The sequence below is a fragment of the Amblyraja radiata genome, chromosome 36 (genome assembly GCF_010909765.2).
Source record: "Amblyraja radiata isolate CabotCenter1 chromosome 36, sAmbRad1.1.pri, whole genome shotgun sequence".
Taxonomy (NCBI): domain Eukaryota; kingdom Metazoa; phylum Chordata; class Chondrichthyes; order Rajiformes; family Rajidae; genus Amblyraja; species Amblyraja radiata.
The window spans coordinates 11,882,643-11,954,731 of record NC_045991.1 but is presented as its reverse complement, the minus strand read 5'-3'; the positions used below and the strand labels follow the sequence as shown (position 1 = coordinate 11,954,731).

At 44.7% G+C, this 72,089-nt stretch overlaps 1 long non-coding RNA gene across 1 annotated transcript; it reads left to right on the top strand.

Moving 5' to 3' along the window:
- Positions 1–39,681: 39,681 nt before the first annotated feature.
- Positions 39,682–53,664, top strand: LOC116966280. Its single transcript, XR_004409966.1, has 4 exons — positions 39,682–39,835; positions 40,029–40,051; positions 40,151–40,269; positions 53,634–53,664. It is a non-coding gene; the product is annotated as an uncharacterized LOC116966280 (long non-coding RNA).
- Positions 53,665–72,089: the final 18,425 nt, after the last annotated feature.

Here is a 72,089-nt window from a genome sequence, read left to right as displayed (position 1 = left end):
GCCTGGAGGGGAGGGAGGGCCTGTGCACAGACAGGCTGCGGAAGGGGCTAAAAGGCCTTGACGGGGGAGTGGGCCGCTGGAGGCCCCGCAGCAGACTGGGGCCAGGCTGGACCGGGCACTGCTCCAGGAGGTCGAGCACGTGGACTGGACGCAGCCTACATAAGTGGAGGACAGCACGGCTATGTTCCTTTCTTTTTTTTTAAAATCTTTTTATTAATTTTTTTCAAAAACAAAAACAAAACAACACAAAAAAACCCAATAATGATAAACATCACAGTGATATTGATACATAGGGATCAGGATTACATTAATAACAGGTATAATAATAATAATAATATCTTTTATTGTCATTGCACGTCAGTGCAACGAGATTTAGTATGCAGCTTCCAACCGATGTGAAGAAAAGTAAAATAAATAAATGTCTGAAATAAATACAAGCAAGTTTGCAGGATAAACATTTTAATAGCATTGATTCGGCCGATTAGATATAAGGACATTTGTGACCATTTAGTAAACTGTTGCCTGATATGGTCAATTAGGAGCATAACATTGGCTTTAAATAGATCCTTGTGTGTCTTGGTAATCTTAATGCCTAAATAAGTAGAACAGTCGGTAGTCAATCTAAATGGAAACTGTCCATAATTCAAAATGTGATTGTTTAATGGAAAAAGCTCACTCTTACTTAGATTTAGTTTATAGATTTTTTACACATCTAACTCCCTCTTAAATATAGCCAATGAACTGGCCTCAACTACCTTCTGTGGCAGAGAATTCCACAGATTCACCACTCTCTGTGTAAAAAATGGTTTTCTCATCTCTTATCCTTAAACTGTGACCCCTAGTTCTGGACTTCCCCAACATCGGGAACAATCTTCCTGCATCTAGCCTGTCCAACCCTTAAGAATTTTGTAAGTTTCTATAAGATCCCCCCTCAATCTTCTAAATTCTAGCTTGTACAAGCCGAGTCTATCCAGTCTTTCTTCATATGAAAGTCAATCACATAGCTAATATTTTTGAAAGAATTTTGGAATCTACATTTAACGGTGATATAGGTCTATATGATGTCACTTCAGTAGGGTCTTTATCTTTTTTAAGAATTAAAGAAATAGATGCTTCATAAAAGAATTGTGGTAATATATTCATTAAAAAGGCTTCTTTAAAAAACTTGCATAGCCAGTGGGACAGTAAACTCGAAAAATACTTTATATATTCCACTGTAACCCCATCCAGACCGGGAGCTTTACCAGAATTCATCGAAAGGATTGCTTTCTGTATTTCTTCCTCCGTGATGGGTTCATCAACAGAGACTCATTATATGGTAAATTTGGCAAGTTCAGTTTCTTTATATGAACGGTGGCCGATTAGGAAAAGGGGAGATGCAACGAGACCTGGGTGTCATGGTACACCAGTCATTGAAAATGGGCATGCAGGTGCAGCAGGCAGTGAAGAAAGCGAATGGTATGTTAGCATTCATAGCAAAGGGATTTGAGTATAGGAGCAGGGTGGTTCTACTGCAGTGGTACAGGGTCTTGCTGAGACCACACCTGGAGTATTGCGTACAGTTTTGGTCTCCATATCTGAGAAAAGACATTCTTGCCATAGACGGAGTACAGAGAAGGTTCACCAGACTGATTCCTGGGATGTCAGGACTTTCATATGAAGAAAGACTGGATACTCGCTAGAATTTAGAAGATTGAGGGGGGATCTTATAGAAACTTACAAAATTCTTAAGGGGTTGGACAGGCTAGATGCAGGAAGATTGTTCCCGATGTTGGGGAAGTCCAGAACAAGTGGTCACAGTTTAAGGATAAGGGGGAAATCGTTTAGGACCGAGATGAGAAAAACATTTTTCACACAGAAAGTGGTAAATCTCTGGAAATCTCTGCTACAGAAGGTAGTTGAGGCCAGTTCATTGGCTATATTTAAGAGGGAGTTAGATGTGGCCCTTGTGGTTAAAGGGATCAGGGGGTATGGAGAGAAGGCAGGTACAGGATACTGAGTTGGATGATCAGCCATGATCATATTGATGGCGATGCAGGCTTGAAGGGCTGAATGGCCTACTCCTGCACCTAATTTCTATGTTTCTATGTTAAAAAACTCATGCATTATATTGGAATCAGTAGGAAATTCTGATTGGTATAGGGAGGTATAAAATTCCTGGAAGGATTTATTAATTTCATCATGGTCTACAGTCAATGTACCATCCCGTTTACTCACTTTAATAATCTGACGTTTGGCTGACACAGCTTTCGACTGATTGGCGAGTAATTTCCCAGATTTATCGCCATGTATATAAAATTGACTTTTGGTTTTAAGTAACTGATTCTCAATCGGTGATACTAATACCAAATCATGTCTCAGTTGAAGTTCAACTCTATTCTTATAGAGCTCTAGACTAGGAGCTATTGAATAGCTTTTAATCAATTTCTTTAATCTCATCAGCCAATGTACATATTTCATTTTTAGTTGTTTTTTAAATCCCGCGGAGTATGAAATAATTTGTTCACGAATATATGCCTTGAAAGCTATGTTCCAAAGGGGAAGAGAGATTCGAAGGGGAGCAATGGACTGATAAGGGAAGTCAAGGACAGTATAAAAATAAAGAGAAGAAGGAGAAGAAGTATAAGAAGGGGTATATGAAGGCATGAGATGGTTTTAGCTCCAATGTTATGACTATGGATGCTATTGCACCACTAAAGACCAAAGATTTATCTGGAAGGAAAAAGTCACCATGGAGAAATGCCACAGCAGTGAGATCCCAAAGAACAAAGTGTAGACTGGCCGAACGTAGGTGGCGAAAAACCAAACTACAGGTCCACTACGACATCTACAAAGACAACCTCCGTATCTAGAATCAGGAATTGAAAGGGGCAAGGCAGTCCTTTCTATCAGAGGTTATCAACAAAAATAATAATTCCCGCACCCTGTTTGCTGTTGTCGATAGACTGACAAACTCCTCATCATCAGTCCCTCCTGAGCTCCTGTCCAGCAAGTCGTGCAATGACTTTGCAGATTTCTTCACCGATAAAATTCTGAAGATAAGACAAACAATGTCTAGCTCAACCTCAGGGAACATGGCTTTGTCACCTATGCCTCCAGATTCACTAATGCATCTACAACATTTTAAACTTTTAGATTGTGCATCTCTGACTGAAACTGTTCAACAGCTAAAGTCCACTGCCTGCTGTCTTGATCTGCTGCCCACAAGCTTCTTTAAAAATATTTTTAACAGTGTTGCACCAGAAGTACTGAACATAGTAAACACTTCCCTTCAATCGGGGCATTTTCCCGAAGCCTTAAAAACAGCAGTGATCAAGCCCCTATTGAAGAAGCCTAATTTGGATGCCCCAGCTATGAGCAACTACAGGCCCATATCTAATTTAGCATTTTTGGCAAAGATTATTGAAAGGGTAGTTTACCAACAAATTTACTGCTTTATGACCCAAAACAATATTTTTAATGTTTTCCAGTCGGGATTTCGGCCACATCACAGCACCGAGACTGCACTCACTAAGGTCCTAAACGACATACATCTAAACAGTGATGCATCAAAAGCTTCAGTTTTGGTACTGCTAGATCTCAGTGCTGCTTTTGATATGGTGGACCACAACATACTGCTTGACAGACTGGAGAAGTGGGTGGGACTCTCTGGTTCTGTGCTGGACTGGTTCAAATCTTACTTGAAAGATCGGGATTATTTTGTTTCCCTTGGTAATTATGAATCAGAACGTACAAAACTCACATGCGGAGTTCCTCAGGGCTCCATTCTTGGACCCATTTTGTTCAACATTTATATGCTCCCCCTAGCTCAGATCATAGAGCATTTTAACATATCCTACCACACTTATGCCGATGACACACAACTATATATCGCAGGGTCACCACATGACCATAGTCCCCTACACTCACTGAGCCAGTGTGTCAAACATATCAATGAGTGGATGAACCAGAACTTCCTCCAGCTCAATGCAAATAAGACAGAAATTATTGTCTTTGGTCCCAAAAAAACAAGGCTAAAGGTGAGTGCTCAACTCGACTCAATTGCACTGAAAACCACAGACAAAGCCAGAAACCTTGGTGTAGTTATGGACATGGATTTGAATTTTAACAGCCACATAAAGACCATTACCAGATCTGCCTATTACCATCTAAAAAATATTGCAAGAATCAAGGGATTTCTGTCCAAAGAAGACACTGAAAAACTTGTTCATGCATATATTTTTACTAGGTTAGATTATTGTAATGGCATCTTTATAGGTCTCAGTAAAAAATCAATTAAACAACTGCAGCTTATCCAAAATGCCGCTGACAGAGTCTTGACCAACACCAAGAAAATGGACCACATTACACCTGTCCTTAAATCTTTGCACTGGCTCCCTGTGTGTAAGAGGATAGATTTTAAAATTCTGCTACTGACCTACAAGGCACTGAATGGTCTAGGTCCAAAATACATCTCTGACCTACTTGTTGTATATGAGGCGCCTAGACTCCTCAGGTCTTCAGGGACAGGTTTACTCTGTGTTCCCAGGGTCAGAACTAAAAAGGCTGAAGCAGCATTGGGTTGTTGTGCTCCACACCTGTGGAACAAGCTCCCTGAACACCTGAGGTGTGCACAGACTGTAAGCGCATTTAAATCAGGCCTAAAAACACTGTTGTTTACTATAGCTTTTCCATAACCCGACATGCAGGTAATCTTAACCGTCTAATTTTAACCCTTTTATGTGCTTTTTAAAATCGTTTTATTGTTTCATTGACGTTGTTTTATTATTCATACATTTGTCGTATTGCTTATTTTGCAATTTCTAATTATTGACTATTTTATTTTTTCTTTCCTGTAAAGCACCTTGAATTGCTGTTTGCACGAATGGTGCTATACAAATAAACTGGCCTTGCCTTGCCATGAGAGGGGAGCTGGCCAAGGTAGACTGGAAAGGGATCCTAGCAGGAATGACGGTCGAACAGCAATGGCAGGAATTTCTGGGCATAATCCGGAAGACGCAGGATCATTTCATTCCAAAAAGGAAGAAAGATTCTAAGGGGAGTAGGAGGCAACTGTGGCTGACAAGAGAAGTTAGGGATAGAATGAAACTAAAAGAAAAGATGTATAACACATCAAAGAGTAGCCGGAAGCCAGAGGATTGGGAAACTTTCATAGGACAACAGAAGGAAACAAAACGGGCAATACGGGCTGAAAAGATGAAGTTCGAGGGGAAGCTGGCCAGGAATATAAAGAAGGACAGTAAAAACGTCTTTAGATATGTTAAGGGAAAAAGAGTAGCAAAGTCAAATGTGGGTCCCTTGAAGGCAGACACGGGTGAAATTATTATGGGCAACAAAGAAATGGCAGAAGAGTTGAATAGGTACTTCGGATCTATCTTCACTAAGGAAGACACAAACAATCTCCCAGATGTACTGGAGGACAGAGGATCTAAGGGGGTAGAGGTTATGAAAGACATATTCACTAGGCGAGAAATAGTATTGGGTAAGCTAAATGGACTGAAGGATGATAAATCCCCTGGGCCTGATGGTCTGCATCCCAGGGTCCTCAGGGAGGTGGCTCTAGAAATAGTGGACGCATTGGTGATCATTTTCCAATGTTCAATAGATTCAATTAACAAATCCTTCCCAGCCCAACCTCTTCCTTTCGCTCTGGCCCTCAAATCCTGGCACCATCTTCGTGAATCTACTCTGCAGTTTTTTCCCAGCTTTTTATCCTGCCTTATATTGTCCCAAGCGCTACTCTCCGCTTTCATCTATATTCCGGACAGTTTAATGTGTAACTGACCCCTCCCTGTGGTAGAGAGCGGGAGAACCCTCCATAGTTTCCGCGCGTGGATTTGTCTCCTTCCTTTAAAATGGGTCGTAACGATGGTGACCCACGGGTCCTGTGGCCGGCGCTCCTCTTCCCAGAAGATGGCAGACATTGATGGTGCAATTCAGCAGCGCCTTCAGTGCACCTGCACAACCTTTGGCCGTCTGAGGAGAAGAGTGTTTGAAGATCAGGACATTGTTTGCCTCTACTTTTTGCCTTGCTTTTTTTTAACAAGTTTGTGTTCAATAGATGAATTTTGGTTGTCGGGCGTCTGCAGCCCAATTGTTTGCCTGTACTTTTTGACAAGTTTGTGTTCACAAAATGAATTTTGGTTGTCGGGTGGCTGTAGCCCAATTCTTTGCCTTGGCTTGGCTTTTAAAATTTGGATGCCTGCCCAAGCATCCATACGGCCCACAATGTCTATACTAGCCCTATGGAAACCAGTACCTTCTGCCCTCAAAACCCATACTAGCGCAACAGAGAGCGCCCCCCCCCCCTCCCACTGGCGAGCAATATTGGAATTGGTGGAGAGGTGGAATATTGTGTTGGTGACCAGCCCTCCCATGTGATGCTGGGACCCAACGGGTCCCACTTAGTCTAGTATTCTTATAGAAACTTACAAAATTCTTAAGGGTTTGAACAGGCTAGATGCAGGAAGAGTATTCCCGATGTTGGGGAAGTCCAGAACTAGGGGATCACAGTTTAAGGATAAGAGGGAAGCCTTTTAGGACCGAGATGAGAAAATCATTTTTTACACAGAGAGTGGTGAATCTGTAGAATCCTCTGCCACAAAAGGTAGTTGAGGCCAGTTCATTGGCTATATTTAAGAGGGAGTTAGATATGGCCCATGTGGCTAAAAGGATCAGGGGTATGGAGAGAAGGCAGGGATGGGATACTGAGTTGGATGATCAGCCATGATCATATCGAATGGCGGTGCAGGCTCGAAGGGCCGAATGGCCTAATCCTGCACCTATTTTCTATGTTTCTATGTCTAAGTTTCTATAACTTTTTTTTAATACTGAAGATATGAAAGTGAATTAGGTGACAAATTAAACTTCTTTTTATGCTTTATCTGATGGGATAAATTGCAGACTTGATTTTTAAAATCTCAAACATTTGTAACATTGCTAGATGGGGGCACGCACATTGAATTCTCCCAAATTTGTTAGCCCTTGCTGTCTCCTCCCCTTCCTACCTCTCCTTCAGCTTTCTGGCTGTCTCCTCCTGCTTTTTCCTTTCTCCTCCCCGGCCCCCACCAGTCTGAAGAAGGGTTTCGGCCTGAAACCTTGCCCATTTCCTTCGCTGCCTAGATGCTGCTGCACCCGCTGCGTTTCTCCAGCATTTTTATCTACCTTCGATTTTCCAGCATCTGCAGTTCCTTCTTAAACAAATAACATTCACCAAAGATGTTTGTTGCCGCATGGAGTCAGTCGCATGCAGGTGGGACAGGCCTCGTAAACACTGCCTCGTTAACCTGCCGTCACTCATGAGCGCGCTACAGTTAAAGCTCCATTCACAAAATCCTTTGTTCTCTCTGACCTCACCGGCCCGCCCACTGACGCGTGATTGGTCGTTTCAGATTACTATGACCCGCCCAATGACGCGTGGTTGGTCAGTCCAGATCATCATGCCCGCCCCCTTCAGTGTGATTGGTGGGTGCAGATCACTATGGGCCGCCCACTAACGTGTGATTGGCTGGCCGAGATCACCATGCCGCCCCCTGATCCGTGATTGGTCGCGCAGGTCACGATGTCCTGCCCCCTGATGCGTGATTGGTCGGGCCAGACCGATAGCCCGCCCCCTGATGCGTGATTGGTCGGCCCAGATCACGATGTCCTGCCCCCTGATGTGTGATTGGTCCGGCCAGACCACATTAGCCCGCCCCCTGATGCGTGATTGGGATAAGCGTGAGAGACATTTAGCCAACTTCACAATTCCAAAAGTGAGGAGAAATGACGGTAGATAGAAGCGGGAGCTGAAGGGACAACAACATCCCGAGTGCTTGGCGAACATTGGCCGTTTGCTCACTGCATTTCATCAACTAAGGCATTGTTTGTGTTTTTTTCTTGATTCCTTTGGCATCTAAAAAGTTTCAGAAGTGATAAATCTGGCTGTAATTTTTTTTAAATCGCCCATGGTTCTCGTGGGTTTTTACATACAAAATGAAAACGCATCTGAAGAAAAATTTACAGCCAGATTTATCACTTCTGAGAATTTTTAGATACCAAAGGAATCAAGAAAAAACACAAATAATGCCTTACATGATGAAATGCAGTGAGTAAACGCGATAATTCCCAATATTTTCCATGTTTACCATGTTCCACATTTACCCCGACTCCCACAATTTTTTCAGCGCAAAAACTCAACATTTTGGCGGTTTTTAACAGGTAGGAAAGTAGCGTTTCTAGCATTAATAACATATACCGGAAGTGACGGATGTCTTCCAGTTGGATCTAGCGGCTCCGTGCGTCGAGCCCTATGACCCAGTGACCTTTCGTGCAACCTCCCTATAGACCCAGAGACAGACAAAACAAACAAACAACCGTGCAAGCTATTCACACATGGTCAGTATCTGTACATATAATAGTGTTATTTATTCATGCGGTGACTTCGACTTCTGTACATTCATCACCTATCGTTCCAGAGAGTACTCGTGGGAAAACGTTAAAACGCGTGCAAAGGTTGTAATTTGTCTGTACACAAAAAAGCTGGAGAAACTCAGCGGATGCAGCAGCATCTCTAATGAGCGAAGGAAATAGCCAACGTTTCGGGCCGAAACCCTTCTTTACTCTGGTGGTGGGTGGGGTGCGGGGAGAAGAAAGGAAAAGGGAGGAGGAGGAGCCCGAGGGCTGAGGGAGAAATAGGAAGGGGAGGAGACAGCAAGGGCTAACAGAATTGGGAGCATTCAATGTTCATGCCCCCAGGATGCAGACTCCCCAAGCGGAATATGAGGCGCTGCTCCTCCGATTTCCGCTGGTGCTCGCTCTGGCCATGGAGGAGACCCAGGACAGAGAGGTCGGATACGGAATGGGAGGTGGAGTTGAAGTGCTGAGCCACCGGGAGGTCAGTTTGGTTAAAGCGGACCGAGCGGAAGTGGTCGGGAAACGATCGCCAAGCCTACGCTTGGTCTCAGACTCTGCACAATAACATCACTTCAATACCAGACACTGCAATGAAGAAGGGGCCTCGTCCCGAAACGTCACCCATTCCATCTCTCCAGAGATGATGCTTGTCCCGCTGAGTTACTCCAGCTTTTTGTGTCTATCTGCAGTTCCTTCTTATACGCTCGATTTTAATTTAATAATCTCATATGTAAACTTGAATTCAATGATTCAATTATACTCTATTGTCACGTGTACATCGTGACAGTGGAATGATTTGCTTTTGCATGTAATCCGGTAAAATACAGACCTCGCCTCCTCCATGGCCAGAGTGAGTCCCACCGCAAATTGGAGGAGCAGCACCTCATATTTCACTTGCGTAGTTTGCACCCCAGCGGTATGAACATTGACTTCTCCAATTTCAGGTAGTCCTTGCTGGCCTCTCCCCTTCCAAGCTCTCTCACATACCACTGTCTCCGCCTCTTCCTTTCTTCTTCCCTCCCCCACCCCCACCCCCATACCAGTCTGAAGAATGGTGATAACATCACTTCAATACCAGACACAATAACATCACTTCAATACCAGGCACTGTAATGAAGAAGGGGTCTCGACCCTAAACGTCAACCATTCCTTCTCTCCAGAGATGCTGCTTCACCCGCTGAGTTTCTCCAGCATTTTTGTCTACCTTCGATTTTTCCAGCGTCTGCAGTTCTTTCTCAAACAATCATACTCTATTGTTCAATGTACCTCGGATCAGTGAAATGCCTTGTTTTTGCCAGCAATCCGGTAAAATACAGATCTGACCTGGGCGGTAAAGTGGGCGCCGACTAGGTTGCGAGAAGTTCATGGAACAGTCTATATTTCCCCGCAGCGGTGAACCAGGCCCCGCCGCACCAGGAAGCAGGCGCCACCCGCGCCTGGTCCCCCTTCGTTCTCGGCTGCCCCTCGCCGGGTTGCTCTCGGCTTGGAATGATTCAGGGCTATTTTCCCAGCGTGGAAAAGTCAATGACGGGAGATTTTACGTAGATTTTAGTACAGTAGGGGGATCTTTCAAGGGGCATGTTTTATCACACAGGGTGGTGGGTGCCTGGAACGCGCTGCTGGAGTGGTGGTCGAGGCACATACGGTGGAGGCATTGCAGTCTGATGTGGGCTGAAGGAACTGTTCTGGTTCTATGTGGCCCTCAACAAAACCGACAGGTTCATTAGAGCGTTCAAGAAGGAACTGCAGATGCTGGAAGATCGAAGGTACACAAAAATGCTGGAGAAACTCAGCGGGTACAGCAGCAGCTATGGAGCGAGGGAAACAGGCGACGTTTCGGGCCGAAACCCTTCTTCAGACTGATTAATAGTACTCCCATTCTCAGCTCCTTACCCACAACCATTAGATTCTTGAACCGACCTGCACTGCCTGCGTTTGTACCCCATACCTCTAACCTGTCCTATCAATGTACCTGTCTAAATGCTTCTGAAACGTTACGATAGTGCTCGCCTCATCTACCTTCACCAGCAGCTCATTCCATACACCCACCACCCATTGTGTGAACAAAGTTACCCCTCAGGTTCCTAATTAAACCTTTCCATCCTCACCTTAAACCTATGTATCTGCAGTTCCTCCCGAACAGATCCACGGACGATGCGGTCTCCCAGGTCTTGCACACCGTTCTCTCCCATCTGGACAGCCAGAAGGGGGGCTACGTGAGGATGTTGTTCATAGACTACAGTTCAGCCTTCAACACGATAGTCCCCACCAGACTGGCCGGGAAGCTAATGGAATTGGGGCTCAACACCTCCCTGTGTGCCTGGGCCCTGGACGTTCTCACCGCCAGGCCCCAGGTAGTCAAGATGGGAGGGAATACATCGAAGTCCCTCACCCTGAGCACAGGATCGCCCCAGGGTTGCGTCCTCAGCCCCCTATTGTACTCCCTGTACACACATGACTGTGTGGCTAGGTTCAGCTCCAACTCAATAATTAAGTTTGCTGATGACACTGTGGTGGTGGGCCTGATCTCAGACAATGATGAGAAGGCCTACCGGGAGGAGGTGGCTGGTCTAGCACTCTGGTGCCAGGATAACAGCCTCCTCTTGAACATAAACAAACGAAGGAGCTGATCATGGACTTTAGGAGGGCACATCATCCGAGGACGTACACTCCATTGAGGATAAATGGGGATCCTGCGGATAGGGTGAACTGTTTTAAATATCTGGGAGTCCACATCTCCGAGGATACGACATGGGCTTCACGCGCCTCAGCGCTCGTGAGTAATAATAATAATAATGGATGGGATTTATATAGCGCCTTTCTAATACTCAAGGCGCTTTATATCGCATTATTCATTCACTCCTCAGTCACACTCGGTGGTGGTAAGCTACTTCTGTAGCCACAGCTGCCCTGGGGCAGACTGACGGAAGCGTGGCTGCCATTCTGCGCCTACGGCCCCTCCGACCACCACCAATCACTCACACACATTCACACACATTCACACAGAGGCAAAGGTGGGTGGAGTGTCTTGCCCGAGGACACAACGACAGTATGCACTCCAAGCGGGATTCGAACCGGCTACCTTCCGGTCACCAGCCGAACACTTAGCCCATTGTGCCATCTGTCGTCCCAAGGCAAGGCAAGGCAGTCGTCCCGAGGCAAGGCAAGGCAGTCGTCCCAAGGCAAGGCAGCGCCTTTACCACCTCAGGCAATTGAGGAAATTCAGAGTGTCTCCGAGGATCCTCCAGTGCTTCTACGCAGCGGCGGTGGAAAGCATCTTGTCCGGGAACATTACCATCTGGTTTGGGAATTGCTCTGCCAAGGACAAGAAGGCTCTGCAGAGAGTAGTGCGTTCGGCCGAACGCACTATGGCAACTTCACTTGCCCCCCTGCAGGAACTATACATCAGGAGGTGCAACTCCAGAGCCAACAATATCATGAGAGACCCCTTCCACCCCTGCAACGGACTGTTCCAGCTGCTACGGTCAGGCAAACGCCTCCGTTGCCATGCGGTGAGAACAGAGAGGTTGAGAAGGAGTTTCTTCCCAGAAGCCATTCGGACTGTAAACGCCTATCTCACCAGGGACTAACTCTACTGAACGTTTTTCCTTCCATTATTTATTATGTAAAGGTATATGTGTGTTATGATTGTGTTTATAGGTTGTTTGTCTTTTTGCACAAAGTCCGCGAGCATTGCCACTTTCATTTCACTGCACATCTTGTATGTGTATGTGACAAATAAACTTGACTTGACTTGATGTCCTCTGATACTTGATGCCCCTCCTCTGGGCAAGGGGCTCTCTGCGTCTATCCGATCTGTTCCTCTCGTGATTTTTTACATCTCTTATAAGATCATCCCTCATCATGGAAAAGCAGCCAACGTAACCAAATACTTGTTCTACCCCGGTCATTCCTTCATCTCACTGTTCTTCTCGGGCAGAAGGTACAGAATCTTGAAAGCGCGTACTACCAGTCTCAGGAACAGCCTCCTTCCCTCTGTTATCAGGCTTCTGAATGATCCTTCCATAAGCTAGACATTGTGTGTTGAAGGGCCTGTTCCTGTGCAGTATTGATGACGTCTTGTTTTCTCTGTTGAGCGGCAGTGCAAGGTTGATTTTCTGACCAGAGTGGAGCTTAGTTTACTTTAGAAATACAGCATGGAAGTAGGCCCTTCGGCCCACCGAGTCCACATCGACCATCGATCACCAATTAACACTTGGTCTCTGTTATCCCACCTTCCCGTTCACTCCCAACATACTTGGGGCAATTTACAGAGGGCCAATTACCCTACAAACCCGCATGTCTTTTGAATGTGGGAGAAAACCGGAGCACCCGGAGGAAACCCACGCGGTCACAGGGAGAATGTGCACGCTGCGAACAGTGAACATGGTCAGGATCGAACCCGGGGCTCAGACCCCGTGAGGCAGTGGTTCAATCTGCTGCTCCATATTACCTCAGAAATATTAACCCTTCCCTCTCCAGATACTGTACACTGCCCGACCTGCTGAATGCCGACAACGCTTTCTGTATTTTTGTTGGCATTTTATGGTCAGACTCATGTTCCAATCACCCATTTAACTGGAACAACTTTAGTTTAAGGGAATGAAATTTACCCGAAGCTGATTACAAATGACATCGGCTTTCTGGTCAGGGCTGTGATTGACGGGGCTGAGCTCCGCCTCCCCTCAGCCTTGCCCCGCCCCTTTCATTGATTGTTCCACAGCTCCGGGCTCCCCCGGGTCCTAAAGCCCGTCCACACGTTGTTGTCCAGCCTGACTTACCTCCTCTGGCAGCTTGTTCCATTTCCCCACGACCTTCTGTGTGGAAATATTGTTCCTCAGGTTCCGATTAAATCTTGCACCTCTCACCACAAACCTGTGTCCTCTAGTTCTCGACTCCACTACTCCGGGTAAAAGACTGTGCATTCACCCTATCCATTCACCTCTTGATCCCATGAACTTCAGCCTCCGGCGCTCCAATTAATTACTGCAGGGCGTCAGCAGTTTCAGCGAATGGGAATGCGTTTTGAACCAGGAAGTGGAGGTTAAAATGGCTGCGAAAGACCCGGTCGAGAGTTGGACCGAGGAGATACTTTGTCCCATCTGCCTGGATTTCTTCACCGATCCGGTGGCGCTGGAGTGTGGACACTACTTCTGCCGCTCCTGTATCACACAGAGTTGGGACAGGGAGGGGAGAAACTGCTGCCCGGAATGTAGAGAGGAGTTTACAGACCGCACCCTCAGGGTGAGTCGGGCCTTGGCGAGACTGTCTGAGAAAGCTCGAACACTGAGCCTGAATCGGACAGAGAAGGAAAGTAAACTTCAGTGCGAGGAACATCAGGAAGAACTGAAGCTGTTTTGTGAAACTGACAAGAAGCTGATCTGCCTGGTTTGTGCAGCTGGGCGGGATCACAGAGATCACCGCTTCATGCCGGTTAAAGAAGCTGTTGAAACCTACAAGGTAAAAGCAAACCGATTTTGATCGCATCATTGTTTAATTCCATCTTTATAATCTAACACTTTTATTCTCTGATTTTCAATCACAATCCCAGGATCAGACGAAATCTTCCATCCAGTCTCTTACAAAAAAGAAATCAGGGATCCAGCTGGAGTACCGCGACCCCCGCTCCCCGCTGGTGCTCTGCAACTTCCTACCTGATGATTTTATTGAATATTGGAGCAGCAACAGAAACAGAAGATTTCTGGAGTTCTGGTGAGGCTTTTAAGTTTCGATTTCCTGATCTTGTGTAGATTTGATCCCTGTGATGTGTGTAATAATAGGGCAGCGCAGTGACACAAGTAGTGCTGCTGTCTCCTAGTTCTGGTGAGCGGGTTCGATCCTGACCTCGGGTGCTGCCCGTGTGGTTCATGCCTTCTCCCTGTGACCGCGTCGGATTCCTTCCACGTCCCCAATACACGCTGGTTCAATGGTCAATCGGTGACTGTTATAATCCCTGGGAAAGTGGGTGGTGGATGGATAAATGGGAATTAATGGGCACGTGAAAAGGAACAGGCAGCAGGGAATTGTATTGGGGGTAGAGGATTGATGGGTTATAACATTACCCTCACGACATTTCGTGAAGTCTGAAGAAGGGTCTCAAGCATCACCCGCTGACTTCCTCCAGCATTTATGTCTACATTAGACAAACTATTGAATTGCCAAAGCTAATAATACATGCACAGGCCAAATGTCACCGTTAAAGTCGTGAGGAAACACAACCAGTGACATTATATATTAATCTTCACCTTTTATTTCATAGGAACAGTCACACAACCTTCAGTCCAAGATCACATCCCAGTATGCTGAACTGCACCAGATTCTCACTGAGAAAGAGCAGCACACACTGGCAGATATCCGGGAGGAAGAGAGGAAGATTCTAAATACAATGGAGACAAATCTTGGAAACATTCAAGAGAATTTAAAATCCATTCAGGAGGAACTCTTAAAGTTGCAGCAACAGATGGATCAAAAAGACAGTGTGGTGTTTCTGAAGGTGAGGGGTTACACTACAGTTTGGTGAAGTGAAAGTGCAGTCACAAAATGGTGGGTGACATTTCAGAAATAAATGCTGCATTTACCAGTAATTGAGAACTGGGTAAATGTTCACTCTATTCCAGCTGTTGTTGTTCCTAAACTAATTGGCCTCCCGTATAATCTATGGGATCTCAGGAATGCCTGGCCGGAATGTAGAGAGGTGTTTGTATTCTGTAGCGTTTGGAACAACGACGGGTGATCCTATATCTGATCCCAAGGACCACGAATGGACAGAGGGCAGTAAATCTCTGGGATTCTCCAACCAAGAGACTCTGAGAGGGGTCACAGCTTAAGGATAAGGGGGAAATCCTTTAAAACCGAGATGAGAAAAACCTTTTCTGTGGAACTCTCTGCCACAGAGGGTAGTTGAGGCCAGTTCATTGGCTATATTTAAGAGGGAGTTAGATGTGGCCCTTGTGGCTAAAAGGATCAGAGGGTATGGAGAGAAGGCAGGTACGGGATACTGAGTTGGATGATCAGCCATGATCATATTGAATGGCAGTGCAGGCTCGAAGGGCCGAATGGCCTACTCCTGCACCTAATTTCTATGTTTCTATGTAAGACGTATTTAAACCAGAGGCAGATACATTTTTGAAAATTCGGGGGATTGTAATTGAAGGGAATGGGGCAAAGAGGAGGAGTTCAGTCCTGGGCTAGATCAGCCATGACCACATTGTGGGGATTAACATTGAAATCTAAAATGTGGCGCACACATCATCTATATCCAGTTCCCATCAGCAGTGGGTGGTCACCTTGAGGGAATTTGCTCTGTTTGTTTTGTCCACCTTGTTTCACCATAGAATGACATCCCATTTAACATCATAGACAGGCCATTTGGCCCATCCTATCCAGTCAAGATTTCTGCTCCACTCATCATCCCTCCTATCTATTCTCCACACCCGGTAACTATATCCCAAATTCCATGAGCCCTAATGTGTTTACCCCACTGTTAATCCTGGCTAAATTGGACCAGCCAGGACTTCAAAATGGGGTTAAGTTTCAGGGTTTGCTGGGAGATTTGGTCAAATTGGAATTGCTCTCTGGGACAGGCTGCGAGAGATGCCAGGAAGTCTGGAACTTTGATACAATTTGCAAGCAAAGAATGGGAAGCCTTGCAAATCCTGTCAATCTGGTACAAAATGCATAGAATGGATTGGATGGCTGCAAACCAGACATATACCTTGTAAATAATGTTGCAGAGTCTGACTCTGCTAAGTGTTGATTGGATGAGGTGTTGAGCCTTGTCTGAGAGTTCTGTTCATCGGGGTAAATGTTTCCAAGTTGACTTCATCTTGAAGTCGGTTGTGAATACAATGTATTGAATTGTTGTATCATTGGGTTAACCATATAACATATAACAATTACAGCACGGAAACAGGCCATCTCGGCCCTACAAGTCTGTGCCAAACAACTTTTTTCCCTTAGTCCCACCTGCCTGCACTCATACCATAACCCTCCATTCCCTTCTCATCCATATGCCTATCCAATTTATTTTTAAATGATACCAACGAACCTGCCACTACCACTTCCACTGGAAGCTCATTCCACACAGCTACCACTCTCTGAGTAAAGAAGTTCCCCCTCATGTTACCCCTAAACTTCTGTCCCTTAATTCTGAAGTCATGTCCTCTTGTTTGAATCTTCCCTATTCTCAAAGGGAAAAGCTTGTCCACATCAACTCTGTCTATCCCTCTCATCATTTTAAAGACCTCTATCAAGTCCCCCCTTAACCTTCTGCGCTCCAGAGAATAAAGACCTAACTTATTCAACCTTTCTCTGTAACTTAGTTGTTGAAACCCAGGCAACATTCTAGTAAATCTCCTCTGTACTCTCTCTATTTTGTTGACATCCTTCCTATAATTGGGCGACCAAAATTGTACACCATACTCCAGATTTGGTCTCACCAATGCCTTGTACAATTTTAACATTACATCCCAGCTTCTATACTCAATGCTCTGATTTATAAAGTCTAGCATACCAAAAGCTTTCTTTACCACCCTATCTATATGAGATTCCACCTTCAAGGAACTATGCATGGTTATTCCTAGATCCCTCTGTTCAACTGTATTCTTCAATTCCCTACCATTTACCATGTACGTCCTATTTTGATTTGTCCTGCCAAGGTGTAACACCTCACATTTATCAGCATTAAACTCCATCTGCCATCTTTCAGCCCATTTTTCCAAATGGCCTAAATCACTCAGTAGACTTTGGAAATCCTCTTCATTATCCACAACACCCCCTATCTTGGTATCATCTGCATACTTACTAATCCAATTTACCATCCCTTCATCCAGATCATTGATGTACATGACAAACACCAAAGGACCCAACACAGATACCTGAGGCACCCCACTAGTCACCTGCCTCCAACCCGACAAACAGCCATCCACCATTACCCTCTGGCTTCTCCCATTCAGCCACTGTTGAATCCATCTTGCTATTCCTGCATATATACCCAACAGTTTAACCTTCTTAACCAACCTTCCATGAGGAACCTTGTCAAAGGCCTTACAAAAGTCCATATAGACAACATCCAATCCTTTACCCTCGTCAATTTCCCTAGTAACCTCTTCCAAAAATTCAAGAAGATTAGTCAAACGTGACCTTCCAGGCACAAATCCATGTTGCCTGTTCCTAATCAGACCCTGTTTATCCAGATGCTTATATATATTATCTCTAAGTATCTTTTCCATTAATTTGCCCACCACTGAAGTCAAACTGTACACAATGCTGGGGAAACTCAGCGGGTGCAGCAGCATCTATGGAGCGAAGGAAATAGGCGACGTTTCGGGCCGAAACCCTTCTTCAGACCATAGATGCTGCTGCACCCGCTGAGTTTCCCCAGCATTTTGTGTACCCTCGATATTCCAGCATCTGCAGTTCCCTTTTAAACACTGAAGTCAAACTAACAGGTCTATAATTGCTAGGTTTACTCTTAGAACCCTTTTTAAACAATGGAACAACATGCGCAGTACGCCAATCCTCGGGGACTATTCCCGTTTCTAATGACATTTGAAATATTTCTGTCATAGCCCCGGCTATTTCTACACTAACTTCCCTCAATGTCCTAGGGAATATCCTGTCAGGACCTGGAGACTTATTGACTTTTATATTTTTCAAAAGTGTCAGCACTTCTTTTACTTTGAAACTCATAGTATCCATAGCCACTCTACTCGTTTCCCTTACCTCACATAATTCAATATCCTTCTCCTTGGTGAATACCGAGGAAAATAAATTGTTCAATATCTCCCCCATCTCTTTTGGCTCTGCAGATAGCTGCCCACTCTGTCTCTCCAATGGACAATTTTATCCCTCGTTATCCTTTTGCTATTAATATAGCTGTAGAAACCCTTTGGATTTACTTTCACCTTACTTGCCAAAGCAACCTCATATCTTCTTTTAGCGTTTCTAATTTCTTTCTTAAGATTCTTTTTACAATCCTTATACTCCACAAGCACCTCATTTACTTCATGCTGCCTATAATTATTGTAGATCTCCCTCTTTTTCCGAACAAGATGTCCAATTTCCCTTGAAAACCAGGGCTCTTTCCAATTTTTACTGTTTCCTTTCAACCGAACAGGAACATAAAGATTCTGTACTCTTAAAATTTCCCCTTTAAATGTCATCCATTTCTCTTCTACATCTTTCCCATAAAACAAAATGTCCCAGTTCACTCCTTTTAAATCATCTCGCATCTCATCAAAGTTAGCCTTTCTCCAATCGAAAATCTCAACCCTAGGTCCAGTTCTGACCTTCTCCATAATTATATTGAAACTAACGGTATTGTGATCACTGGACCCGAAGTGCTCCCCAACGCATACCTCCGCCACCTGTCCTGTCTCATTTCCTAACAGGAGGTCCAGCACTGCCCCTCCTCTAGTAGGTACCTCTATGTATTGCTGCAAAAAAACTATCCTGCACACATTTTACAAACTCCAAACCATCCAGCCCATTTACAGAATGTGTTTCCCAGTCTATGTGTGGAAAGTTGAAATCTCCCACAATCACTACCTTGTGCTTACTACTAATATCTGCTATCTCCTTACATATTTTCTCTTCCAATTCTCGTTCCCCATTTGGCGGTCTATAATACACCCCTATAAGTGTTGCTACACCTTTCCCACTTCTCAGTTCCACCCAAATAGCCTCCCTAGATGAGCCCTCCAATCTATCCTGCCAAAGCACTGCTGTAATATCTTCCCTGACTAGCAATGCAACACCTCCACCTCTTGCCCCTCCAATTCTATCACACCTGAAGCAATGAAATCCTGGAATATTTAGTTTCCAATCACAGCCCTCCTGCAACCATGTTTCACTGATCGCCACAACATCATACTTCCAGGTGTCTATCCAGACTCTAAGCTCATCCACCTTTCTTACAATGCTCCTAGCATTAAAATATGCACATTTAAGAAACCCCCCGTCTCTTCTTCTCTGTTTATTTCCTTTTTTTCTTTCTCCTCTTGTGTCCGAGTGCTTCCCTTTTTTGCTTCCTGCCTCCCATTCTGTCTACTAGCTTTCTTTATTTGAGTCCTTCGCCCCAACCATTCTAGTTTAAAGTCTCCCCAGTGACCTTTGCAAATTTCCCCGCCAGGATATTGATCCCCCTCGGGTTCAAGTGCAACCCATCCTTTCTGTACAGGTCCCACCTTCCCCAAAGGAAGTCCCAATGATCCAGAAACTTGAATCCCTGCCCTCTGCACCAGTCTTTCAGCCACGCATTTATCCTCCACCTCGCTCCATTCCTACTCTCACTGTCGCGTGGTACAGGCAGTAATCCTGAGATTGTTACCTTTTTGGTCCTTTTCCTTAACTCTCCTCCCAACTCCCTAAATCCTCCCTTCAGGACCTCTTCACTTTTTTTACCTATGTCATTTGTACCAATATGTACCACGACCTCAGGCTCCTCTCCCTCTGATTTCAGGATATCTTGGATGCGTTGAGACACGTCCGAGACCTTGGCACCAGGGAGGCAGACCACCATCCTGGTCTCCCGACTGCGTCCACAGAAACGCCTATCCGACCCCCTAACAATAGAGTCCCCAATTACAATTGCCCTCTTCTTTTTTTCCCTACCTTTCGGAGCAACAGGGCCGGTCTCTGTGCTGGAGGCCCGTCCGCTGCCGCTACCCCCGGGTAGGCTGTCACCCCCATCCGTACTCAAACAGGAGTACTTATTTGCAAGGTGTGCTGACATTGGAGTACTCACTCGTTCCTGCCTCTGCCCCTTGCCCTTCCTTAGCGTGACCCACATGTCTCTCTCCCGTGGTTAGGGAAATGCCTGTTATGTATGGGGTTAATCGATATTTGTAATTGGGTGATTAAGAGACAACCCCCATGTGGTTCGGCCCCTCGAGTTTGTGGGACAGATAAAAGTCCCTGGTCACGAGGCTCAGGGCCGATCATCTGGAAGAGCGCTCGGTTCCAGGTACCCTTCTGGAGTGCCTCTGTCTGTGCGAGGCCTAGAGGGCTTGAACAGATAGACGCAGGGATTGAACCCATGGTGGGATAGGTACAGTGTGTGATCTGTGACGTGCTTTTGGTAGAATACAATTAATTGATTCAGTCCTTTTACTGAAACTAGACTGGGGGGAAGCTCAGAACCGAGCAATTATCACCGCTTGCATTTAAATTTATCTCTGCTGTTGGCTTCAGTCCCTCCAATGCAAGTGAGGTCCATGTTCTCATGACTGCATTCCTTTGGGTATTTATTGAAGACCGTGTTACATTTCAACTTTGATTATTAGTCTCCCCTTCAATTTGAGATATTATTTCATCCCCATACATTTAAATCCACCGATAATATTAAATTCCCTCTCATCATTCCTGAAAACTTCTACAGATGAAATCCCATGACCTGCCCAGTCTTTTCATTAAGTTCCATCCTCTCAGTTATGGCGTCATTCTCATGAACATTCCTTGTGCTTTCCCCCATCGTTCTACATCTCTGCGACAATATCCGCTTTCTCTCTGCATGTCAGTGGTGATAAGAGATGGGAAATGGGAATTATCAGAAGGTTGTAGTAATTTGGTGAAATTCCCGCTGTCGGGATGAGGACGGTCCATCTCAGTCAATTGAGATTTGTGTTTTATTTCTTTCAGGAGGAAGCTGGTCGCAAGCGAAGGTAGGACATTGTCTTGACGGAAACAGTGTAAGTGTTTTGTGGAACACCTTAAAACATTTCTAATGCTCAGTTTATAAACAGCTGTTCATTATTTGCAGGGTTAGTGATGAAGCCAAACCACTGTCGGTGGTAGATGAAGCCTTGCCGATTGAAAAGTTTAATTGCCCTGTTTCGTTCAACACGGCATTCAAAGAAACATCTGATGACTTCAAACGAGGTAAAGCTTGTACCTTCACCATTATTCTTGTTTCTGATATCTTTAAGCAATACCTAGATGCAAACATTAATGGTCTTTTGGACTGAAGGGAAATTGGATCTACCACTAAACCCATCAGCTGGGAAGCATCACAGAGTTAGAGGTTCATACTCTCCTGCTTTGGGTGAAATACTGTGGCTATTCACCCTATCTGTGCACCTTATATAGATCTTATACACTGCTATAAAAACACCCGGACGGGCTCCAAAGACAAATGTTCCTGCCTGTACAACGTCTTCTTATTACCCAGCCCTTCAGACCTGATGAAATTATCGTAAATACTTTTGCACCCTCTCTAATTTACTAACAACCATATTGTGTCAAATTTAATATCCTGACCTATGAAAGCATGAGTGACAAACACAATCTTCACCACACTGCCTGTCACTGTTTCATCTTCCATGGCACTGTGTACCTGCAGCCCGAGATCTCTCAGTTCTATAAAGTTCCCCGTTTACTGTGTATGTCCTGCCCTGGTTTGTCTCAGCAAAGTGCATCACCTCACCTTCACATGAATAAATACCACCTGCCGTTCCTGACCCTATTGGCCCCGTTCACAGGGATCCCATTTACTCTCAGATAACCTTCTTCACTCTCCACAATGTTACCAATTTTAGTTCCATCTGCAAACTGACTAACCGTGCAACCTACATACACACCCAATCGTGTATATAAATAAGGAACAACAGTGGACTCTGTCTCCAGTCTGAAACACGACCCTCTACCAACATCCTCTGTCTGCGACCTTCCGGTAAATGTTGTATTCCATCGGCTAATTCACCCCGGATTCCATGAGATCCAACCTTCCAGAGCAGCCTCTCATGCGGTGTGTAGAAGTTGCATCTCTCAGAGGGCAGTGAATATCTGGCATGTTGTGCCCAAGGTGGTGGTGAAAAGCTGAGTTATTGGATATGTGCAACTTGGCTACAAATAAATATTTGATAGATCCAATATTTAAGATTATGGGGAACTCACACAGAAGAGGAATTGGTGCCAGCTTAGATCAGCCATGACCACATTGAATGGAGGGGCAAGCCTGAGGAGCGGATTCTAATCCTGCTCCTGTTTTCTTGTGTTCCTATGCTCCTGTGTACCGATAAATTGACAGACTTGACACAGAGGAATTGAAGCAAAGATTAACAATACTTGTTCCTGGGACAATGAGTTTGTTGTGCGGGGTGAGATTGAGTAGACTAGGCCTGTGTACTCTAGAATTTGGGTGTATAGGAGGAGATCTCAGTGAAACACAAAATTCTTACAGGGCTCAGTGGGATGGATGCAGGGAGGATGTTTCCCCTCTCTGTGGGGTCTGGAGAATGGGCACCCTCTCAGAATGTGGGCTGCAACATGTAGGACAGAGATAAGGAGACATTACTGCACGCAGAGACTGGGGAACCTTTGGAATTCGCTGCACAGGTGGCTGTGGAGACTCAGTCATTCAGTGCTCTTGGAGCTGAGAGCCATGGTTGTACATTACAGCGTCGGGCCGTTTGGCCCATCATGTCCATGTCCACCTATTTCCCATCTTTACTAATCGATTTGCCCAGATTACATTGGTATTCTTCTGCACCTCACCTAGATAAGTGCCTCAAATATAATGATTAGATCTCACCACCGCCTCCTCTGTAGCATGTTGCAGATATCACCCACTCTCGGTGTAAAGAAAACTTACAACTCAGATCCACTTTAAAATTCCTTGCTCTCAAGATAAACCTGTACTCTCTTGATCTGATATCCCTGCTGCAGCACCGATCTCTGCTGCACTCCACCAGTCACAGACCTCCAAGCAGAAAACTCATCCTTCTACCGCTACCTTCTACCTCCAACCACCAAGCCAATTGTGGATCCATTTCACCAGCTCGCCTTGGATCCCACCTGCCTTCACTTTCTGGACGAGCCTTACATGCGCAACATTGTCAAGTCCCTCAGTGAAGTTAATATATTGGTTCACAATGAGATCAGTGTGTTCTTGGTTGTACACATCCATCAAATCCACCCGTGAATCCCCTCTCTGTCAGCGACCCTATAACCACAAGTCCCCACATATTCTGTCCAACATCTGGTCATTCAACCTCTGCTTCCTCCCATGGTCCAAGCCACCCCTCCGTCTCTCTCACCCTCCACTCAAAGAAACAGGGGCAGGTCCTCTGGCCCCTCATGTCTCCCCCTCCCATTCACTATGGTCATGGCGACTCCACCCCACACCTCTACCTCCTCTTTAACAACCTCAAACTACCACTCACCTCAATATCCTCTTGCTCTGTTCTGCCTCCATTTCTGAATAGCCCGCTTCATACCTCCATCCCCAACGCAATCTCGCAATCCTCCTCACTCTCCGCACTCGTCCTCCCCGTCCACCCTCCCCCACCTCACGAAATTCCCCTCTCCGTCCCTGGATAAAAATTCTGGGAAAGATGTCTGTTGTCCACCCGATGTGGTTGTGGGTGAAACACCGGGCAATGTTCCAGTTGTCCGCCCGCCTGTGCCTGAGGCCGAGCGGCTTCTCCCCCGGTCCCGGGGCCGCGCTGCCCGAGTCTCCCCCCGACCCCCGGGGACTCTCTGATTCTCTGCTTCTCCCCCCAGTCTCCGCCACCCTGGATGTGGAAACAGCGTATCCGTGGCTCGAGGTGTCTGAGGATCGGAAGAGGGTGAGACGGACCCGGACCCAGAGGAGTCTCCCTGACACCGGGAAGAGGTTTACAGGCTGGGCGTGTGTGCTGGGATCGGAGGGTTTCACATCGGGGAGACATTACTGGGAGGTGGAGGTGGCGGGGAGTCGGGGCTGGAGGCTGGGAGTCGCCGCAGAGTCTGTGGAGAGGAAGGGAGTGGTCGACATAACCCCGGAGACTGGAGTCTGGAGCATCGGGCGGTGGGTTGGCGAGTTTGAAGCATTCACCTCCCCTACATCCCCTCTCCCCGCCCGTCCCATCCCCGGGAAGGTGGGAGTTTATCTCAGTTACGAGTCCGGGACAGTTTCATTTCACGACGCGGACACCAAGTCCCATCTCCACACCTTCACTGGGAATAAATTCACGGGGAAACTTTATCCTTTCTTCTGGCCTCGGGATGGAAGCTGGCTGAGAATCTGCTCCGGTTCCGCTCCGGGTGTGTAAAAAAAATGTAAATGTGGGAAGAGTGAAATAAACAGCAACTGAAATCAGAGCTGTCTGTCTGTCTGTCGATCCGTTCATTTTAACGCGTTAACCGCGTCCGGCAACGGAACAGAAAATACTTTTCTTGATTCCGTTGGCATCTAAAAAGTTTCAGAAGTGATAAATCTGGCTGTAAATTTTTTAAATCGTCCATGGTTCTCAAGTGGGTTTTTACATAGATAATGAAAACGCATCTGAGGAAAAATTTACAGCCAGATTTATCACTTCTGAGAATTTTTAGATACCAAAGGAATCAAGAAAAAACACAAATAATGCCTTACTGTTGATGAAATGTAGTGAGCAAACGCGATAATTCACAATATTTTCCATGTTTACCAAGCACTTTAGCTGCTGTAGTCCCTTCAGTTCTCGCTTCTCTATACCTTCATTTCGCTTCACATTTGGAATTCTAAAGTTGGGTCCATGTCTCTCACACTTACCCCGACACACAAATTTTTTCAGCGCAAAAATTCAACATTTTGGCGGTTTTTAACAGGTAGTAAAGTACGCGTTTCTAGCATTAATAACATGTACGGGAAGTGCCGGATGTCTTCCAGTTGGATTTAGCGGCTCCGTGCGTCGAGCCCTATGACCCAGTGACCTTTCGTGCAACCCCCTATCGGTTAATTGGCTTGGCGTATGTGTAAAATTGTCGCTATTGTGTGCAGGATAGTGTTCATATGGGGGTCGCTTGTCCGTGCGGACTCGGTGAGCCGAAGGTCATGTTTTCGCAAATGTAGCTAGAAATCAAACCAAACCCAAAGGTCAGAGCATTGGTACTTGCATAGATGGGGCAGCCAATTGCCTCTTAAACGCCACAATCGCATCTGCCTCCACCACCACCACCCCTGGCAGCGCGTTCCAGGCACCCACACCCCCTGTGTCCCGCACATCTCCTTTTAACTTCCCCCAGCCGGCGCATGCAGGAAAGTGTTAATGTGCGGGGATGGTTGGTCGGTGCGGACTCGGTGGGCCGAATGGCCTGTTTCCCAAAACTAAACATAACGAAGTAGAACTGATCATCAGACAAAGTCAACCTTTGCAAACTGCAATAAATCTTAAAGGGTCATATAATATCCTTTAAAGTAACCATACACGCAAACATAGATTGCCCCGAAGGCTGCTGCATGAGAGACAGGTGCACTGTTGTGGATTAAAATGAGGGCGGAGGGAGGTCTCCGGGGGGGAGGGGGAGGGGGAGGGGAGGGGGGGTTGCTGTGAACGGAGATGCGGGTGGCGGGTCCCACTGCCCCACCGGTGTAACATCTCCTCAGGTTACACCCGAGGCTCCGTTCCTTTCTGTCCTGCCTTAGTCTTTCACAAGCCCCTTGCTCAGCTTTGTCTTATTTCAGGCCAGTTTAATGTCTAACTATCCCCTCCCTCGTGTGAGATTAGTTGGAAGCAAATATCCTAGAGCAGTGGTTCCCAACCTTTTTTTAGCTTATGGTTCCCTAGGGATCTTTTAATTTTTCTGTGCCCCCCCCCCCCTCCCGCCCTGACATTATTAGCGGGAAAAAAGTATTTCAATATTATAATACCTTCCATAAGTGTCTATTAATTGCACATATATTCTCTTTTATTCTATTCCACAAACATCAAAAATATTTCAACTACATTTTGAATTTATTAGAACTGAAATTTAGGAGGCAACAGGGTGGTAGCTCTGTGGCCCCCTTCACTGGCATCAGCCAATCTTCCCTGTCCCGCCTGCAACTGGTCCAAAACGCCGCAGCGAGACTCCTGACGGGCACCCGAAAAAGGGACCACATCACCCCGATCCTGGCCTGTCTCCACTGGCTCCCTGTGCGGTTCCGTATAAACTTCAATAATAATAATACATTTTATTTATGGGCGCCTTTCAAGAGTCTCAAGGACACCTTACAAAAATTTAGCAGGTAGAGGAAAAACATGTAAGGGGAATGAAATAAATAGTAGAGACATGACTAGTACAGACAGAATTCAATTCAAAACACAATATGAGGCAATTCAAGCACAGATGAAAAGGGAGGGGGATGTGGGGCTAAGGATAGGCAGAGGTGAAGAGATGGGTCTTGAGGCGGGACTGGAAGATGGTGAGGGACACGGAATTGCGGATCAGTTGGGGGAGGGAGTTCCCGAGCCTGGGAACTGCCCTGGAGAAGGCTCTGTCCCCAAAACTGCGGAGGTTGGACTTGTGGATGGAGAGGAAACCGGCTGATGTGGATCTGAGGGACCGTGAGGGTTGGTAGGGGGAGAGGAGGTCAGTGAGATGGGGGGGGGGGGGGGGCAGATGGTGGAGGGCTTTGTAGGTGAGGATCAGGATTTTGTAGGTGATCCGGTGGGAGATGGGAAGCCAGTGAAGTTGTTTGAGGACTGGAGTGATGTGATGCCAGGATTTGGTGTGGGTGATGAGTCGGGCGGCTGCGTTCTTGTTCAAGATACTCCTCCATGTCTACAAAGCCTTCAGATGCGTTTTCATTTTCTATGTAAAAACCCACTTGAGAACCATGGACGATTTTAAAAAATTACAGCCAGATTTATCACTTCTGAAACTTTTTAGATGCCAAAGGAATCAAGAAAAAACACCTTAGTTGATGAAATGCAGTGAGCAAACGGCCAATGTTCGTCAAGCACTCTGGCTGTTGTTGTCCCTTCAGCTCTCGCTTCTATCTACCGTCATTTCTCCTCACTTTTGGAATTGTGAGGTTGGCTAAATGTCTCTCACGCTTATCCCGAATTCCATAATTATTTACAGCGCAAAAATTGACAATTTCAGCGGTGGGGTTTTAACGGGCCCGCTACGCTGGAAACAATGGTAAGTGCCTACCTGCAGTTCATCGCGTGTACTCCAGTTGGATTAGCGTAGCAACAGTACGGGTCATGGTTCGTGACCCGACTGCCGTGAAACCTCCCTATATAAATAAATGTGACTTGACTTGATTGAACCTGTGGCCCCCTAAATCCCAATTTTTTTCTGTGCCCCCCTGTAATTTGCCATGGTATGGCCCCAGGTTGGGAATCACTGTCCTAGAGAATCTTTGGTTGGAAGTGGCCAGGACACCTTCACACTGAACACTTGCAGCCGAATAACATGCATTGCCCGGGACGGCAGCGAGCGCAGTGGACACACGCGGTAATGCGGTGGCAACTCGCTGTAATGCAGGGATTCAGCAACTACACGTCAGTGAAAACATATTGAACCAGGGAGATAATAAAATGGCTGCGAAACGCCCGGCCGGGAGTTGGACCGAGGAGGTAGTTTGTCCCATCTGCCTGGATTTCTTCACCGATCCGGTGGCGCTGGACTGCGGGCACAACTTCTGCCGCTCCTGTATCACACAGAGTTGGGACAGGGAGGGGAGAAACTCCTGCCCGGAATGCAGAGAGGATTCTGCAAACCGCACCCTCAGGGTGAATCGGGCCTTGGTTAGACTGTCTGAGAAAGCTCGAACACTGAGCCTGAATCTCAAAGCGAAGAAAAGCAAACTTCAGTGCGAGAAACATTAGGAAGAACTGAAGCTGTTTTGTAAAACTGACAAGAAACTGATCTGTTTGATTTGTGCAACTGCGCGGGAACACAAGTCTCACACCTTAACGCTGATAGAAGAAGCAATTGAATTCTACAAGGTAAAACCAAATCACTTTTGATCACATCATTGTCTAATCTTTTCTTCCTTGTCTGACATTTTTATTCTCTGATCTGAAACCCAACCCCAGGAACAGGTGAAATCTTCTTTCGAATCTCTCACAGAAATGGAATCAGAGATCCAGAAAATGGAGCAGGAACAGAAAAAGAGCATTTCTGGAGTTCAGGTGAGGCTTTGTGCTATCGATTTAATGTTCTTGTGTGGATTTGATGCAGTGATGTGTGCAATAATTTGGGAGAGAGGGATGGGAGAGGGGTGAGGAGAGGGAGATGGAGAGGGGGAGGAGAGAGTGGTGGAGGAGGGGAGGAGAGAGGGGAGAGGGAGAGAGGTGTGGGGAAGGGGGAGATGGGGTACCACCATGAGGTACCATCTCCAGTTTAAATTCCATTTGGAATATTTTGGAGGACCAAGAAACCAAGAATCAAGAACCTTTATAGAACTCAGTAGTTGAGAGCCAGAACTCTTGGTAGGGGTTGAGCAGCCAAGGACTTTACTCCCTGGACCACAGCAGTCTGTGGCAGGTGTATAATATCATGAAATGAAATGATATGTTGGATGGTCAATTTCGTACCCTTAGTATGGGGATCAAGAATGTGGAGCATTTTGGTTTTAGCTGAGAGGGAAAAGATTTAAAATGAATGTGAATGACAACTGTGGAAGTACTAGGGTACATGGAACGAGCTGCCAGATGAGGTAGCATACTCGGGTACCGTAACAACATTTAAAAGATATTCAAACAAATTTGTGGAGAGCACCGTTTTAGAACTGTCTTGGCCAAATGCGGACAAGTGGAACTAGTGCAGATGGGGCGTGTTGGTCGGTATCTAACACTTTTTCATCATTGAGCTGACGGTCCCATGGGAGGAGGCTGTGGATGAGGCTTATGAAAGGAAAAAGCTTTGATATTCAAACCTTGCAGCAGAGGAGAGAGGTTGGAGTGTAAGGGTGGGTCCAGTGGCGGTGGGGTGCAGGGGCTTTGTAGCCAGTTCCACCGCAAGGCTCCTGAGGGAAGTAGGAGTCAGAGGGCAGGCACAAAGGAGGGCAAGAAAAGAACTTGCCAATGCGGCCGAACGGAGCAGTCACTGGCTGTGGCTGAAGAGGATAGATGCTGTCTGGGCTGCCACGTGACCATCTAGAGACCAGCAATAAGACACACACCCAGGTCTGATCACCCTGCGGTGGGCCTGCCTCGACTGAGGATGTCTTGTGATAAAAGGCCGAAACACCCAGTGACGTTGAGGTACACAACTGAAGATGTGTCTGATTGTTACCAAATTCACTTGGTGGTCATACCCATGAATGTCAATTGTAGTGAAAATCTTAGGGATTGTAACACTCAGTCCTACTAATCAACCTTGCTGTGTGACTCTATGAAGTCTGTCATTCTAAGTGGTGCTGGTGTCTGCTACTTCTGATGACCTGGTTCTGTCCACTGAGGGTTAATGGACACATGAAATGGAATAGGCTGCAGGGAATTATACTGGGGAAATGGGAATTATTTGATTGTGCATTACTTTCACATAATATTTCATAATTATCAAGACGAGTACTTAAATTGCCAAGGTAATGAAAGCTATGGATTAAATACATGTAAATGGGATTAGTGTAGATACGTACAGAGCCCAGCATGGACATGTTGGGCCGAATGGCATATTTCTGCACTCCAGAACTCGACATTGATTAGCTGATTGTCACATTCCATGTCATGAGGAAACACGGCAGAGTGACACATTATATATATTTTTTTAATTTAATTTTATTATTTATTTCGAACAGAATAAAAGAATAAAAAGCAAATGTGAAACAGCATACAAAAAACAAAACAAGAATATTTATAAAGTGTCATAAACAATATCTATAAATAAATGAAATCATATGTGTCCGAAAAGCAGCAGGAAGAAGCCAAAGCTTATTAATTCCCACCCCTTATTCAACTGCTTGTAATTATCTTATACAAATTTAGCTGCTATATGTACACCATATGTACACCATCCACTATATGTACACCAAATTAGTTACATTTGAACACTAATCAAATATTTACAAAGCCATACAAAAAAGAGAAATAAAATAAAAAACCCGCATATACTATACAGTATCTTAGTCATATATACAACGGGGAATTACAGACCAGTTAGTCTAACATCGGTAGTGGGGAAACTGCTAGAGTCAGTTATTAAAGATGGGATAGCAGCACATTTGGAAAGTGGTGAAATCATTGGACAAAGTCAGCATGGATTTACAAAAGGTAAATCATGTCTGACGAATCTTATAGAATTTTTCGAGGATGTAACTAGTAGCGTGGATAGGGGAGAACCAGTGGATGTGGTGTATCTGGACTTCCAGATGGCTTTCGACAAGGTCCCACATAAGAGATTAGTATACAAACTTAAAGCACACGGCATTGGGGGTTCAGTATTGATGTGGATAGAGAACTGGTTGGCAAACAGGAAGCAAAGAGTAGGAGTAAACGGGTCCTTTTCACAATGGCAGGCAGTGACTAGTGGGGTACCGCAAGGCTCAGTGCTGGGACCCCAGCTATTTACAATATATATTAATGATCTGGATGAGGGAATTGAAGGCAATATCTCCAAGTTTGCGGATGACACTAAGCTGGGGGGCAGTGTCAGCTGTGAGGAGGATGCTAGGAGACTGCAAGGTGACTTGGATAGGCTGGGTGAGTGGGCAAATGTTTGGCAGATGCAGTATAATGTGGATAAATGTGAGGTTATCCATTTTGGTGGCAAAAACAGGAAAGCAGACTATTATCTAAATGGTGGCCGACTAGGAAAAGGGGAGATACAGCGAGACCTGGGTGTCATGGTACACCAGTCATTGAAAGTGGGCATGCAGGTGCAGCAGGCAGTGAAGAAAGCGAATGGTATGTTAGCTTTCTTAGCAAAAGGATTTGAGTATGGGAGCAGGGAGGTTCTACTGCAGTTGTACAGGGTCTTGGTGAGACCACACCTGGAGTATTGCGTACAGTTTTGGTCTCCAAATCTGAGGAAGGACATTATTGCCATAGAGGGAGTGCAGAGAAGGTTCACCAGAATGATTCCTGGGATGTCAGGACTGTCTTATGAAGAAAGACTGGATAGACTTGGTTTATACTCTCTAGAATTTAGGAGATTGAGAGGGGATCTTATAGAAACTTACAAAATTCTTAAGGGGTTGGACAGGCTAGATGCAGGAAGATTGCTCCCGATGTTGGGGAAGTCCAGGACAAGGGGTCACAGCTTAAGGATAAGGGGGAAATCCTTTAAAACCGAGATGAGAAGAACTTTTTTCACACAGAGAGTGGTGAATCTCTGGAACTCTCTGCCACAGAGGGTAGTCGAGGCCAGTTCATTGGCTATATTTAAGAGGGAGTTAGATGTGGCCCTTGTGGCTAAGGGGATCAGAGGGTATGGAGAGAAGGCAGGTACGGGATACTGAGTTGGATGATCAGCCATGATCATATTGAATGGCGGTGCAGGCTCGAAGGGCCGAATGGCCTACTCCTGCACCTAATTTCTATGTTTCTATCACTCTATAATCACCCTTCCCAATACAATCAGTATAACAAATATCCCACTCACCTATCCTCATTCCAATACCCCTTTAAACAAGTGTTTTTGTACATCTTTTTAAACTGATTGCTATGCACATACTTTTCAGAGTTGTTCTGTTTAAGAGTTTTTTTAAATTATGTTCTCCTCTCAAATTATACCCACCCTGTCTTTCCATAAACAGTTTTTGTATATTTCTTGGAAGTAAATTATTTCTTGCTTTGTACATGATTTGCGCAGTCTTAAATTTAACCAGATCAGTGAACTTCAGTGTATGTGACTTTAAGAATAATAAATTGGTATGTTCAAGATATCCAACGTTATTGATAATTCTTATTGCTGTTTTTTGTAATGTGCATAATGGCTGTAGGTTGGTTTTGTAGGTGTTAACCCATATCTCCACACAGTAACTCAGATATGGCAATATGAGTGTATTATACAGAGTATGTAATAATTTGTGGTCCAGAATGTGTCTTGATTTTCCCAATTTTGCTATAGACTTTGCCAGTTTTGCTTTGACGTGGTTTAAATTGATTTGCATCTTTCATCTGACAGGAAGAGTCACACAACCTTCAGTCACTGATCACATCCCAGTTTGCTGAACTGCACCAGATTCTCACTGAGAAAGAGCAGCGCTTACTCGGAGATGTCCGGGAAGAAGAGGAGAAGTTTGTAAAAACAATGGAGAAAAATCTTCAAGAGATTCAAGAGAATTTAAATTCCATTCAGGAGGAACTCTCAAAATTACAGGGACAGATAGACCACAAGGGCGGTGTGATATTTCTGAAGGTGAGGGGTTACACTACAGTTGGCAAAGTGAAAGTGCACGGTAACAAAATGGTGGGTTAAATTTCTGAAATAAATGCTGCATTTACCAGTATTTCAGTACTAGGTCAATGTTCCATCTGTCGAACTACTCACCACATCCGACAATAATGCCCCAAATTCCAGGAAACCTCATGTATTTATCCTACTTCAACTTATATTTATCTGCAATATTGTCTTCAGGCCACCCTGTGAGTTCCACATTCTTTTTACTGTTATTCTTGTAGAATTTATTAAAGGCCATCATACATTTCAGGTTTTATTTTTCTTCTCCCCATAAGTAGTGACAATATTTCCAACCCCCACACATTTAAATCTGCCGCTGATCTTAAAATGTTCCATCACATTATCTCTGACATGTTACAATAAAAGACAAATGGTGCAGGAGTAGGCCCTTCGAGCCATTCAATATGATCATGTCTGATCATCCACAATCAGTACCCCATTCCTGCCTTCTCCACATATCCCCTGACTCCGCTATCATTAAGAGCTCTATCAAACTCTCTCTTGAAAGCATCCAGAGAATTGGCCTCCACTGCCTTCTGAGGTAGATCATTCCACAGATTCACAACTCGGGGTGAAATTTTTTTTTCTCATCTCTAAATGGCCTATGCCTTATTCTTGAACTGTGGCCCCTGGTTCTGGATTCCCTGAACATCAGGAACATGTTTCCTGCCTCTAGCGTGTCAAATTCCTTATTAATCCTATATGTTTCAATAAGATCCCCTTCCATCCTAAATTCCAGACTATACAAGCCCAGCTGCTCCATTCTATCAATATATGACAGTGCCGCCATCCCGGGAATTAACCTTGTGAACCTAAGCTGCACTCCCTCAATAGCAAGAATGCCCTTCCTCAAATTTGGAGACCAAAACTGCACACAATACTCCAGGTTTGGTCTCACTTCAGTCTAGTACAACTGCAGAAGGACCTCTTTGCTCCTGTACTCAATTCCTCTAGTTTTGAAGCCCAACATGCCATTACTCGGAAGCTTACTTCACTGCCTGCTGGACCTGTGTGCTTACTTTCAGTGACTGATGAACAAGGACCCCCAGATCTCTTTGTACTTCCCCTTTCCCCAATGACACCATTCAGACAATCTGCCTTCCTGTTCTTGTCACCAAGGTGGATAACCTCACATTTATCCACATTAAACTGCATCTGCCATGCATCTGCCCACTCACCCAACCTGTCCCAAGTCCCTCTGCATCCTCATGGCATCCTCCTCACAGTTCACACTGTCACCCAGCTTTGCGTCATCTGCAAATTTGCTCATGTTACTTTGAATCCCTTCATCTTAATCATTAATGTATATTGTAAATAGCTGCAGTCCCAGCATCGAGCTTTGCGGTACCCCACTAGTCACTGTCTGCCATTCTGAAAGTGACCCGTTAATCCCTCCTCTTTGTTTCCTATCTGCCAACCAATTTTCTATCCATGTCAGTACCCTACCCCCAATATCATGTGCTGTAATTTTGCCCACTAATCTCCTATGTGGGATCTTATCAAATGCGTTATGAAAGTCCAGGTACACTACATCCACTGGCTTTCCCTTGTCCATTTTCCTAGTTACACCCTCATAAAATTCCAGATTAGTCAAGCATGAATTCCCCTTGGTAAATCCATGCTGAATCAGACCGATCCTGTTACTGCTATCCAAATGTGCCGCTATTTCATCTGTTATAATTGACTCCAGCAGCTTCCCCACCACTGATGTCAGGATAACTGGTCTATAATTCCCTGATTTCTCTCTCCCGTCTTTCTTAAAATGTGGGGTAACATTCGCGACCCTCCAATCCACAGAATTTGATCCTGAATGTGTAGAACATTGGGAAATGATTACCAATGCATCCATGATTTCTAGAGCCACTTCCTTAAGTACCCTGGGATGCAGACCATCAGGCCCTGGTGATTTATCAGCCTTCAGTCCCATCAGTCTACCCAACACCATTTCCTGCCCAATGTGAATTTCCTTCAGTTCCTCTGTCACCCCAGGTCCTCTGGCCACTAGTACATCAGGGAGATTGTATGTGTCTTCCTTCAGGTAGAAGGTACAGGAGCCTGAAGACTTCAACAACCAGGTTCAGGAATAGCTACTTCCGCACAGCCATCAGGCTATTAAACCTGGCTCGGACAAAACTCTGATTATTAATAACCACTTTCTGTTATTTGCACTTTATCAGTTTATTTATTCATGTGTGTATATATGTACATTATGGTATATGGACACACTTATCTGTTTTGTAGTAAATGCCTACTGTGTTCTGTGTGCTTAAGCAAAGCAAGAATTAGGGACACATGACAATAAACTCACTTGAACTTGAACCTGAAGACAGATCCAAAGTACCTGTTCAACTCATCTGCCATTTCTTTGTTCCCTATAATAAATTCACCTGTTACAGTCTGTGTTCTTGGCTAGCTTACCTTTGTACCTTATCTTCCCCCCTCCCCCCCCCCCCCCCTGTATTACCTTTTTAGTTATCTTTTGTTGCCCTTTAAAAGTTTCCCAATCCTCACTCAGGCTTCCCGCTCATCTTTGTTACGTTATACTTCTCTTTTATTTTTATACTGTCCTGGTCTTCCCTTGTCAGCCATGGTCGCCCCTTACTCCCCTTGGAATCTTTCTTCCTCTTTGGAATGAACTGATCCTGCACCTTCTGTATTATTCCCAGAAATACCTGCCATTGTTGTTCCACTGTCATCCCTGCTGGGGTATCTTGCCAGTCAACTTTGGCCAGCTCCTCCCTCATGGCTCCACGGTCCCCTTTGTTCAACTGTAATACTGACACTTCCGATATTCCCTTCTCATTCTCAAATTGTAGATTAAAACTTATCATATTATGGTCATTATCTCCTAATGACTCCTTTACCTCGAGTTCCCTTATCAAATCCAGTTCATTACACAATACTAAATCCAGAATTGCCTTCTCCCTAGCAGGCTCCAGTACAAGATGCTTTAGGAATCCATGACGGAGGTACTCCACAAACTCCCTTTCTTGGGGTCCAGCACCAACCTGATTTTCCCAATCTACCTGCATGTTGGGCAAGAGTGATCATAATATGGTTGAGTTCTTCATTAGGATGGAGAGTGACATTGTTAATTCAGAAACAAGGGTCCTGAACTTAAAGAAAGGTGACTTTGAGGGTATGAGACGTGAATTGGCCAAGATAGACTGGCCAATGATTCTTAAAGGGTTGACGGTGGATATGCAATGGAAGGCATTTAAAAACTGCATGGATGAACTACAACAAGTGTTCATCCCATTTTGGCAAAATAATAAATCCGGGAAGGTAGTGCATCTGTGGATGACAAGGGAAACAGGGATAGTATCAAAACAAAAGAGGAAGCCTACAAATTAGACAGAACAAGCAGCCTACCAGAGGACCGGAAGAAATTCAGAGTCCAGCAGAGGAGGACAAAAGACAAATTAGGAAAGGGAAAATAGATTATGAAAGAAAACTGGCAGGGAACTTAAAAACTGACTGCAAAAGTTTTTATAGATATGTCAAGAGGAAAAGATTAGTTAAAACAAATGTAGGTCCCTTGCAGTCAGAAACAGGCGAATTGATCATGGGGAACAAGGACATGGCAGACTAATTGAATAATTACTTTGGTTCTGTCTTCACTAAGGAAGACATAAATAATCTGCCGGAAATAGCAAGGGACCGGGGGTTAAATGAGATGGAGGAACTGAGTGAAATCCAGGTTAGCCGGGAAGTGGTGTTAGGTAAATTGAATGGATTAAAGGCCGATAAATCCCCAGGGCCGGATAAGTTGCATCCCAGAGTACTTAAGGAAGTAGCCGCAGAAATAGTGGATGCATTAGTGATAATTTTTCAAAACTCTTTAGATTCTGGAGTAGTTCCTGAGGATTGGAGGGTAGCTACTGTAACCCCACTTTTTAAAAAGGGAGGGAGAGAGAAAACGTGGAATTACAGACCAGTTAGTCTAACGTCGGTGGTGGGGAAAATTCTGGAGTCAGTTATTAAAGATGGGATAGCAGCACATTTGGAAAGTGGTGAGTTCATTGGACAAAGTCAGCATGGATTTATGAAAGGTAAATCATGTCTGACGAATCTTATAGAATTTTTCGAGGATGTAACTAGTGGAGTGGATAAGGGAGAACCAATGGATGTGTTATATCTGGACTTTCAGAAGGCTTTCGACAAGGTCCCACATAAGAGATTAGTATACAAACTTAAAGCACATGGTATTGGGGGTTCAGTATTGATGTGGATAGAAAACTGGCTGGCAGACAGGAAGCAAAGAGTAGGAGTAAACGGGTCCTTTTCAGAATGGCAGGCAGTGACTAGTGGTGTACCGCAAGGCTCAGTGCAGGGACCCCAGCTATTTACAATATATATTAATGATCTGGATGAGGGAATTGAATGCAACATCTCCAAGTTTGCGGATGACACGAAGCTGGGGGGCAGTGTTAGCTGTGAGGAGGATGCTAGGAGGCTGCAAGGTGACTTGGATAGGTTGGGTGAGTGGGCAAAGGCATGGCAGATGCAGTATAATGTGGATAAATGTGAGGTTATCCACTTTGGTGGCAAAAACAGGAAAGTAGACTGAATGGTGGCCGATTAGGAAAAGGGGAGATGCAACGAGCCTTGGGTGTCATGGTACACCAGTCATTGAAAGTAGGAATGCAGGTGCAGCAGGCAGTGAAGAAAGCAAATGGTATGTTAGCATTCATAGCAAAAGGATTTGAGTATCAGAGCAGGGTTCTACTGCAGTTGTACAGGGTCTTGGTGAGACCACACCTGGAGTATTGCGTACAGTTTTGGTCTCCAAATCTGAGGAAAGACATTCCTTAAATTAAACAGTAACAAAACAGAATTTCTCCCCATTGGCTCCAAATCAACACTTACCAAAATTAACAACAAACCCATTCTCACTTTCGACGGCACCACTGTCTCCCCATCTCCTCAGGCCCGCAACCTTGGTGTGATCTTTGACTCAACCCTCTCCCTTGAGCCTCACATCCGCCATGTTGTCAAAACCTCCTTCTTTCACCTCCTCAACATCGCCAAAATCAGACCCTCTCTCACACCCCCCGCTGCTGAAAGACTCATCCATGCCTTCATCTCCTCCCGACTGGACTACTGTAACTCTCTTCTCTTTGGCATTAATTCCAGCAACATCAACCGACTCCAACTGGTCCAGAATGCAGCCGTCCGACTCATTACCCACACCAAATCCTGGCACCACATCACCCCAGTCCTCAAAGAACTTCACTGGCTTCCCATTTCCCACCAGATCATCTACAAAATCCTGGTCCTCACCTACAAAGCCCTCAACCACTTGGCCCCCCCTTATCTCACTGACCTCCTCTCCCCCTACCAACCCTCACGGTCCCAGATCCATTTCAGCCGGTCTCCTCTCCATTCTGAAATCCAACCTCTGCACTTTTGGAGACAGAGCCTTCTCCAGGGCAGCTCCCAGGCTCTGGAACTCCCTCCCACAATTGATCCGAACTTCTGAGTCCCTCACCCTCTTCCAGTCCCACCTCAAGACCCATCTCTTCACCTCTGCATACCCTTAGTCCCACGTCCTCCTCCCCTTTGCATCTCTGTCTTACTGCTCTATTTTGTTTTGTTCTTGACTCACCATGTAAAGCGACTTTGAGTCCTTGAAAAGCGCTATACAAATAAAATGTATTATTATTATTATTATTAATATTCTTGCCATAGAGGGAGTACAGAGAAGGTTCACCAGACTGATTCCTGGGATGACAGGACTTTCATATGAGGAAAGACTGGATAGACTCGGCTTGTACACGTTGGAATTCAGAAGACTGAGGGGGGATCTTATAGAAACGTACAAAATTCTTAAGGGGTTGGACAGGCTAGATGCAGGAAGATTATTCCCGATGTTGGTGAAGTCCAGAACTAGGGGTCACAGATTAAGGATAAGAAGGAAGACTTTTAGGACCGAGATGAGGAAATCATTTTTTACACAGAGAGTGGTGAATCTGTGGAATTCTCTGCCACAGAAGGGAGTTGAGGCCAGTTCATTGGCTATATTTAAGAGGGAGTTAGATGTGGCCCTTGTGGTTAAAGGGATCAGGGGGTATTGAGAGAAGGCAGGGATGGGATACTGAGTTGGATGATCAGCCATGATCATATCAAATGGTGCAGGCTCGAAGGGCCGAATGGCCTACTCCTGCACCTATTTTCTATGTTTCTATGTTGAAATCTCCCATAACAACCGTAGCATTAGCTTTGGGACATTTTGCGACCAATTTTAACTCTTGATTCATCTTGCACCCTATATCCAGGCTACTATTTGGGTGACTGTAGATAAGTCCCATTAGGGTATTTTTACCTTTACAATTCTTTAGTTCTATCCATACTGACTATACATCTCCTGATTCTATATCACTCCGTGCTGGGGACTGAATTTCATTCCTCGCCAACAGAGCTACCCCACCCCCTCTGCCCACCTGTCTGTCTTTTCGAAAGGACGTGTACCCTTGAATATTCAATTCCCAGCCCTGGTCCTCTTGCAGCCATGTCTCTGTAATTCCCACAACAAATTTCTAACTGAGCCTCAAGCTCATCCACTTTATTTCTTATACTTCGTGCATTCATAATAATAATAATAATAATAATATATTTTATTGTCATTGCACATAAGCACAACTAGATTTGGTATGCAGCTTCCATCCGATGTCATAACTTGAATAACTAATACAATTTAGATATCCCGAGAACATGGTTTGTAAAAGAATAGAAAATAGTCAAAACAGTTCAAACAGACTAAAGTGCAGATGTGTCTGTGCGACGTGACCATCCGAGGGAGACAGTCCAGGGGGGATGGGGGGCACTCAGCAGGGCTGGTTCAGAGTCGCTATAGCTCTGGGAATGAAGCTGTTCCTGAGTCTGGAGGTTCGGGCGTAGAAGGCCTTGTAACGTTTGCCGGAGAGAAGTAGTTCGAACAGTCCGTTACAGCGGTGTGAGGAGTCTTTATGGATGCTGACGGCCTTCCTGAGGCACCGTGTGTGGTAGATGCCCTCCAAGGCTGGTAGCAGTGTCCCAATAATCATCTGCACTCTGTGGAAGACGCTCCTCTCCACCTCCGTGCAGCTGAGATACCACACAGAGATGCCATACGTTAATATGCTCTGTGGTGCAGCGGTAGAAGGTTGTCAGCAGCGTCCTTGTCATAGATAAAACTTTTAATCCATTACTCCCCGCACCATTCACATTGATGCCCATTTCACTTGGCTTTACTCCCCTATCCCTTCCTGGGCGTTCTGCCCCGTTAATTCTGGTGTCTTCTCTTTTCTTTTACTCTCTTTCCCTTGTATCTCCATTTTGTCCTCCCTTCTCCAGATAAAATCCCACGGCCTGCCCGGTCTTACTCGTAAGTTGCATACTCGCAGTTATTTTCATCGACATTCCTAATACTCTCTCCCCCGTGTTCGATGTCTCTACGACAATATCCACTTACTGTCTGTGTGACAGCGACAAAGCGTTGGGAATTCTCAGAGGGTATTTTGTAGCAATCATGACGATCCATCTCAGTCTATTGAGATTTGTGTTTTTATTTATTTCAGGAGGAAGCTGGTCGCAAGAGCAGGTAGGACATGCGTTTGACTGAAACAATGTTTGTTTTTACAGTACCGCTCAAAAAAAACAGCTAATGCTCAGTTTCTAACCAGCTGTTAAATATTTGCAGGGTTATTGATGAAACCAAACCAATGTTGGTGGTAGATAGCGTGTTGCCCATTGAAAAGTATGATCGCACCCTTTTCTACAACATAGCATTGAGCGAAACATCTGATATCATCAAACGAGGTAAAACTGATACCTTTTCCATTGATCTTTTTTAAGACATCTTTATGCAATACTTATATGTGAAGATTAATGGTATTAATGGACTCTGGGGGTAAGTATCACAAAGACAAAGCAAAGATTGTTTGCATTTGAACAGATCCTTGTTCCTGGGAGAATGGGTTTGCTGTGCTGGGTGAAATTGCGTAGACTAGGCCTGTGTACTCGAGGGTTCAGGTGTATTAGAGGAGAATTCAGTGAAACACAAAGTCCTTACACGGCTCAGTGGGCTGGATGCAGGGAGGATGTTTCTCCTGTCTGAGGGGGTCTGGAGCCAGCGGAAACCCTCTGAATGTGAGCTGCACCATTTAGGACAGAGACAAGAAGACATTATTGCATGCTGAGACTAGGCAACCTTTAGAATTCACTGCACACCCGGTGGCTGTGCATAATCAGTCATTCAGTGCTCTTGGAGCCAGAGAGCTATGGTTGTACATTACAGAATCAGGCCATTGGGCCCATCACCTCCATGTCCACCCTTTTCCCCAGCCACACAAATCCCATTTGCCCACATTAGAACCATATTAGTCTGAAGAAGGGTTTTCGGCCCGAAACGTTGCCTATTTCCTTCGCTCCATAGATACTGCTGCACCCGCTGAGTTTCTCCAACATTTTTGTGTACCTTATTCTACACTTCGTTTGCCAAATCGCAATGCCTCTTAAATATAGTGGTTACATCTGATTTCACCACCTCCTATGGCAAAATATTCCAGGTATTAACAACCATTGCTGTTCATTTTATGTTTTCATGGCTTTGATGTGAATGTAGGAGGTGTGACTACTAAGTTTGTGGAGAATGGGTAATGTTGGGGATAGCAAGGTAGTCTGTCAAAGTCTGCAGAAGGATATAGGCTCGATCATCGAAACCTTATTGTCATGTAGGGATATCAATACCGGAGGTTGCAGGTGGTTGCCGGAGGTTGCAGGTAGGGAGACTGACAAAAACCTCCGGGAACCGCACGGAAACCTTGGGCAAAGTCTCCAGAGGTTTCCGTTCAGGTTTCCTAAGTGGGACAGGGGCATAAGTCTCTTTGAAGAGCAGCCACGAATGGCAACTGAAATGCAGGAGTCAATTTGTAGACAGGAACACACAAAAGGAGTTTAAAAAGATGCTATACAGTGCGAAATGATTTGGGTTTATTTCAATTGTAGTATTAGAAGCACCAAGCACAGAATTCATATAAATCTTTCTATTCAGTTCTTGTGAATGTTACTGGTGATGCGAATTATCCAAATTCAACATCAGGGTATTAAGTGTATCTTGTATTAATCTACAAACCTACAATATTGTAAGTGGTTAAGAAGTGTTTAAGATGGAACTGCAGATGCTGGAAAATCGAAGGGACACAAAAATGCTGGAGAAACGCAGCGGGTGCAGCAGCATCTATGGAGGGAAGGAAATAGGCAACGTTTCGGGCCGAAACCCTGAGGCTAAAACCAAGTTTAAATGATCTATCACACCAAGGGGGAGGGGTATAAAATGACCCTATCTGCTGACCTATGACCTATAAATGAACAATTATCTGCTGCCTTGGGTCTACCAGACACCCTAAATGGACCCTTGGACCCATCTAGGCTAGCCTAGATATTAAAGATACCAGTTAAAACCAGGTTTAGATGGTCAATTACAGCCTTGGAAATACAAAATCACCCATTGCCTTGGTCCTACCAGATTCACCAAATAGTCCCTGAATTGCCTAACTGGGGGGAGTTGAGGGTTTGATAGGCACAAGGCATCCACACCCCACACCCCCTCTCCACCCCCTCTCTCCCCAGTTCCTCCACCACCCCCCCCCCCCTCTTCCCCCCACCTCACTGGCTTTCTCTGCCACATGGAGGGGGTAGAGAGGGAGGGGGAGGGGGTAGAGGCAGCAGCTACCGGTCATGGAGCACAAGCCTCCCCATCGGGCACCGGGCCCAAGCTAGGCTGCCGGCGTCGTGGACCAGAGCGAGGACCGCAGCGCTCGGAGGACTGAAAAACAGCAGAGGGCTGGCAGGGAACTCACCAGCGTGACAGTCTACAACTCTGTCAGTTTCACCACCTCCAACGTGACCTCACCACTGGCCCCATCTTCCCATCTCCCCACATGTCTGCCTTCCGCAAAGACCGCACCCTCCGTAACTAAATATGTTAATCTATTCGTAAGAAATTGATAGATGTTTAGATCTGGTAATTGAATTTTGTAATTAGCTAGAATTAGGTAACTAACTAATTATATGCTTTAATTTCAAGTCATCTAAGTAAGATTGTTTCATATTTGTTTCAGAATGCTTCAATCTATAATAACTGAACATTTATTTTAGTTCTCTTAATTTTTAAGAAAGTTATGGCCATTTGACTGTCCTCGATCACAGCTTTTGTGTTAAGTCAATGGAAAAGCAATAGGGAACAAGATGCTAATTTCCGAGTATGAAAATGGCCACATATTCTTATAGAAACTTACAAAATTCTTAAGGGGTTGGACAGGCTAGATGCAGGAAGATTATTCCCGATGTTGGGGAAGTCCAGAAATAGTGGTCACAGTTTAAGGATAAGAGGGAAGTCTTTTAGGACCGAGATGAGAAAATCATTTTTTACGCAGAGACTGGTGAATCTGTAGAATTCTCTGCCACAGAAGGTAGTTGAGGCCAGTTCATTGGCTATATTTAAGATATGGCCCTTGTGGCTAAAGGGATCAGGGGGGTATGGAGAGAAGGCAGGGATGGGATACTGAGTTGGATGATCAGCCATGATCATATCGACTGGCGGTGCAGGCTCGAAGGGCTGAATGGCCTACTCCTGCACCTATTTTCTATGTCTATGTTTCTATGACTTTTTTTAATACTGAAGATATGAAAGTGAATTAGGTGACAAATTAAACTTCTTTTTTTGCTTTATCTGTTGGGATAAATTGCAGACTTGATTTTAAAAATCTCAAAAATTTGTAACATTGCTTGATGGGGGCACGCACATTGAATTCTCCCAATTTTGTTAGCCCTTGCTGTCTCCTCCCCTTCCTACCTCTCCTTCAGCCCTCTGACTGTCTCCTCCTCCTTTATCCGCTATTCTCCCCGCCCCCCACCAGTCTGAAGAAGTGTTTCGGCCTGAAACCTTGCCCATTTCCTTCGCTGCCTAGATGCTGCTGCACCCGCTGCGTTTCTCCAGCATTTTTGTCTACCTTCGATTTTCCAGCATCTGCAGTTCCTTCTTAAACAAATAACATTCACCAAAGATCCTATAGCTCCGAGATGGGATCTTTGCTGCCGCATGGAGTCAGTCGCATACAGGTGGGACAGGCCTCGTAAACACTGCCTCGTTAACCTGCCGTCACTCATGAGCGCGCTCCAGTTAAAGCTCCATTCACAAAATCATTTGTTCTCTCTGACGTCACCGGGCCGCCCACTGACGCGTGATTGGCCGCCCGTGATCACGATGGCCCGCCCACTAACGTGTGATTGGCCGCCCGTGATCACGATGGCCCGCCCACTGACGCGTGATTGGTCGGCCCAGATCTGGATGGCCCGCCCCCTTAAGCGTGATTGGTCGGTCCAGATCACTATGATCCGCCCCCGGATGCGTGATTGGCCGGCTGAGATCATGATGGCCCGCCCACTGTCGCGTGATTGGTCGGTCCAGATCACCATGTCCCGCCCACTGACGCGTGATTGGTCGGCCCAGACCAGGATAGCCCCCCCCCCCCCCCCCCCGCTGACCGCGTGATTGGCCCGCGCCATCCCTTCTCTCCAGGGATCTCAAGTCAAGTCAAGTTTATTCGTCACATACACAGACCCAGAGATGTGCAGTGAAATGAAAAGTGGCAAATGCTCGCGGACTTTGTGCAAAAAGACAAACAACCAAACAAACTATAAACACAATCATAAACACACACATATTATTTTACATATTAAATATTGGAAGGAAAAACGTTCAGTAAAGTTAGTCCCTGGTAAGATAGGAGTTTACAGTCCGAATGGCCTCTGGGAAGAAACTCCTTCTCAACCTCTCCATTGGCTATTTCCATGCCTGACCTGTTCCGCTGAGTTATAGACCCAGAGACAGACAAAAAAACAAACAACCGTGCAAGCTATTCATTCACACATGGTCAGTATCTGTACATTTAATAGTGTTATTTATTCATGCGGTGACTTCGACTTCTGAACATTCATCACCTATCGTTCCAGAGAGTACTCGTGGGAAAACGTTAAAACGCGTGCAAAGGTTGTAATTTGTCTGTACACAAAAAAGCTGGAGAAACTCAGCGGATGCAGCAGCATCTCTAATGAGCGAAGGAAATAGCCAACGTTTCGGGCCGAAACCCTTCTTTACTCTGATGGTGGGTGGGGTGCGGGGAGAAGAAAGGAAAAGGGAGGAGGAGGAGCCTGAAGGCTGAGGGAGAAATGGGAAGGGGAGGAGACAGCAAGGGCTAACAGAATTGGGAGCATTCAATGTTCATGCCCCCAGGATGCAGACTGCCCAAGCGGAATATGAGGCACTGCTCCAATTTCCGCTGGTGCTCGCTCTGGCCATGGAGGAGACACAGGACAGAGAGGTTGGATACGGAATAGGAGGTGAAGTTGAAGTGCTGAGCCACCGGGAGGTCAGGTTGGTTAATGCGGACCGAGCCGAGGTGGTCGGCGAAACGATCGGAAGCCTACGCTTGGTCTCAGACTCTGCACAATAACATCACTTCAATACCAGACACTGCAATGAAGAAGGGGCCTCGTCCCGAAACGTCACCCATTCCATCTCTCCAGAGATGATGCTTGTCCCGCTGAGTTACTCCAGCTTTTTGTGTCTATCTGCAGTTCCTTCTTATACGCTCGATTTTATTTAATAATCTCATGTGTAAACTTGAATTCAATGATTCAATTATACTCTATTGTCACGTGTACCTCGTGACTGTGGGATTATTGTCTTTGCATGCAATCCGGTAAAATACAGACCTCGCCTCCTCCATGGCCAGAGTGAGTCCCACCGCAAATTGGACGAGCAGCACCTCATATTTCACTTGCGTAGTTTGCACCCCAGCGGTATGAACATTGACTTCTCCAATTTCAGGTAGTCCTTGCTGGCCTCTCCCCTTCCAAGCTCTCTCACATCCCACTGTCTCCGCCTCTTCCTTTCTTCTTCCCCCCCCCCCCCCCTCCCCCACCCCCATACCAGTCTGAAGAATGGTGATAACATCACTTCAATACCAGACACAATAACATCACTTCAATACCAGGCACTGTAATGAAGAAGGGGTTTTGTCAACCATTCTTTTCACCAGAATGACATCCCATTTAACATCATAGACAGGCCATTTGGCCCATCCTATCCAGTCAAGATTTCTGCTCCACTCATCATCCCTCCTATCTATTCTCCACACCCGGTAACTATATCCCAAATTCCATGAGCCCTAATGTGTTTACCCCACTGTTAATCCTGGCTAAAATGGACCAGCCAGGACTTCAAAATGGGGTTAAGTTTCAGGGTTTGCTGGGAAATTTGGTCAAATTGGAATTGCTCTCTGGGACTGGCTGCGAGAGGATGCCAGGAAGTCTGGAACTTAGATACAATTTGCAAGCAAAGAATGGGAAGCCTTGCAAATCCTGTCAATCTGGTACAAAATGCATAGAATGGATTGGATGGCTGCAAACCAGACATATACCTTGTAAATAGCTTGTAAATAATGTTGCAGAGTCTGACTCTGCTAAGTGTTGATTGGATGAGGTGTTGAGCCTTGTCTGAGAGTTCTGTTCATCGGGGTAAATGTTTCCAAGTTGACTTCATCTTGAAGTCGGTTGTGAATACAATGTATTGAATTGTTGTATCATTGGGTTAACCATATAACATATAACAATTACAGCACGGAAACAGGCCATCTCGGCCCTACAAGTCCGTGCCGAACAACATTTTTCCCTTAGTCCCACCTGCCTGCACTCATACCATAACCCTCCATTGCCTTCTCATCCATATGCCTATCCAATTTATTTTTAAATGATATCAACGAACCTGCCGCCACCACTTCCACTGGAAGCTCATTCCACACAGCTACCACTCTCTGAGTAAAGAAGTTCCCCCTCATGTTACCCCTAAACTTCTGTCCCTTAATTCTGAAGTCATGTCCTCTAGTTTGAATCTTCCCTATTCTCAAAGGGAAAAGCTTGTCCACATCAACTCTGTCTAGCCCTCTCATCATTTTAAAGTCCTCTATCAAGTCCCCCCTTAACCTTCTGCGCTCCAGAGATTAAAGACCTAACATTCAACCTTTCTCTGTAACTTAGTTGTTGAAACCCAGGCAACATTCTAGTAAATCTCCTCTGTACTCTCTCTATTTTGTTGACATCCTTCCTATAATTGGGCGACCAAAATTGTACACCATACTCCAGATTTGGTCTCACCAATGACTTGTACAATTTTAACATTACATCCCAGCTTCTATACTCAATGCTCTGATTTATAAAGTCTAGCACACCAAAAGCTTTCTTTACCACTCTATCTATATGAGATTCCACCTTCAAGGAACTATGCATGGTTATTCCCAGATCCCTCTGTTCAACTGTATTCTTCAATTCCCTACCATTTACCATGTACGTCCTATTTTGATTTGTCCTGCCAAGGTGTAACACCTCACATTTATCAGCATTAAACTCCATCTGCCATCTTTCAGCCCATTTTTCCAAATGGCCTAAATCACTCTGTAGACTTTGGAAATCCTCTTCATTATCCACAACACCCCCTATCTTGGTATCATCTGCATACTTACTAATCCAATTTACCATCCCTTCATCCAGATCATTGATGTACATGACAAACACCAAAGGATCCAACACAGATACCTGAGGCACCCCACTAGTCACCTGCCTCCAACCCGACAAACAGCCATCCACCATTACCCTCTGGCTTCTCCCATTCAGCCACTGTTGAATCCATCTTGCTATTCCTGCATTTATACCCAACAGTTTAACCTTCTTAACCAACCTTCCATGAGGAACCTTGTCAAAGGCCTTACAAAAGTCCATATAGACAACATCCACTGCTTTACCCTCGTCAATTTCCCTAGTAACCTCTTCAAAAAATTCAAGAAGATTAGTCAAACATGACCTTCCAGGCACAAATCCATGTTGCCTGTTCCTAATCAGACCCTGTTTATCCAGATGCTCATATATATTATCTCTAAGTATCTTTTCCATTAATTTGCCCACCACTGAAGTCAAACTAACAGGTCTATAATTGCTAGGTTTACTCTTAGAACCCTTTTTAAACAATGGAACAACATGCGCAGTACGCCAATCCTCGGGGACTATTCCCGTTTCGAATGACATTTGAAATATTTCTGTCATAGCCCCGGCTATTTCTACACTAACTTCCCTCAATGTCCTAGGGAATATCCTGTCAGGACCTGGAGACTTATTGACTTTTATATTTTTCAAAAGTGTCAGTACTTCTTTTACTTTGAAACTCATAGTTTCCATAGCTACTCTACTCGTTTCCATTACCTCACATAATTCAATATCCTTCTCCTTGGTGAATACCGAGGAAAAGAAATTGTTCAATATCTCCCCCATCTCTTTTGGCTCTGCAGATAGCTGCCCACTCTGTCTCTCCAATGGACCAATTTTATCCCTCGTTATCCTTTTGCTATTAATATAGCTGTAGAAACCCTTTGGATTTACTTTCACCTGACTTGCCAAAGCAACCTCATATCTTCTTTTAGCTTTTCTAATTTCTTTCTTAAGATTCTTTTTACATTCCATATACTCCACAAGCACCTCATTTACTTCATGCTGCCTATAATTATTGTAGAACTCCCTCTTTTTCCGAACAAGATGTCCAATTTCCCTTGAAAACCAGGGCTCTTTCCAATTTTTACTGTTTCCTTTCAACCGAACAGGAACATAAAGATTCTGTACTCTTAAAATTTCCCCTTTAAATGTCCTCCATTTCTCTTCTACATCTTTCCCATAAAACAAAATGTCCCAGTTCACTCCTTTTAAAAACATCTCGCATCTCATCAAAGTTAGCCTTTCTCCAATCAAAAATCTCAACCCTAGGTCCAGTTCTGACCTTCTCCATAATTATATTGAAACTAACGGTATTGTGATCACTGGACCCGAAGTGCTCCCCAACGCATACCTCCGCCACCTGTCCTGTCTTATTTCCTAACAGGAGGTCCAGCACTGCATCTCCTCTAGTAGGTACCTCTATGTATTGCTGCAAAAAACTATCCTGCACACATTTTACAAACTCCAAACCATCCAGCCCATTTACAGAATGTGTTTCCCAGTCTATGTGTGGAAAGTTGAAATCTCCCACAATCACTACCTTGTGCTTACTACTAATATCTGCTATCTCCTTACATATTTGCTCTTCCAATTCTCGTTCCCCATTTGGCGGTCTATAATACATCCCTATAAGTGTTGCTACACCTTTCCCACTTCTCAGTTCCACCCAAATAGCCTCCCTAGATGAGCCCTCCAATCTACCTTGTGCTTACTACTAATATCTGCTATCTCCTTACATATTACCTGCACCTAATTTCTATGTTTCTATGTTTCTATCCTGCCAAAGCACTGCTGTAATATCTTCCCTGACTAGCAATGCAACACCTCCACCTCTTGCCCCTCCAATTCTATCACACCTGAAGCAATGAAATCCTGGAATATTTAGTTTCCAATCACAGCCCTCCTGCAACCATGTTTCACTGATCGCCACAACATCATACTTCCAGGTGTCTATCCATACTCTAAGCTCATCCACCTTTCTTACAATGCTCCTAGCATTAAAATATGCACATTTAAGAAACCCCCCGTCTCTTCTTCTCTGTTTATTTCCTTTTTTTTCTTTCTCCTCTTGTGTCCGAGTGCTTCCCTTTTCTGCTTCCTGCCTCCCATTCTGTCTACTAGCTTTCTCTATTTGAGTCCTTCGCCCCGACCATTCTAGTTTAAAGTCTCCCCAGTGACCTTTGCAAATTTCCCCGCCAGGATATTGGTCCCCCTCGGGTTCAAGTGCAACCCATCCTTTCTGTACAGGTCCCACCTTCCCCAAAAGAAGTCCCAATGATCCAGAAACTTGAATCCCTGCCCTCTGCACCAGTCTTTTAGCCACGCTTTTATCCTCCACCTCGCTCCATTCCTACTCTCACTGTCGCGTGGTACAGGCAGTAATCCTGAGATTGTTACCTTTTTGGTCCTTTTCCTTAACTCTCCTCCCAACTCCCTAAATCCTCCCTTCAGGACCTCTTCACTTTTTTTACCTATGTCATTTGTACCAATATGTACCACGACCTCAGGCTCCTCTCCCTCTGATTTCAGGATATCTTGGATGCGTTGAGACACGTCCGAGACCTTGGCACCAGGGAGGCAGACCACCATCCTGGTCTCCCGACTGCGTCCACAGAAACGCCTATCCGACCCCCTAACAATAGAGTCCCCAATTACAATTGCCCTCTTCTTTTTTTCCCTACCTTTCGGAGCAACAGGGCCGGTCTCTGTGCTGGAGGCCCGTCCGCTGTCGCTACCCCCGGGTAGGCTGTCACCCCCATCCGTACTCAAACAGGAGTACTTATTTGCAAGGTGTACCGACATTGGAGTACTCCCTCGTTCCTGCCTCTGCCCCTTGCCCTTCCTTAGCGTGACCCACATGTCTCTCTCCCGTGGTTAGGGAAATGCCTGTTATGTATGGGGTTAATCGATATGTGTAATTGGGTGATTAAGAGACAACCCCCATGTGGTTCGGCCCCTCGAGTTTGTGGGACAGATAAAAGTCCCTGGTCACGAGGCTCAGGGCCGATCATCTGGAAGAGCGCTCAGGACCAGGTACCCTTCTGGAGTGCCTCTGTCTGTGCGAGGCCTAGAGGGCTTGAACAGATAGATGCAGGGATCGAACCCACGGTGGGATAGGTACAGTGTGTGATCTGTGACTCGCTTTTGGTAGAATACAATTAATTGATTCAAGTGCTTGATTCAGTGCTTTTACTGAAACTAGACTGGGGGGAAGCTTAGAACCGAGCAATTATCAGCGCTTGAATTTAAATTTATCTCTGCTGTTGGCATCAGTCCCTCCAATGCAAGTGAGGTCCATATTCTCATGACTGCATTCCTTTAGGTATTTATTGAAGACCGCGTTACATTTCAACTTTGATTATTAGTCTCCCCTTCAATTTGAGATATTATTTCATCCCCACACATTTAAATCCACCGATAATATTAAATTCCCTCATCATTCCTGAAAACTTCTACAGATGAAATCCCATGACCTGCCCAGTCTTTTCATTAAGTTCCATCCTCTCAGTTATGGCGTCATTCTCATGAACATTCCTTGTGCTTTCCCCCATCGTTCTACATCTCTGCGACAATATCCGCTTTCTCTCTGCATGTCAGTGGTGATAAGAGTTGGGAAATGGGAATTATCAGAGGGTTGTAGAAATTTGGTGAAATTCCCGCTGTCGGGATGAGGACGGTCCATCTCAGTCAATTGAGATTTGTGTTTTATTTCTTTCAGGAGGAAGCTGGTCGCAAGCGAAGGTAGGACATTGTCTTGACGGAAACAGTGTAAGTGTTTTGTGGAACACCTTAACACATTTCTAATGCTCAGTTTATAAACAGCTGTTCATTATTTGCAGGGGTAGTGATGAAGCCAAACCACTGTCGGTGGTAGATGAAGCCTTGCCGATTGAAAAGTTTCATTGCCCTGTTTCGTTCAACACGGTATTCAAAGAAACATCTGATGACTTCAAACGAGGTAAAGCTTGTACCTTTTCCATTATTCTTGTTTCTGATATCTTTAAGCAATACCTAGATGCAAACATTAATGGTCTTTTGGACTGAAGGGAAATTGGATCTACCACTAAACCCATCAGCTGGGAAGCATCACAGAGTTAGAGGTTCATACTCTCCTGCTTTGGGTGAAATACTGTGGCTATTCACCCTATCTGTGCACCTTATATAGATCTTATACACAGCTATAAAAACACCCGGACGGGCTCCAAAGACAAATGTTCCTGCCTGTACAACGTCTCCTTATAACCCAGCCCTTCAGACCTGATGAAATTATCGTAAATACTTTTGCACCCTCTCTAATTTACTAACAACCATATTGTGTCAAATTTAATATCCTGACCTATGAAAGCATGAGTGACAAACACAATCTTCACCACACTGCCTGTCACTGTTTCATCTTCCATGGCACTGTGTACCTGCAGCCCGAGATCTCTCAGTTCTATAAAGTTCCCCGTTTACTGTGTATGTCCTGCCCTGGTTTGTCTCAGCAAAGTGCATCACCTCACCTTCACATGGATAAATACCACCTGCCGTTCCTGAGCCCATTGGCCCAGTTCACCGGGATCACATTTACTCTCAGATCACCTTCTTCACTCTCCACAATGTTACCAATTTTAGTTCCATCTGCAAACTGACTAACCGTGCAACCTACATACACACCCAATCGTGTATATAAATAAGGAACAACAGTGGACTCTGTCTCCAGTCTGAAACACGACCCTCTACCAACATCCTCTGTCTGCGACCTTCCGGTAAATGTTGTATTCCATCGGCTAATTCACCCCGGATTCCATGAGATCCAACCTTCTAGAGCAGCCTCTCATGCGGTGTGTAGAAGTTGCATCTCTCAGAGGGCAGTGAATATCTGGCATGTTGTGCCCAAGGTGGTGGTGAAAAGCTGAGTAATTGGATATGTGCAACTTGGCTACAAATAAATATTTGATAGATCCAATATTTAAGATTATGGGGAACTCGCACAGAAGAGGAATTGGTGCCAGCTTAGATCAGCCATGACCACATTGAATGGAGGGGCAAGCCTGAGGAGCGGATTCTAATCCTGCTCCTGTTTTCTTGTGTTCCTATGCTCCTGTGTACCGATAAATTGACAGACTTGACACAGAGGAATTGAAGCAAAGATTAACAATACTTGTTTCTGGGACAATGAGTTTGCTGTGCGGGGTGAGATTGAGTAGACTAGGCCTGTGCACTCTAGAATTTGGGTGTATAGGAGGAGATCTCAGTGAAACACAAAGTTCTTACAGGGCTCAGTGGGTTGGATGCAGGGAGGATGTTTCCCCTGTCTGTGGGGTCTGGAGAACGGGCACCCTCTCAGAATGTGGGCTGCAACATGTAGGACAGAGATAAGGAGACATTACTGCACGCAGAGACTGGGGAACCTTTGGAATTCCCTGCACAGGTGGCTGTGGAGACTCAGTCATTCAGTGCTCTTGGAGCTGAGAGCCATGGTTGTACATTACAGCGTCGGGCCGTTTGGCCCATCATGTCCATGTCCACCTATTTCCCATCTTTACTAATCGATTTGCCCAGATTACATTGGTATTCTTCTGCACCTCACCTAGATAAGTGCCTCAAATATAATGATTAGATCTCACCACCGCCTTCTCTGTAGCATGTTGCAGATATCACCGACTCACAGTGTAAAGAAAACTTCCTACTCAGATCCACTTTAAAATTCCTTGCTCTCAAGATAAACTTGTACTCTCTTGATTTGATATCCCTGCTGCAGCACCGATCTCTGCTGTATTCCACCAGTCACAGACCTCCAAGCAGAAAAATCATCCTTCTACCGCTACCTTCTACCTCCAACCACCAAGCCAATTGTGGATCCATTTCACCAGCTCGCCTTGGATCCCACCTGCCTTCACTTTCTGGACCAGCCTTACATGTTGAACATTGTCAAGTCCCTCAGTGAAGTTCATATATTGGTTCACAATGAGATCAGTGTGTTCTTGGTTGTACACACCCATCAAATCCACCCGTGAATCCCCTCTCTTTCAGCGACCCTACAACCACAAGTCCCCACACATTCTGTCCAACACCCGATCATTCAACCTCTACTTCCTCCCATGGTCCAAGCCACCCCTCCCTCTCTCTCACCCTCCACTCAAAGAAACAGGGGCAGGTCCTCTGGCCCCTCATGTCTCCCCCTCCCATTCACTATGGTCATGGCGACTCTACCCCACACCTCTACCTCCTCTTTAACAACCTCAAACTACCACTCACCTCAATATCCTCTTGATCCGATCTGCCTCCATTTCTGAATAGCCCGCTTCATTCCTCCATCCCCACCGCAATCTCGCAATCCTCCTCACTCTCCGCACTCGTCCTCCCCGTCCACCCTCCCCCACCTCACGATATACCCCTCTCCTTCCCTGGATAAAAACTCTGGGAAAGATGTGTGTTGTCCACCCGATGTGGTTGTGGGGTGAAATCCCGAGCAAGGTTCCAGTTGTCCGCCCGCCTGTGCCTGAGGCCGAGCGGCTTCTCCCCCGGTCCCGGGGCCGCGCTGCCCGAGTCTCCCCCCGACCCCCGGGGACTCTCTGATTCTCTGCTTCTCCCCCCAGTCTCCGTCACCCTGGATGTGGAAACAGCGCATCCGGAGCTCGAGGTGTCTGAGGATCGGAAGAGGGTGATACTGACCCGGACCGTGAGGAGTCTCCCTGACACCGGGAAGAGGTTTACACACTGGGAGTGTGTGCTGGGATCGGAGGGATTCACATCGGGGAGACATTACTGGGAGGTGGAGGTGGCGGGGAGTCAGTTGTGGAGGCTGGGAGTCGCCGCAGAGTCTGTGGAGAGGAAGAGACCGGTCCCACTGACCCCGGAGACTGGAATCTGGAGCATCGGGCGGTGGTGGGATGGCGGGGTTGTTGCATTCACCTCCCCTCCATCCCCTCTCCCCGCCCGTCCCATCCCCGGGAGGGTGGGAGTTTATCTCAGTTACGAGTCCGGGACAGTTTCATTTCACGACGCGGACACCAAGTCCCATCTCCACACCTTCACTGGGAATAAATTGACGGAGAAACTTTATCCTTTCTTCTGGCCTCAAGGTCTAAACGACTGGCTGAGAATCTGCTCCGGTTCCGCTCCGGGTGTGTAAAACAATGTAAATGTGGGAAGAGTGAAATAAACAGCAACTGAAATCAGAGCTGTCTGTCTGTCTGTCGATCCGTTCATTTTAACGCGTTAACCGCGTCCGGCAACGGAACAGAAATTACTTTTGTGAAAATATAAAGATTGAAACAATCTCCCTTCCCGCGGGTTCAGCAGCAGCCGCGGGCGGCGGGTCCTGAGCTCCGGGCTCCCCCGGGTCCTAAACTACCCCCCAGTCACAACGCGACACAAGCGGTGTTGGTGCGGAAATCAACAGCGGCGTAAAGGCGAGTTTGGGGATAGGTGGAGATAGAGGGGCGGAATAACATCGGAAGTGGTCAAGATATTACTTTTGATATAGATTTAAACTAAAATGTATTTACAAATATGATCCGACATAATATTTATAGCGGATACATGGATAGAGGTGTTTTAGAAATTGGTATATATGAGGGAGATTGAATTGAGTTATGCGAAGTGCGTGTAGGATGGTGTTAGTGTGCGGAGATTGTTGGTCGGCGTAGATTGGTGGACCGAGGGGCTGGTTTCCACTCTGTGTCGTCAAATTAAACAAATTGCGAGCAATTTCGCAAAGTGCAAAGTGAGTAACTCAGCTGGTTTCCCCCAAGAATGATACCCAAAGCGTTTAGATACTCCAGCATTTTGTATCCACAAGTACATCCACTTCATCCCGAATGAGGAAGTTCAAACAGGCTGCCACCTGGCGTCACCTCGTCCGTTACTTAATTCTCCAACACATTGCACAACACCGGATCATGCAAACTATTCCGAGAATAATTTCACCCCATAATTTTGCTGGAGCTACTATAGAAAACATAGAAAAATAGGTGCAGGAGTAGGCCATTCGGCCCTTCAAGCCTGCACCGCCATTCAATGTGATCATGGCTGATCATCCAACTCTGTATCCTGTACCTGCCTTCTCTCCATACCCCCGGATCCCTTTAGCCACAAGGGCCACATCTAATTCCCTCTTAAATATAACCAATGAACTGGCCTCAACTACCTTCTGTGGCAGAGAAATCCACAGATTCACCACTCTCTGTGTAAAAAATGATTTTCTCATCTCGGTCCTAAAAGACTTCCCTCTTATCCTTAAACTGTGACCCCTAGTTCTGGACTTCCCCAACATCGGGAATAATCTTCCTGCATCTAGCCTGTCCAACCCCTTAAGAATTTTGTAAGTTTCTATAAGATCCCCCCTCAATCTTCTGAATTCTAGCGTGTTCAAGACGAGTCTATCCAGTCTTTCTTCATATGAAAGTCCTGCCATCCCAGGAATCAGTCTGGTGAACCTTCTCTGTACTCCCTCTAGGCCAAGAATGCCTTTCCTCAGATTAGGAGACCAAAACTGTACGCACTCATTTGTTTTTTGTATAAAAATTCAAAAAGTTTGGACTGAAATTTTTGAAACAAAATTAGTTAAAATATAATTGATACCAAAAGCAGAATTGATTATTTTTGGAACAATGGAGGGCAGCCCTGAACTAACTGTTTCAAAAGAATCTATTTAATGACGGGTTAATAACGGGAAAAAAACTTATACTTAAATTATGGAAAAACGCCCCAATACCAACAATAAATATGTGGATTTCAAATATGTTCGAAACATTACACCTGGAAGATATGAGACTCCTTCTTGCAGGCAAATCAGACCACTTCCAAAAGACGTGATCTGCATTTATCGACTTACTACAAGTATAAGGTGCAACAGTACTCTGAAAAGCAATGGGTTCAGGACCTGGTAAGGGGGGATGAAAAATACGAAGTTGGTATATTCCTTTCTGCTCTGTCTTCTTAATAGAGCTTTTGTTTCATTTTCTCTTTTGTCTTTTCTACGGCCTATTTCTTAACTTTTTTCTCTAACTTCGCATAATGGGTCTTTTTTCTTGATCACTTTTTCACACAATCACGGCTTTCTCACTTTCTTTACTTTTTTCTCTTTTTAAAGCTTAAAAAATGAAGTGGTACAAGAAATGTAATAAGTTATATTTGGCTTGTATTAATGTAATGTACTTTACTTCTAAAATAAAATTAAAATAAAATAAAATAAAATAAAAATAATAATAATAATTTAGCTTGTGGCATAGTGCGAAAAGAGTGAACACGTACACCACCAGATTCAGGGACAGTTTCTTCTCAGCTGTTATCAGGCAACTGAATCATCCTACCACAACCAGAGAGCAGTCCTGAACTACCATCTACCTCTTTGATGACCCTTGATCGAACTTTGCTGGCTATACCTTGCACTAAACGTTATTCCCTTATCATGTATCTGTACACTGTAAATGGATCAATTGTAATCATGTGTTGTCTTTCTGCTGACTGGTTAGCAAGCAACAAAGGATGTTCACTGTCCCTCGGTACACGTGACAATAAACTAAACTAACTAAACTGCCGTTAGATCTACTGCCTTTCGGCGCCAGAGACCCGGGTTCAATCCTGACTACGGGTGCTTGTCTGTGCGAGGTTTGTACATTCCTACATGGGTTTTCTCCGACATCTTCGGTTTCCTCCAACACTCCAGAGACGTACAGGTCTGTAGGTTAATTGGCTTGGTATAAATGTAAATTGTCCACAGTGTGTGTAGGATAGTGTTGATGTGCGGGGAACGCTGGTCGGTACGGGATCAGTGGGCCGAATGGCCTGTTTCAGCGCTGTATCTCGAAACCAAATTAAACAAATTACAAAACCAGGGCTAGACATGGCACGACAAACGTGAATAAAAGCATTACATCAAAATTAATTAAATATGCTACATATTTTTTACACAATTATGAGATTTCAAATATAGTACCAGGAATTTTCATTATCAATCCCTTACTACAATGGCAAATGAATACACTAGATGGCAGTAAAATGTCATTCGTTTTTAATTTACAGTCAAAAAATCCAGTTTACAACCCAGCGATATGAATATTGATTCCTCTAGCACCCTAACCTCTGCATCCCCTCTCTCTCTCTGTCCCTTCCCCACACAAGTACTTCTTTTTTTTAATTTTAATTTTTTATTTATTTATTTTTTAAAAAAATTATTTATTAGTAGACATATTATACAATGTAGTTACATATTATAGTAGAAAAAAAACTTTTCATATACATCAGTCATACATTATTAAAATTTTCCATTATCAATTACTTCTGCTTCTAGTATTTTTATTTTTTATAGAAAGCGAGAAAAAGAGAGGGTAGAAAGTTACAAATAAAAAGGAAAGCAAAAAAAAAAACACAACAGAAAAACAAGGGAGGTGGAATGGGTTACCTGTGATACATCAATGGAGATAGGTTCGTAGGTTATAAAGTATAGAGTATAGTTTTTCATCTGTTCCTGAGTTCAAGTTTCAGCTGGGTCCTCGTGCTGTGCCAGTCTATCCCTTCAGATAGTTAATGAATGGAGCCCAAATTTTATGGAAAAGATCTTGTTTGTCCATTAAGACAAGTCTAATTCTTTCTAAGTATAGGGTCTCCGACATTTCCGTAATCCACATTTTGATTGTGGGGGTTGTAGGGCCTTTCCAAAATTTTAATATTAATTTTTTTCCGGTTATTATGCTGTAATTGAGGAAGTTTCTTTGGTTTGTTGTGAGTGTTAAGCTTTGTTCTGATATTCCAAGTATTATTAATTTTGTGTCTGGGTCCAGTTTTGTATTAATAACTTTTGAAGTTATTTCAAAAATATCTGTCCAGAAATGTTTAAGTTTTATACAGTTTGCAAAAGTATGTGTTAAATTAGCCTCTAAATGTAGACATTTATCACAAATAGGAGAGATTTGTGGGAAGATTCTATTTAGTTTTATTTTAGAGAAGTGTAGTCTATGTAAGACCTTGAATTGTATTAAAATATGTCTGGCATTTAATGAACATTGATGTATTTGTTGTAAACTTTCGTCCCACATATCTTTCGTGATAGGATGACCTATTTCAATTTCCCATTTGTATCTATGTAGTTCGGTCGGTGGTACCTCGTTATTTAGTAGGGTGTTATAAATATAAGCTATTAGTTTTTCAGTATTAGGATGCTTGTTCAGACACTCATCAAGAATTTCTGATTCCCTATTCCTGTAAACTTGTGTATTAGATTTAACATAATCTCTAATTTGTAGATATCTGAAAACATTATTTGAGTGCAGTCCATAATTCAGTTGTAACTCTTGAAATGAAAGAAAAGTACCTTTCCCATAAAGATGTCCTATATTTTTGATTCCATGATTTTTCCATTGTGTGAAACCTTTGTCCATAAAGGATGCTTTGAACAAAGGATTATTTACAATGGGAAGGCAGAGTGGTATATTATTCAATTTTAAATCTTTTTTTATTTGTTTCCAAATTCGTATTCCACTATGTATTATGGGGTTTTCTTTATAGGTTTTTTTGTGCTGTTTTGTGGGGGCAAATATGATCGGTCCAATTTCAAAAGGTAGACAGTCTTCCTTTTCCATCATTAGCCAATCTGATTGTTGGTCCATTTCTTCCAGCCAAAAATTCATGTTTTTAATATGGACTGCCCAAAAATAAAATAAGAAATTTGGCAAAGCCAGACCTCCATTTATCTTTGATTTACATAAATGTTTTTTACTTATTCTATGATTCTTATAATCCCAGACAAAACTTGTAACAATGGAGTCGACTTTTTTGAAAAAAGTTTTTGGGATATATATCGGAATTAATTGAAGTAGGTACAGTAGTTGCGGTAAAAAAATCATTTTTATAGCATTAATTCTCCCAAGCATTGAAATGGGGAGTGTTTTCCAGTATTGAATATTCTTATGTAGTTTATTCAGTAAGGGTGGGAAATTTAGTTTAAATAAAGAGGTATATGTCTTAGTTACCCAGATTCCTAAGTATTTAAATTTATCTTTAACTATTTTAAAAGGGGATTGTTGTATTGTATGTAAATTGAATTTTGTTATTGGCATGATTTCGCTTTTATTCCAATTGATTCTATATCCCGAAAACTGACCAAATTGAGTTATTAGATTTAATAGGTTTGGAATACTAGTTTCTAATTTTGTAATATATATTAGTATATCATCTGCATATAAGGAGATTTTATTCCTTGTGTCTCTAGTATTGTATCCAAATATTCCTGGATGGTTTCTAACGATTTCTGCTAGGGGTTCGATTGCAAGAGCAAATAATAGTGGGGATAGTGAGCATCCTTGTCTACAGCCTCTAGAGAGATTAAATTTAGTTGATAACATTTTGTTTGTTAATATTCTAGCTGTTGGGTTAGAATATAACAATTTAACCCATGTACAGTACTTCTCTCCTAGTTGAAATTTTTCCATCACCGAAAATAAATATGGCCATTCTACCTGGTCAAATGCTTTTTCAGCATCTAACGAGATAATTGCTAGCTCTGCGTTGGGGATTCTATTGGAGTATATAATATTAAATAATCTTCTCAGATTAAAAAATGAATACCGTTTGGGGATAAACCCTGTTTGGTCAGGATGTATTAATTTACTGATCACTAAGCTCAATCTATTAGATAGAATCTTAGTTAATATTTTCTGATCAGTATTTAAGAGGGCTATAGCTCTGTATGAACCTGGGTCTTCAAGATCCTTGTCCGTTTTTGGTATAAGTCTGATTGTTGATTCATTTAGAGTTTCTGGGAGTTTCTGTTGAGTATAAGCATATTTGTACATTGTCTGTAGGCGTGGGGAAAGCAAGTCATAAATTTTTTTATAAAATTCCGAATTTAGACCATCGGGTCCTGCCGACTTTCCGTTTTTTAAGGACTTTATTGATTCTTCAATGTCTTTTATCGTAATTTCAGCCCCTAGCAATTCTCTCTCTTTCTGATCTAGACCCGCAAACTTACAATTCTGTAAAAATGTTTCCATTCCCGTTGATTGTTCTGTTATTTTAGATGAATACAATTTTTGATAGTATTGTAGAAATCTATCATTAATATCTTTAGGCAATGTTAATGCTTCTCCCTTATCTGTTCTAATTTTGTATATTGTTTTTTCCCCGTCCAATTTGCGAAGTTGACGCGCTAATAGTTTTTGTGGTTTGTCACCAAATTCAAAATTTAATTGTTTTGTATGTTGATAAAGTTTTATAACTTGGTCTGAATAAATCTTGTTTAATTTATATTTCAATACTGCAATTTTATTGTGTTTTATCGTGGATGGTGCTGCTGCATTTTCTGTATCTAATTGCTTTATTTCCATTTCCAGTTTCTTTTGTTTGGCCCTATTCTCTTTATTAAAAAATGATTGGGAAGAAATTAATGCTCCTCGTACAAATGCTTTAAATGTTTCCCAAAGAAGCGAGGCAGAGATTTCAGGGCTATCGTTAGCCTCAAAAAACATTTAAATCTGTTTTACTAGATATTCATTACATGACTTATCTTTTAAGATTTGGGGATTAAATCTCCATTGTGACTGTGTCTCTGCCATTCCGTTTACTTTGATCATAAATGTTAATGGGGCATGGTCTGAGATTATGATGTTGTGATATTGTGAGTTATAGGTGAATGGGATAAGTTTTGAATCTACCAAAAAATAGTCTATCCTTGAGTAAGTTTTATGTACTGGTGAGTAAAATGAATATTCTCGGCCCGATGGATTTTCAATTCTCCAAACGTCCTTAATATTAGTGGTATTAATGTATGAATTTAAAAATTCACTTAATCGAGATTTTAGTTTTCTTTGAGTTGATGATCTGTCCAAATAAGCATCCAATGTACAATTTAAATCTCCACCAATTATTAAGTTTTGTTGTGTACCTTCCGGGATATTGTTAAGAATTCTCTTAAAAAACAGAGGGCTATCAAAATTTGGTCCATACACATTGAGGAGAGTCACCTTTTTTAAGTATAACTCCCCTATTATTATAATATATCTGCCTTCAATGTCTTCTATCGTTGATATATGTTTAAAGGGTATACCTTTACGAATTAATATTGCAACACCTCTTGATTTATGTGAGAATGAAGAATGGTACGCTTTAGCAATCCATTTTGCTTTCAGTCTATGTTGTGCTTCCTTTTTAAGATGTGTCTCCTGGAGAAATATAATATCTGTTTTCAATGATTTTAAATGTGCTAACACTTTGCCTCTCTTGATAGGTTCATTAATTCCCTTAACATTCCAACTACAGAATTTAATTCCCTCACCCCCAATTTTTATATTCATGTCTTGCATCTTGTGATTAAGTGGTAGAGCAGATGATTCAGCACACTCAACCCTACCTTATACTTGAACTTCAGGTAGATGAATTTTAGGTCACGTCTGTTTTCCATCCGAACGTATCTCCTTAAATAAAATATGCAATTCCATTCCAAATACAAAATATAATGTGATATAAGATAAAAAAAAGGTGATAGCTAATAGGGTTAGTAAAGTGTGGAAAGTAAAAAAGAAAAGCAACTACAACTACAATTAGTGCAGTTAGTGATAGCCACCCTAATGTGGCTAAGCATCTATGGACTTCCGTAGCTTTTGGTTTATAAAAATACTAGCTCCGTGCTTTCCTTGAAAGGAAAGTTTCCAATTCGATGCATACAATTTGTGGGGGGGGAAAGAAATATTGATTATATTCCATTAATGGTATAATTAGTAGTCTCAAATTGAGATATTAGTTTTGTATAATCTAAACATTTATCAAAGAATAATCAAAAACGAAAACATCAGGGCAAGGGCCATCAGACATTTCTCATTATAAAATACCTGAATCATACTTTACTTATATTTCATACTTTTAATTAATTCTTAAATAATCTAAATAATCTTGTTATCATTAGTTAGTGTTAGTTAATATTCTTGATTATAAATAGTTGTTAGAGGTTAGAGGTTAGTACTAGAATGTTAGTTTTATATATATCCGTTGTAGGAAATATACCCAATTCTTATTGCGAATATTAGGCAACTCTTAAATATAATAGTTTAAAGTTTAGAGTTCCATATCTTCTCTGCGAGATAGCAGTGTCCGAGTAGGTGTTAAGAGTTGAATATTTTTCAATCTTTGATCTTGTCTTCGACTTTCTTGGCAAATTCAAATGCTTCCGTGTGCTTGATGAAGAAGTATTCCTTCTTCTCGTAACTGACTCTCAGTGTTGCGGGGTATAACAGTCCATATCTCAGATTCTTTATGTTCTTCAGTATTCTTCTTGTTTCTGTGAACAACGCTCTTTTCTTAGCAACTTCCACGGGGTAATCTCTGAATACGCTAATCTTGTCTCCTTCATATACAAGATTTCTGCTTTTACCAATTTTCCTCATCATGTCATCCAATACATGGTCATATTGGACCTTTACTATCATTATTCTTGGTCGGTCGCCCACCTTTGGGCGACCCACTCTGTGCGCTCGGGCAAGTAATGGCGCCTGATCCAGGTTCAAAATTGTTTTCAGTACTTCTGCAGCAAAATCACGGGGGTCACGAGTCCCCTCTCTGCCTTCCTGGATGCCCACGATTCTTAAATTCTGACGCCTCTGTCGTCCCTCCAAGTCTGTACATTTTTCAGTTATTTGATACAATAACTTTGATAGGCGTTGGTTCTCAGTGATGAGTTGTTTTGTAGTTGCGGTGCTTGTCTCAGCAAGTTCCTCAAGTTCTTTTACAATCTTGTAGTGTTGGTCTAATGTCAGGAGAATAGGTTCAAGTTTAGAATCAAATCTGGATTCCATCTTATTCAGTTTTTCATTTACTTCTTCAACATTTTGAGTCATATTTCTTTCCATTTCTAATTTCCAGTCTTCAAGGACTTCGTGTACAATCTCTGTAACATCTTCTTTAATTTGGTCTTTCATTTCTTTTTTAAAAGATGCTAGCTCCTCTTTAACCTCTTGAAAGTTCTGTCTAAGATTTTTAAGTTCCTCCTTAAGGAACGTTTTTAATTCTTCCATCTCAGTCTTTTTCTTCTTCTTTGAGATGTCTTCTCGGGATGCTGTTAAACCTGAGGCCGAGGCTTCAGTTGGGCCTACCTCTTTAGTCTTGCCATTTTTTGCCTTGTGGGGGGGAGTATGTTGAGTCGACATACTGCCGGTGTCGCGCGCCTGATGACGTCACGGGCTTAGTGCAAAACAATCGGTCCCAGTTTCTGCAGGTAGGATCTGTCTTTTCCTCCCGTTTTTTCGGATTTTTCACGGAGCTAGTTGGCGCGAGTCCCTCCTACTCCATAGCGCCACCGGAAGTCCCACACACACAAGTACTTCTACCAGCTTCAAAGCCGTCTTGTTGAGTCTCATTGTCTGTAACTCATTCGCATCCAGCCCGCAGCTAACATGGACATTTCTTCCCAATAACCCTTTCTGGCTTAAGCCCTCCCTTCACCACCTCCAGTTTAAATTCCATTTGGAATTTTTTGGAGGACCAAGAAACCAAGAGCCAAGAACATAGAAAATAGGTGCAGGAGTAGGCGATTCAGCCCTTTCGAGCCAGCACCGCCATTCAATATGATCATGGCTAATCATCTAAAATCAGTAACCCGTTCCTGCTTTCTTCCCATATCCCTTGATTCCATTAGCCCGAAGAGCTAAGTAGACACAACATGCTGGAGTAACTCAGCGGGACAGGCAGCACCTTTGGAGAGAAGGAATTCCTTCTCTCCAGAGATGCTGCCAGTGCCACTGAGTTACTCCAGCATGTTGTGTCTCCCTTCAATTTAAACCAGCATCTGCAGTTCTTTCCTAGCCGTAAGAGCTATATTTAACTCCCTCTTGAATATATCCAGTGAATTGGCCTCCACTGCCTTCTGTGGCAGAGAATTCCACAGATTCACAACTCTCTGGGTGAAAAAGTTTTTCCTCATCTCAGTTCTAAATGGATTACCACTTAGTCTCACACTGTGACACCTGTCACTGGACTCCCCCAACATCGAGAACATTTTTCCACCATCTAGCCTTTTTCTAACCAAGGCCTGTTCCCTTTATCATTGTTATGTTTTTGCATATCTTGCATTCATTTGTTCTATATCTTCCTCTATCACCATCTATATCTCTTGTTTCCCTTTCCCCTGAATCTCAGTGTGAAGAAGGGCCTCGACCCGAAACGTCACCTATTCCTTTTCTCCAGAGATGCTGTCTGGCCCGCGGAGTTTCTCCAGCTTTATGTTCTCAAATATCTTCATTGTGTGAAGTTTTTTTTAATAACATCGAACATAGTTCTTAAGTCCATCTGAATGTTTTTATTTTTAAGCCGTTTGGATACCAGTGAGACCCTTGGGTTTAACAAACCCACTCCCCCTATGATGTGACACAAACCTCAGGAAAATCCAAGTGTGATAAATCCAAAGTAACAGGCAGTTATTTGGGATATGAAGCTCGATCCAATCCCTTAACGGCCTGTCCCACATGGGCATCATTTGCGCGTCACGCAGGTGAAAGCAACAGGTGTCCTAAACTTTCTGGAGGCACAACTTTCATCATTGTTCAACTTCTGTCAAGGAGAAGCTATACTTAACTCTCGTTAGACCTCATTTGGACTACGCAGTTGCAGAATGGGACCCATACACAAATAAAAACAGTACTTCCATCGAATGTGTCCAAAGACAGGCAGCTCGATTTGTTACTAACACCTATGAGAGAGAAGCGAGTGTCACCAAACTTCTGAATTCTCTGGGGTGGAACCCTCTACAAGACAGACGTGAAGCTCACCGTTTGACCTGTTTTTACAAAATGTTAAATGGTCAGCTCGGCATAGATTACAAGACCTACACCAAACCCAAACCAATTAGGAGCAGACGAGGGTATTCGATCCAATTTGCGATCCCAGCTACAAAGACAGATGTGTACAGCAATTCGTTCTTCCCACGCACAATTAAAGCATGGAATAATGTCCACGCAACTATAGTTACCCAACCAGATGCAACTACATTTAAAGTAGCTCTTTCTTCCCAATAACCCTTTCTGGCTTAATCCCACCCTTCACCACCTCCAGTTTAACTGGCAATCACCGAGGTACAGTGTTAAGTAATGTAACAGCCGCAGGGAAGAAGCTGTCCCTGGACCTGCTGGTCCGGCAACGGAGAGACCTGTAGCGCCTCCCGGATGGGAGGAGGGTAAACAGTCTGTGGCTGGGGTGAGAGCAGTCCTTGACGATGCTGAGCGCCCTTCGCAGACATCGCTTGCTCTGGACAGACGCAATGGAGGGGAGTGAGGAACCGGTGATGCGTTGGGCAATTTTTACCACCCTCTGCAGTGCTTTCCAGATGTGTAAACATCTGGACTGCCAGATGTGCAGACCAGGGGAGAGCAAGTGATAGCCTATAGGAAAATAAAGAAGGAAACCCATAAAATAATTTTTAAAAAGCGAAAAAAAAGAAAGTAGAAAAGAAGAAAAAAGGGACCCTTATGTGTGGATATACCGGCTTTATATCTCACCACACCCATCACCCAGTTCGTGAATCGGTTGATTTCCAGAGTTGTGTTGCACCATACTATACTTGTAATGAATCAATTTAAGGAGACCATGTCTTTAAAAATTGCTCTGATTTTCCTGCTAAGACGAGTCTCATATCTTCAAGATGTAGCGTCTCAGACATGCCGTGCGAGGATTGTGAGAATCCCAAAGTCCTGGTGCGCCGCGCTACCACACGTCACTGCCTACGCCACCACGTCTCACCATTCGCCTTGCGCACGTCGTGCCTCGTGACGCATAAATGATTTTGCGTAAATGACGCGCAAATGACGCCCAAGTGGGACTGGCCCTTTAATCATCAAAAGCCGCCCGCTGCCTCGGCAAGGCCAGCAGCATAATCAAGGACGAGTCGCACCCTGGCCACTCCCTCTTCTCCCCTATCCCACCACGCAAAAGTATACATGTGAAAACGCACGCCTCCAGATTCAGGGACAGTTTCTTCCCAGAGCTGTTATCCGGCAACTGAATCATCCTACCACAACCAGGATGTGGTGCCATCCTTAACTATTGTCTACCTCATTGGTGACCCTTGGACTCTCCTCGATCAGAGTTTGCTGGCTTTACTTTGCACTAAACACGATTCCCTTATCATGTATCTGTAAACGGCTCGATTGTAATCTTGTATTGTCTTTCCGCCAACTGGATAGCACGCAACATAATAGTTTTTCTCGGCACCTCGTTACACGTGATAATTAATTAAACAAAACCAAAAAGCCATTCCGTCTTCCATGAGACGTTCCCTCTGTGAAGATTGCTTTGTGATGGGAGGAGGGCAGTAGGTTCTGAAGATGACAGTCAACTCTTCCTGCTGTTGATCACTTGCAGGACTGGGCCTTCAGGTACACCTGTGGGAAGGGTGGATGGTCGGGCAGGTAATATTCACCTGGACTCGTTGCGGTGAGCTACACAACGCGCTGGTGGTGGAATAATCCATCCAGAGTGGCCAAGGGTGGAGGAAGCTCTCGCACTTCAGTCCCAACTCCTGTCTCTCAGGGACCGGCAATCGCTCATCCAGGTGGGCCACTGGCGTGAGGTAGACCTGCAGAGCAACAATGGAGAGCAGAAACAGCAGAAGCCTCTTCACCACATCCTTCTCAGCTGGGATGGTCTTCCGAGGCTGTGGATCAAAATAGGGAGAGAGTCAATGAAAGGATCCAGGGAATAGTCTCACAGAATGTAGAAGATTGAGGGGGGGGGGGGGGGGATCTGATAGAAACGTCCAAAATTCTTAAGGAGTTCGACGAGTTAAGCTTATAATGTGCATTGGAACAGTGGGCTGTGGCTCAGACTGATCCACGCCAATTTGTCATTTGTCCTGCCCCCAGTACCAGCTTAGCTGGGTCCCCTGCTAAGTGCGAAGAATTTACTACATTTTTCATCAGCAAAGTTAGAACGAATATTTTCCCTCCCATCCGTGACCTAGCTGTCTCATTGGTCTGTTCTTCTAAATTAGACTGTTTCCAACCCGTTACTCTACACTCCCTTGTAAAGCTGGTCTCCACTATGAAACCTGCAACCTGCCCCCTCGACGTTTTCCCCTCTGCCCTTCTGAAGATGTCATTGCAATAGCCGATCCCAGCAACCTCTCTATCATCAACAGTTCTCTGGCCACTGGCGCTGTTCCAACCTGTTTCAATCATGCGGTGGTCCAGCCCCTCCTGAAAAAACCTAACCTAGACCCCACCCTGCCTAGCAACCACAGGCCTATTTCCAAACTGCCTTTCCTTTCAAAAGACCTTGACAAGGTAATTCTAAATCAACTAATGCCTTACCTACACCAAAATTCCATCCTGGAAAGTTTCCAATCAGGGTTCAGGGCCCACCACAGCAGAGTCCGCCTTGTTGAAGGTACACAACGACCTGCTTCTTGCCATCGACTCCGGCGACTGTGCAATCCTGATCCTTCTCGACCTCAGCGCAGCGTTTGATACAGTGGACCACACCATCCTAATTGACCGTCTCCGGTACGGGGTTGGTGTTGATGGCACTGCCCTGAGCTGGTTCGTTTCCCACCACAAAGATAGGAGTTTCTCTACCACCATAGGCAACTCTTTCTCTTCCACAGCTGGCCTTTTCTGCGGGGTTCCACAAGGCTCCATCCTACGCCCCATTCTCTTCTCTCTGTATATGCTCCCCCTTGGCCAAGTCATTCAAAGGCGCGGCATTTCTTTCCACTGCTATGCAGACGACACACAGCTCTATCTCCCCCTGAAACCCAACAACCGATCAAATCTAGTCAGCCTCATGAACTGCCTCGAGGATATAAAGTGTTGGATGGCGCAGAACTTCCTCCAACTAAAGGAGAGCAAGTCTGAGGTCATCCAACTCGGCCCCTCGGACTCCATCAAAACAATAACAGGCAGCCTTGGAAGCCTAACCTCCTTACTCAAACCGCACGTCAAAAGGCTTGGCGTGATATTTGACTCAGCGTTGAAATTTGACAAACAAGTCAATGCTGTGGTAAAAGCTAGCTTCTTCCAGCTTCGGACACTAGCTAAAATAAAACAATTCCACCAATTCAACGACCTTGAAAAAATCATCCAAGCATTCATCTCCTCCAGCCTTGATTACTGCAACTCCCTATACACTGGCATCAGCCAATCATCCCTGCCCCGCCTGCAATTGGTCCAAAACACCGCAGCAAGACTTTTGACGGTTGCCCGTAATAGGGGCCACATCACCCCGATTCTGTCCTCTCTCCACTGGCTCCCAGTACGGTACAGAATCAACTTCAAGCTCCTCCTATATGTATACAAAGCCCTTAACGGGCTTGTCCCTCCCCGCCCCCCACCCCATATCAAAAATCTTCTAATCCACCATTCTACCTCCAGGTCCCTCAGGTCGGCCGACTTGGGGCTACTGACTATCCCGCGGTCCAGGTTTAAGCTCAGGGGCTACCGCGCGTTTGCGGTTGCAGCACCTAGACTGTGGAACAGCATCCCTTTCCTCATCAGAACTGCCTCCTCCATCGACTGCTTTAAGTCGAGGCCCAAAACCTATTTCTAATCCCTAGCGTTTCTTGAGGTCCTCTGAGGGTGCGCTGTAAACAGTTTATGTATGTATTGTTCGATCTGTGTACCATTGTATGTAGCACGTTAGTACCTGCACTGATGTAAAGCACTTTGGTCAACGTGAGTTGTTTTTAAATGTGCTATACAAATAAAATTGACTGACTGACTGACTTGGACAGGTTCATGGACAGGAAAGGTTTAGAGGGTTATGGGCCAAATGTGGGGCAGGTGGGACTAGTGTAGACGGGGCATGTTGGTGGGGATGGGCAAGTTGGGCTGTAGGGCCTGTTTCTACACTGTACGACTTAATTGGTGCATCAGGCTTGACTTGGTGTAAGGAATATTTGAATAATTGAATAGGCAGCATCGCCGGAGAATCTCAATAGGTGACATTTCGGATTGAGTGAAGAGTCTCGACCCAAAACGTCACCTCTCCATGTTCTCCGGAGATGCTGCATGATGAGCGTTTGACTGCACTGGGCCTGAGCTCGCTGGAGTTTAGAAGAATGCGGGGAGATCTCATCAAAATGTACTGGATAATGAAAGGCTTGAATAGAGTGGAGAGGATGTTTCCAGCAGTGGGAGAGTCTAGGTCTAGAGGTCATAGCCTCAGAATTAAAGAACGTTGTTTTAAGAAGGAGATGAGGGGGAATTTCTTTAGTCAGAGGGTAGTGAGTCTATGGATTTCTTTGCCACAGAAGGCTGTGGAGGCCAAGTCAGTGGATATTTTTCAAGCAGAAATAGATAGATTGGTTAGTACGGGTATGAGAGGTTATCGGGGGAAGGCAGGAGAATGGGGTTAGGAGTGAGATAGATCAGCCATGATTGAATGGCGGAGTAGACGATGGGCTCTCTGACTTAATTCTGCTCCTATCACTTATGACCCACTGAGTTACTCCAGCACTTTGTGTCCTTTTACACATAATATTCTCGAGTGCAGCCTCACCAATGAGTTGGACAAAGTGAGTGTTGTAGTATTTGTAGATGGGACATTGAAACATGTGAAGCTGCCACTGTCAGTCCCAGCTTAGGTTGGGTGACCAAGTCATGGGTTCCCAGGAGATTTTTAAATTAATGAACACGTTTAAACACTGCTGTCTGTCTGTCGGTCCCTTTTGACTGAACAGAATGATTTATAAATAAACACAACAGTTTTGTTGAATGTCACTGTGGATAACTTCCTGGATCTTCACTTCTGTAACTTGTGTCATCCCCATGACCAAAGCTTCACAGAGTTGCCAATCTTTGCAGCCGGGATGATGCTGGGGGCGGGGCCCTTGTCACGTGCGGGGGGGGGGGGGGGGCAGGACAATGGGAGCGCCGTGAGGGGGGAGGTGAAGGGAAAGGGGACGGAGGGGATGGTGAAGGGAAGGGGGGTTGGCTGAGGGGTGGGAAGGGTGGAGGGTGGGGAAGCGGAGAGGGGAGGAGGGGTGGGGGGAAGAGAGGTGGGAAAGGAGGGGAGGGGGAAGAGGAAAGGTTTAGGGGAGGGGGACAAGATGGGATACATCGATAAATGGACAATAGGTGCAGGAGGAGGCCATTCGGCCCTTCGAGCCAGGACCGCCATTCAATGTGATCATGGTTGATCATCCACAATCAGTTCCCCGTTCCTGCCTTCTCCCCATATCCCTTGATTCCACCAGCACTAAGAGCTCTATCTAACTCTCTGTTGAACGCATCCAGTGAATCGGCCTCCACTGCCATCTGAAGCAGAGAATTCCACAAATCGGTCCCGGTGGAGCAGCGGTAGAGTTGCTGCCTTACAGCGAATCCAGCGCCAGAGACCCGGGTTCGATCCCGACTACGGGCGCTGCCTGTACGGAGTTTGCACGATCTTCCCGTGACCGCGTGGGTTTTCTCCGAGATCTGTTTCCTCCCACACTCCAAAGACGTGGACTCGATGGGCCGAATGGCCTAATTCTACTCCTATAACTTGCGAGCATCTCTGAAGAGAAAGGAACAGGTGACGGGTTGGGTCGAGACCCTTCATCAGACTGAATGTGCGGGAGGGGGAGACAAAGCTGGGAGGGTTACTCCAGTCTGGGTTTTGGGGTGGTGGGGGTGGGAGGGCAGGAATGGGGGAGAGTGAAGTGGGCGGGAAGGGGGGAGATTCCCCGGGTGGTCAGTTGTATTTCTGCCGTTTCCTGCAGCGTTTGACGTCGGGGTGGCCGGTGGGGGTAACCACCATCAGCCGCATGGGGGGGATTCTCCCACACCAGCACCCCCAGGTCCCGCGCATAGTCATGCAGCAACTCAAAATCCACCTGCAACAGGAACATTAGCAGTTCATAGCAAAAGGATTTGAGTATAGGATCAGGGAGGTTCTACTGCAGTTGAGACCACACCTGGAGTATTGCTTTCAGTGTTGGTCTCCAAATCTGAGGAAGGACGTTGTTGCCATAGAGGGAGTGCAGAGAAGTTTCACCAGACTGATTTCTGGGATGTCAGGACTTTCATATGAAGAAAGATTGGATAGACTCGGCTTGTACTCGCTAGAATTTAAGAGATTGAGGGGGTATCTTATAGAAACTTACAACATTCTTAAGGGGTTGGACAGGCTAGATGCAGGAAGGTTGTTCCCGATGTTGGGGAAGTCCAGGACAAGGGGTCACAGCTTAAGGATAGAAGGGAAATCCTTTAGGACCGAGATGAGATTTTTTTTCCCACACAGAGAGTGGTGAATCTCTGGAACTCCCTGCCACAGAAGGTAGTTGAGGCCATTTCATTGGCTATATTTAAGAGGGAGTTAGATGTGGAACTTGTGGCTAAAGGGATCAGGGGGTATGGAGAGAAGGCAGGTACAGGATACTGAGTTGGATGATCAGCCATGATCATATTGAATGGTGGTGCAGGCTTGAAGGGCCGAATGGCCTACTCCTGCACCTATTTTCTATGTTTCTATGAACTGGTTGTACAGTACACCAGTGGGGGGAGAGGGGGGGGCGGGGGGGGGGGGGGGAGAAGTGGATGCGGGGAAGTAAGGAGAGGTACAATGAGAAGGGGGAGATCACCCTAAACTCGACCGTGAGATCTTGAGGATGTTTTCTGCCCTCCCTTCTCTCCCCATCCCCATCTCCTCCCCACTCCCTCTCTCCATCCGTCCCCTTCTCTCCGCCCCCCATCCCTCAACATGACACCCCCTCCCTGTTCCCTCTCCCTCCTCCCTCTCCCCCCCTGAACTGTAGCCGGTCATGTTCGAGTTCCCAGAGCCGCACCTGATCGGTGATGGTGGGAGGCAGCACCGGGGTCTGTGGGAGACAAACACAGACTGTGTAAACAGGGAAACCACAGAGACCTCCATCCACACTGCACACCCCACACACACTGGGCACAAAGTGCAGGATGGATCTGCAGATGCTGCTTCAGACTGAAGATAGACACATGGAAGGCGGAGCTGCGGGTTTTCCTCGAACCTGGAATTTCTGCGGGTTTTCACCGGGAAACTGAAACTTCTTACGCACCTATTCTTGGAAACATCCGTTCCAAGGTAAATGTATCTGGTGTTGAAAGTGCAAATGCTGCAGA